The sequence below is a fragment of the Polyodon spathula genome, chromosome 1, assembly GCF_017654505.1.
Source record: "Polyodon spathula isolate WHYD16114869_AA chromosome 1, ASM1765450v1, whole genome shotgun sequence".
Lineage (NCBI taxonomy): Eukaryota > Metazoa > Chordata > Actinopteri > Acipenseriformes > Polyodontidae > Polyodon > Polyodon spathula.
This window is the reverse complement of record NC_054534.1, coordinates 33518366-33590454: the sequence shown is the minus strand read 5'-3', so window position 1 is coordinate 33590454 and position 72089 is coordinate 33518366. Positions and strand designations below refer to the sequence as shown.

Genomic DNA, 72089 nt, shown 5'->3' with positions numbered 1-72089 from the left:
GTCCTTGTTTCCAGGCTGAAGGAGTGTGCTGCTACAACATGTGGCTATGGTCAGGATTTTCAAAAGGTCATAAACTCCAATGTTATCAAGAAATCGGTATTAAATAATTGTGCTAATGTGATTTTCGAAATGATGTTGATTTACAAAATAATGTTAATACCTTAACAAGCAGTGCTTCTTGCAACTATTTGTTTGCGTAGGAATTTAAAAGCAAATCTGTGTTAATTGTCATCATTTATCAGGAGCTCATTTCCACTTGGAAAAGGAGGGTTTTAGTAAATGAGTATATAACTCACCTTGAAATAGAAATGTAATAGACCGTGGCCGTGACGCTGACGATACAGAGAGAGAGAGAGAGAGAGAGAGAGAGAGAGAGAGAGAGAGAGAGAGAGAGAGTGTGTGTACAGGACCAGTGTTAATGTCTTATAGAGTACTAGATAATTCAATATAGTTATGCAAATATTTTAGCCTTTTCTATACTTGTGGTTATGAATTTGATTTATTTACTTGTTTTAACCATTTGTAACCTTACGGAACATTTGTTGTATTGCTAAAATGATATACCGTTATTTGCACCCCGTGTAATGTTACTGCTTCATCAAGAAATTATCAATGCAACTGTAGCCTGAACTCTGGACATGTACATGATATGACAGCTGACCTCTACTGTAGATTTTATTTGTATTATACAAATAAAAAGCTAAGAGTAAATAATGAAATCTTGGTATTGAAAACGGCATGTTGGATATTGCTATAAAGTTTCCTTGGGTGATTGTAGATTTGCAGTTCGTCGTTGGCTTTTAACACCTGTGTCTAATAATCTACACACGAACAAACAACAAACATACAAGGTCGCACAGATCCACTATGAAAGTGATCAAGATCACTGACATGGATTTTGCCTAAATCGTTCACCTTCGTTGTCTATCCGATGTAAATTTGTCTCTGGGGGTCTCCTTTGTCTGGTGTTAAATGCTAAGCTGCACTTTAAAAAGAGCATCGATTGTGCAGAGAAAAAACATTTCCTACCATTCCCCTGGGTGACTGGATAGTTGTACAATCTGGTAGTGACTAAGATTAAGATTAAGTTAAAGGTTTTAAGTAAAGTTGTAATTTAAATTATAATAAGGTTTATGCATAGATGGCCAAGGAGGTGTGGCTGTTTTAGGGATGAATCAACAATGTGATTTTTGTTCATAGAAAACTCTAGAAAACCCGAAATCACTAAGTTAGTGGTGGAGCTGGAATTTGCATTGTTGGCTCTAACTTCTCCTTGACGATTAAAGGATTTCTAAGGTAGCAGGTGCATGTGAATTACTCAGAATGAGATCAGACAGTCTGAATCTAATCCCATTCTAAACAACAGCCTCAAACCAATAAACTCTATTGTCCCTATTTTGGCACAACTTGCTCAAGTTCATGTGACACAGAAAGGGGCACATTAAAGATGCAATTACATAATTAATGGAAAAAAGCTGTGGTTGAATTACAAGAGTACCTGAGCAAATGAAGCACATTGACAGGTGACCAGACTAAGGGATTCTAATAAGGCTTGTGTGAACGCAACATAACATAGCAAAATAGAACTGGTACACATTGCAGAAAACCACATGAAAAAGGAAGAATCATAATAACATTGTTGCATTCATTCCATAGGCTTGAAGTGTGAATATTAAGTTGATTATATATTCTGATGTCCCTTACTTTATTCACATGTATAATTGACCCATTCATCCATTGTTTTACTTTGTCTACTGTATCTTAGACTTAATGAAAATGTAATGAATGTTAAACATTTTAAAAGTGTTAAGTATGATCACACCTTCTTCTGTTGAATTATTTGCTTGTTTATTATTCTTTGTCCAGAATCTATAGTAGAGCAGTAATGCTTTAGATTAAACCCATTCAAAGTGTGTCTTTGCTGTATCTAATCTGTTCCTGTGTGATAGCTGGTAAGTCACATGGTTTTATTGCGATTAAGCTACAGTACAGGAAGGCTTGTCATCAAGAAAAAAATAGCTACTTTTACTTCTACATCCTTGTCATCGAAATATCAGCATATTTTAAATTAAATGATGAAATACAAGCAAAGGACAAATTATTTTCATCGGATGAAATGGGACCAGATAATGCTGTTAGTGCTAATGGCCTGGATTTTTCACTTCCCCTTATTAAGTTGAGTTGTGTATGCCTCTTCATTTAAGTTATGTATGCCAATTTAAAGGGCATGCAGTATGAAAACTGAGGTATTTTAGGAGGAAATGAAAAATAGGTATTTTAGTTACACAGGTTGTCCTGAGGTGATTTTGAGAGTTTTCACAGCTTTTTTTTTTTCAAAACTTGACCTAATCTGCCTCTCACATGGGCTAAGCAAGTTACATTATGCAATAATAATAATAATAATAATAATAATAATAATAATAATAATTAAAAAACTTCTAGAAATATAGAAAAACATAAAATGATTGACCTCGGCTTGATGACCACTAAAGTTTAGATTTTCTGGCACAATACTTTTCCAGGTTTCAGCTGAAAGTTGGAGTTGGAGTTCTCTTACCTCCTTTCTGAACTTTTTTGAGAACCTGGACAAATCACAACACAGTGAGGACTTTGATACAGAGCGGCAGTGACATGTCACCACAGCAGACTGGTGAAAAGGTAAACAGATACAGCAAAGAGCTTATGCATAGCAGATAAGAGGCTTGTCACTTGATACTATATCAGATGAGTCACACTTAATATTTGTGTTTATTCTGCAGGATACTCAACTAGTCTCCCAAGTGCTTAAGAATATGTTTTCAAGTTAGTTTATTTAAATGCCAGCGCTAGTTCTGAGGCCATATCCTGAGGGGTGAAGAAAGATGGTATGATAGAAATACAAATTGTCTGGCTCACAGGTTAGAACATTCGATATATGCCAATACACAACACAACGATAACAGTCTCAACCCTATTTTAGGGTTGTAGAAATACATCATTATTATTCTCAGACAGAGCTTATAGGAAAGCTTATGTATTCAGATTTTTTTTAAATACCCACTATGAATAAAAAATGTGCTGAAGCTTTTACAATGATTACTAAGAACACATATAATGGGATAATAAACAGATTAAACAAAAACAGTATGCAAATTCTGAAGATTTAAAATATTCCTTTGGGGAATACACCAGCTACTTTTTAAGTACATATTTAATGCATTTGGAACAGGACTTGGAACTCTGTATCGGTATATTATTTTTCAATGGCCATACACAGAAGCGCCATTCATATTAATAAGTGTTCAACAGGAAATGCTAAACTGCTTGTGGTGGAGTACACCCGCCCCTATGTTTATTTTGTATTTTGTAGTATTATTATTATTATTATTATTATTATTATTATTATTATTATTATTGTGAATTGTATTTTATTATGACTTAAATGTATTGTTTTGTGTTTATTTAACAAAACAATGTTTTGTTATTGTTTGGCAGCATGGTTGGGGTTAAATCCCCATCCCTCTAAACTCGTGTGGAATGTGGCCATATCCAAATTGATCACCTTCCTGGAGATGGCCACATATATAAAAGCGTAGCAGCAGCTCATAGAGGAGAGAGGGTTTAAAGCAGTGAGAGAGAGAGATCTAGAACGAAGGCAAACAATTACGGCTCATGCTAGGGATAGACCAGCACAATACCTGTTTTGTATATGTGTATTTGTTTTGGCCATCGTGCCTTTTTGTTTGTGTGTTAAAGTGTTTTATTTTGATTTATTTAATAAATAAGTGCCCACAATACTGTGCTTCAGTGTCTCCTTTCTGGGCTGATGTCACACCACATAGCCATCCGTGTCACTGCTATAATAAATATAGTACTTCAGGTAAACACTTTTTGTTGAAGACCTCAAAAATTGCCCAAAATAGCTGCGACCGTGTTAAAATAATCATAGCTGCTTTGTCTTTGCCGATCTCTTGTATGTAAGTGTCAGTCCTATTATTCTTGGCCTGCTTACAATGACCTAGTTAATCCTGTCCATTCATCACCCCCTTCAGCTTGAAAAAAGCTTTGGAACTTTAACTCAGTTGTTGTTGCTGTTCTTCTTTCTTGTGCAAATTGTTGTGGTTATATAAGTTAATTATGTGTTGTGTAAGGAGTCTCTTTTTGTATAAATGATGTCATCTTGTGCAGTCTCTTTAGTAGGATATATTCGACACACAACTGTTTAACTTATTATTTAATTTTTTGCTCAAAAGAGCCAACTTCCTGACGTTTTGGTATGTTTAACACACCTTTGTCAAGGGAAGGTGTGTTTTTAAAAAAAAACAATACAAACATTGGAGGTACTTATAGGCTTTGATGCCATGGTAACTACACATGCATTTCTATTTAAATATATTAATGTGTTTGTGTTGTCATTTACTACAGTTAATGGTGTAACAATCTACTGTTCCTTTTTTATTTATTTTTTATTTAAACCTTCAGGCATCATGGTATTAAGTCAACGTATCAATTTATTTTGCTTTATCCTTCTGCAGATAGGAGGCTGTGTGGTCCAGTGGTTAAAAAAAGGGCTTGTAACCAGGAGGTCCCCAGGTCAAATCCCAGTGAGACCCTAAGCATGTCACTTAACCTCCTTGTGCTCCCTCTTTCAGGTGAGATGTTGTTGTAAGTGACTCTGCAGCTGAAGCATAGTTCACACACCCTAGTCCCTGTAAGTTGCATATTTTTTGTAAAGTGTTTAACTTTTGGTTCTTGTATGTTTACAAGTGATCCATAGCTACCTCTAATCTGGTTGAGAATGTATTTTCTCTTGCATTCTTTGTATGACAGACACTCTTTGTAGGTCTGACATAGAAAAGAGTGTGTGAGAAATACACTTTCAACTTGATTAGAGATAGCTACAGAACACTTAGAAACATACATTCAGACCAATAAGTGGCCTGTTCATTTTGTCAGCATTTGTGTTAACACACTAAGTAATGCAATTAAGGAATTTAGAAAGTCCTGATTGCAAATTGCAACTCTTAAACCAGCTAAATCATTTTTTGTGAAAAGGTTATTAATGGCCATGAGAATTACTCAGCTAAAGTTCAACCTAATTACATTTTTCAGCGAGACCAAGTATACCATTAACAAATGGGGTCAATTTGATCTGGGACAGCGCTTTACTTCATTTACTCTAACTCAATATGTTATTATTATTATTATTATTATTATTATTATTATTATTATTATTATTATTAGTCATTTAGAAGACACTTTAATCCAAAGTGATTTACAGAGACTAGGATTAAACTATGCATCAACAACTGCTGCTGCAGAGCCACTTCCAATAGGATCTCAGTTTTACATCTCATTTGAAGGAAAAGAAATTACTGCTAACATGACTTAAAAGTCAAAATCACGATCATCTTAAGGTTACTATGCAAACAGATGTATTTGTGTGTGGATTGAGAATGTTTGAGCAGGCTGCTGTTAAAATGCTCAGGAAGTTGTGGACTATACCTTACGAAAATAACCTATAGAAAGTCCTATAGTAAATTAGTCAAGTCCTATAGTAAATTGGTCAAGTTCTATAAAATATCCTATAGGATTTCTTTAAAGCCTTTTTAGTCCTACTGTAGGGAGACCAACTCCGTCATTGACAGTCCCAAGCCCGTGATGAGAAAGGAGGAGGGTTGGGCGAGGGGCTAGCGACTCCTCCCCATAGAAAAAGCCACTGCTACAGAAACGCCAACAGAAACATCAACAAACATTTCTGTACTGGGAGAGGACGGATCTCCAGCTGGAGGTTTTATGATGCCAGGTAGTGAAAGCCAGCCTCTGGAAGCTGCCAGGCCGATGACCATCATCTCCACCAGGACCACCATCACCATCGGCACATGGAACGTGCGCACCATGTATGAAACAGGAAAGACCGCACAAGTGGCTGCCGAGATGAGGAATTACAACCTTGCCATCCTTGGAATCAACGAGTCAAGATGGACTGGTTCCGGTCAGAGGAGGCTTGCCACAGGGGAGTTGCTGCTGTTCTCGGAGCATGAGGAAGAAGACGCGCCGCACACCCAGGGAGTCGCCTTGATGTTATCTAAGACAGCCCAGGGAGCGCTCGTTGGGTGGGAAACACATGGCCACGGATCGTCACAGCCTCCTTCCTACCAAAAAGAGGAGGATCAACGTGGACTTCATTCAGTGTTACGTACCAATGAATGACAGTGAAGAGGAGGACAAGGAGGACTTTTACAACAGACTGCTTACCATTGTACAGGACCGCCCAGGACGGAACGTCATCATCATCATGGGTGACTTCAATGCCAAGATCGGCAGTGACAACAGGGTCTATGAGGAGGTCATGGGGCAGGAGGCAGGGGCTGGGTGAGATGAATGACAACGGGGAGCGATTCGCCGACCTATGCGCCACAGGCAACCTGGTCATCGGAGGAAGCTTCTTTCATCACAGAAGGATACACAAGGCGACTTGGGTATCACCAGACCTGTCGACGGAGAACCGGATTGACCATGTGTGCATTGGGGAAGAAGTTCAGAAGATCTCTTCAGGATGTACGTGTCAAATGAGGAGCAGACGTTGCTTCGGACCATCATCTCCTTGTTGCCCGGTTGCAGCTCAAGTTGAAGAGGAATTGGGTAGGAGGGACCATCCAATCCCAGCGTTACAACACCACGCTCTTGAAAGACCCAACCAAGCTAGAAGAGTTCACCATCTCACTCTCCAACAAGTTTCAGGTCCTACAAGAGTTGCTAGAGGAAGAGACCATCGACGAGAAAAGGCAAGGAGTAAAGGAGGCGCTATCATCAACCTGTCAAGAAGTCCTGGGCCTCAAGAAACACAACCAAAAGGAATGGATGTCTGTAGAAACTTTGAAGGTGACAGAGAAGAGGAAAATGAAGAAGGCAGCAGTCAACAACAGTCGCATGAGAGCTGGAAAAGCCAAGGCACAGGAAGAGTATTCTGAAGTGAACAGGAGCATCAAGAGAAGCATCAAGAAAGACAAAAGCAACTACATGGAGTCGCTGGCAACAGAAGCAGAGGAAGCAGCTCACCAGGGAAACATGCAGGACCTGAACGCCACAATCAAGAAGCTGTCAGGAAAGTTCAGCAAACCAGAAAGACCCGTGAAGGACAAGGAAGGGAGGACAATACCAGATGAAGAGGGGCAGAGGAACAGATGGGTGGAGCATTTTGAGACCAGACCAGCTACACAGGAACCACCGGATATTCAGCCAGCTGATAGCGACCTGCCGATCAACTGCAGTATACCTACTAAGGAGGAGATCCACATGGCCATCAAGCAATTAAGGAACGGCAAGTCTGCAGGACCAGACAACATTCCGGCGGAGGCGCTGAAGACTGACATAGAGACAAGAGTGGAGATGCTTTACCCACTCTTCAGCCAGAGCTGGGAAGAGGAGCAAGTTCCATCATCTTGGAACAGTCACTGGAGTGGAGCTCGCCCCTCTACGTCAACTTTATTGACTATGAAAAGTCATTCATAAGCGTAGACAGACAGACCCTCTGGAAGCTGCTGAGGCACTACAGTGTGCCGGAGAAGATCATGAACAACATCTGAAACTCCTTAGGGGATGATCTGCAGGGTGGTCCATGGTCGCCAACTCACCAATGCCTTCCAAGTAAGGACAGGAGTGAAATAAGGATGTTTGCTGTCGCCTTTCCTGTTCCTGCTCGCAATAGACTGGGTTATGAAGTCATCAACAACCCAAAAGCGGAATGGCATCCAATGGACTCTCTGGATACAGTTGGGTGACCTTGATTTAGCCGACGATCTGGCCCTTCTCTCCCACACCCAGCAACAGATGCAGGAAAAGGCAGCACTGTTGCAGAAACCTCAGCTTGCTTGGGCCTCAACATTCACAGGGGGAAGAGCAAGATCGCCAAGGTCAAGGCTGGAAGGTGCGGTGCTAGAAGAGGTGGAGAGCTTCACCTACCTTGGCAGCATCATTAACAAACAGGGTGGGACAGATGCTGATGTTAGAACCCTAATTGGCAAGGCAAGGGCGGCTTTCCAACAACTGAAGAACGTCTGGAGATCCACAGACCTGACAGTCAACATCAAGATCAGGATCTTTAACACCATCGTGAAGTCTGTCTTACTTTACCGAGACCTGGAGAACCATCGTCACCACCATGAAGAAAATTCAGACTTTCATCAACACCTGCCTCAGAAGGATTCTGAGAATTCGCTGGCCAGACAGAATTAGTAATGAACAACTGTGGCAGCGGACAAGACAGCAGCCTGCCGAAGAAGAGATCCTCCAAAGACGCTGGAGGTGGATCGGCTACACGCTCTGCAAGCCTGCATCCAGCACCACAAGGCAAGCCCTCACCTGGAACCCGCAGGGGAAAAGGAAGAGAGGTCGCCCAAGGAATACATGGCGCCGTGACCTGGAGGCAGACATGAAGAGGACAGGCCACACTTGGGGACAGCTGGAGCGATTGGCTCAGGACCGGGATGGCTGGAGAGTGTTTGTTGGAGGCCTATGTCCCAGGCGGGGCAACAGGCGTAAGTAAGTAAGTAAGTAAGTAGGGAGACCCTTTTGAGTACTTGTGGCAGAGCAAAGCTCTGCCCTTTAAATTGGCAGAGATGGGGTTAACTTCCCCTACCTGCCTGGGTTTATTATGTTCAGGTGGCTGGGGTTGATTAGTTGATTAGGTTGATTAACGATCAATCAGCACCCAGCCACCTGATATAAAAGGAGGCCTCTGCTTCTCATTTGGGGAGAGGGAGCTGAGGAAGCAGGTTGGTTTTTTTTGGTTGCTTGGAAAGTTTGAATCCAGTGAAGGCATTGCCCAGCCTGGAAATTGTTATTTTTGTAAGTTTTGCTTTTTGTCTTTCTTTGTGTTGAAATTGCTTTGTTTTGGCCCTTGTGCCCTTTCATTTTTGTGTTTATTTATAATAAAATAGTTATTTTTTTGAACTGCAGTCTGTCTCTGGGCCTCTATCCACTCGCCAGCCTGCCACAGTACTATTAGAGGATTTTTTTTTAAAAGAATCCTTCAGGATTTCTCTAAAAACCTTTTTAGTCCCATAATGTCCTATAATACCACTATAGGATCCTATAGGACATTTCTGTAAGGGTAGAGTTAATATTCAAATCAAGTACTGTATTCCCAAAATGTTATAGCAATAGCCCAACTGTTCTACTTCATTGATGTGCAAGGCATGTGCTTAAAATTGAAGATAACCTTATTGCATAGTCTGCTTATGACTCATTTCAGTTTTATTAATTAACATTTGACTTCAGACAGTTTCATCTGTTGCCATAACAACAGATCAGACCTTCAGTTCAGTTTTACAAATGCGTGTTTCTCTTCATGTGACATTACATTTTCAGAGAAGAAAAAGACATCATAATAAGGTAAAACAATTCATGAAATTAAAGGTTCATCAGATTCACTAAGGGTTCGTGCAACCATTACAGTCAGTGATACAGGATTTGAAATGGTTTTCAGTAACTGCCTTTCAGCTCTAAGTGAAAATGAATCATTGATTTAGTGTCAGTCTTGCTCTTTGTAGCAGTGGTATTCAGCTAATAGGGTGTAGACTGTTTCTGTTTAAATGCTCTTACATTCAGAAGTATTTTCCATAGTAACTATTCAGTGATATTTTAGTGTTTCATTTCACAGAACATGAAAACAGAGCTCAAGTGCTGCCGGCATTTTGTATCTTTCTTAAGGCTACCAAATGTATTGGAGGCTCAGCCATGTGTGTACAGTAGTCCCTTGATGAACTGGACATGTGGGGAGATAGACAAGATTGTGTGAAATAAGCAGGGGTCTGTTTTAAAAAAACCAAAAATCGTACACACACACATTTATAGTGCTCAATGTATTTTAAATGGATAAATAATTGCGCTGAAACTACATTGTGTTCTTTGTACAGCAGTAAAATTAAATGAATACCTAGTGCATAAAAACACACAAACCTTTGTTGTCACATAAGTAATAGACCTCCCTCCCGAGAATAAATACATATTTTTTACCCCAGTTAATGACCAATCTCTTTTGTGTTGCTTTGATAAATGCTGTTTTAATTTGCTGGACCCGACTTTAACCATTCTCAGAACCGTCAACACTACACACAGGGGTGGGGTTAATTCCTATCCCTGCCAAATACATGTGGGAAAGTGGCTGGAGCCTTAATTGAATAATTGATGAATAATTAGGCTCCCGCCATATTGATATACAGGGAGAAAATCCTTTGTTTAAGAGACTTGTTGGGGGGAAGTCGATGAGTGAACACTGTGTTTGTTTTATGGCTATATGAATCAGTGAACACGAATGCCCAACTTGCCATAAGTATTGTGTTTGTGAGTTGTTTTGTTTACCCTGTTTATTTTGCTCTGTGAGCAGTGGTTTTGATTTATTTTTTGTTTAATAAATGCAAACCCGCAGCTACTGTCTCTGAGTCTCTCTAACCCTTTGCCATCCTGTCACAGACTGGATATGACATGTCAATAAACTGACCACTTACAGAGGCCATAAAGAGCTCAAAAGTACCAGCCATTGGAAAACCAAGATATTTTAGTCAATGACTCCTTTCATAATGTGCATAATTTCATAGATAACAAATCACGTCATGGTTTAGCACATTAGGATTAAACAGGTTCCTTTATTCTTGGCACGTAGTGCATCATTTTGTGTAAAATATGTGCTCACTTTGTGGTTAGGACTGCAATGTGAAGTGCTCTGTTCCCCTGGAGCAGAGGCAGCAATGTAAAAGAAAATGTATTACGTAGTACTGTACTGTACCTGAATATGTTATACCTGAGGCAAGGCAGAAGCCACGTACATTGGAGTATGTGTTTTTGTGGCTAGCCACGATCTCAGCTCAGGAATGGAGGCAAGATGGCCACCCATTTTACAGCCACATATTTGTAAATAAAGTTGGTTGTAATGTTTATGTTGGTACTAGATATGGTCAGCAAAGTGTGGAATGTGGCCAGATGTTAATTGAATTATTAATTGTGAATTATTCCATGTCCACATGCTATAAAAAGAATAAATACATGTTTGTTTGGGCAGAGGAGAAAAGAGCGAGATCGTTCCGTGAAGGCATTGCCAAGCTTGAACAGTGCTGAGAGAAAGGTTTGTGCACCTAGATAGCTGTAACTGGGGGGCTGTTTTTAATTTTTTGAATTTAGATTTTTGTGTAAACCATTTGTTTGTGAAGTAATAAAAGTGCTCAAAGTGAGTTGCAGCTTTCCAGGTTTGTGTTTTGCTATTTCTGCTGCTGACCAGCCTTGACCGTGACGCTACTATGCCACATACCCTATTCACACCACCTAAATAATGAGCAATCATCATCTGTTAAAAAAACACGATTGTGAATAAACTCAGTGGTTTCTATATGTGTGTTGGTCACACATTATTTATATAGTAAATGGAATCTCTCCCATTTTACTTAATTAACTGTTCTTCTGTTGCATAACGGTATAGAATTCCAATTAAACAGTATTGATTTCTTGGGAAAAGTTTTTGCTTTTGAAATGCACAATTCCAGTACCCTTATACAAAATCTGTTAACAAAAAAAAATCCTTTTACGATTTCTGTGTTTTACTGTTATATATGTAAAAACTGTGAATCTATAGAAATGGTAATAAGAACCCCTGTGAAAGCTTACTGTAGTAAAAATAAAAATATCAAAGTGTAATAAAGCACAGTAAAAGCATGGCAGAGAATAGGTAAGCATGGTAAAGAACTGCAAGGTATGGTAAATCATATTAATAAACCAGTGTAAACTATAGTAAATGCAGAGTATATAAAATACTGTGATAAGCTATTATAAGAGATATTAAACGATATTGTAAACAACTGTGGAAGGTACATACAGCTCCATGGTTTTAATACAGAGTCATGTATAATACTGCACAAAACCCTGCTCACTGCAGTAAAAGTTACAGGAATCAAAAAGGTTTATTTGAATCCCAATGAGGATTGTAAACAATTAGGCCCAATTCTCAAAACCACTGTATGCATTGATTTACAATAAATGTATCCAGTAATTTACAATATCACACTGGAACCTGCCCTCTTCAGTGACTCAGTGCTTCACTGACCAGCTCAAAAGCTCAACTCGTCACCATAACTTCTTACCCTGAATTACCTTTCTGTCACACCAGGAGTGTCAAACTACAATTTAATTACAATGGCCATGTAATTGCTCCCAATATGATCTGTGTGATCTAATAATTCCCAATATGAACTGGGTGATCTAATAGCTTCCAATATGATGTGTGTGATCTGATCAGTTATTTTTAATGTCTAACTGCCTTTCTACTGACTGAAATAGCACAACAGCTCAGTCTTAAGTTCCTTAAGTATCACTTTAAGCTGCGCAAGCTGTTTCGAATGAAATGACAACCCAAGGAGCATGTGCTGAACAAAGTTAAGAATATTTATCATTGTGTATAGGCTTGCTACTTTTCAATATGTATTTTTCAAGGGCTCACAAAATAGTAATAAATCATTCACCTTCTAGTGTATGAATTTTACTGGGTTTCCAAGGATGGTGAGTGATTTATTACATAATTTTGTAAACCAGAGAAAAATAAATGTGAAAAATGAGCTAGCCAGGGCTAGCCAGTGGAGTGCAGGATGCGCCTGTGGCAGGACAGCCAAAGTGAGGAGACTCAGAGACGGATGGTGCAGCAAATAAAATACTTTTAATAAATAATAATAACCAAACAAAAAGGCACAATGGCCAACTAAACAGAACAAACACAAAACACTGTTAACAATAAATTCTAAACACAAAATAAACTCTCTCTCACATAGGTACGTACTCTCTCTCTCTCTCACTCGCTCTCTCTCTCTCTCACTCTCACACACACACACACACACACACACACACACACACACACACACACACACAGGTCTTCTCAGTCTTACAAACACTCACCCACTGACATTCCCAACCACTCCCTTTTGTACAGGTGCTGCAGCTAATTGGGCAATTTGCACCTCATCAGCTGCAACACCTTTCACAAAACACCACAAAACACAGACAGGCTGCACCCTGTCACAGCACCCTATAGCTGTTGCCGGTTCAAGTCCAGGCTATTCCACTGCTGAACGTGGATGGGAGCTCCCAGGGGGCAGAGCACAATTAGTCGAGTGCCGCCCGGGGGGTGGGGGCTTGGGTTGGCCAGGGTGTCTTCGGCTCACTGCACCCCAGCAACCCCTGTAGTCTGGCCAGGCACCTGCGGGTTTGCCTGTAAGCTGCCCAGAGCTGCGTTGTCCTCTGTCACTGTAGCTCTGAGGTGGCTGCATGGTGGGCCTACAGTGTGAAAAGAAGAGGTTGGCTGACGGCACATGCTTCAGAGGACAGCCTGTGTTCATCTTCGCCACTCCTGAGTCAGCGCGGAGGTGGTAGTAGTGAGCTGAGCCTAAAAATAATTGGCTATTCTAAATTGAGAGAAAATTATAAAAACAATTGCCAACTACTAAATAAAAAAGGAGCTAGTCTAGTTATGTTTCCCATCATTTTTGGCCCATGGTGCTAAAGGATTAAAAAAAAAAAAAGAAAAGCTAATTTGCTAAATTAAGCAGGATAGGTTTTAAATGTCCTGAAAAACAATCCCATGACGATGTCAGCATACCATTCCTGCCTTATTGCCAATCCAATGAGGCACAAAAGCCTTGGTGGATTGTCATACCCTGTTATAAAGGAGTGTCTGACTGCAGGGTGAAATAATTGAAAGAAGCACAACACAAGCAAAGATAATACGCAAGTGCGTTTTCACTTGTCAAGTGCCGGCGGATGTCCTGCCCCAGAGTTACTAAACAAAGATTGCCTAATATTTTAAAAAAATCAAATAAGTTCAGTTCCCAAGGAACAAATGCCTCGCCCCGTTCAGCATACACAAACTTCTACCTGTAGCTAGTGCCTCCTGGCATGAGCACTAAAGGAACCTTTGCTCATGACACATCCCCAATAAACAATGCACTGCATATCTTACACCTCCATTAAGTTATTACCTCAGTAGGACTATTGCAGGTAAAACTATCTACACTTTATTGGATTTGAATTACTTTTTTTTTTTTTTATTTATTTACCGTTGGTTGATTGTTTTATTGATTTATTTCTGTTATGATAGCTGATGAAGGGCAAATGGTGATCTCTTTTATTTCTATCTCCTTTATGATCCCGCCCTGTCACACCCCAATGTATACATCATTTACAGGCCTATTACGTTACTAATCGTTTCCCATGTTTTCATTACTGTGTTGCCAAGGCGATTTCCTCATGCTGACAGTATAGCAGACATAACCACAAGCACTGAACAAGCACCCATTCATAAATAACTGCAGCCCCAGCAGAGTAACTGAAAAGACATTTCATTCAACGGCAGTTTTTTTTTTTTTTTTTACGAATAGAATACTTATCACCATCTTGTTTTAATAACACATGAAAGGACTTAGGAAGTAAGGGTGTGGGTTATCTGTTTATTGGGACAGAATATCTTACTGTCACTATAAAACCCTATCTACTGTACATACATTATTATAGTGACCTTCAACTGAACTGACATGAAGGTGTAGGTTACTGTACGCCTTTTGATTCGTTAGTAAATCTTACTTTTTCACTTGCGTTGCTTTCCATTGAACAGACTGACTGCCTCTTCATCTGCAATAATTGTTACACATTACAAAAAGGAATTCATGATGTTTGAGCTGGCTGGAACCAAACTGTAAAAAGTCACTAAAATTGGGAAATGGTACTGCAATGAATTACCATTATATTGGCTTATTGCATTTTGATACCATTGGTATCAATGTTATCACAAATGTTACCACAATTGCCTTTTTTCAGGGTCTCATACAATTGCAGCTGTCATTGTACTGCCATTGCCCCTTATTACAGAACAATTGCATTGCTATTGAAAAAAAGGGTGTATGAATTGTTGAGAACAGTAGTTAAAACTAGAAATCGGGACCCCCTGGGGGGTAGTGGAAAAGGGTTCAGTAGGGGTCACAAGAAGGCCACACCCCAATCAAACTTGTACGATACATAACGACTGTAGTGCATTGCTGGAGGTTGCTTATGGAAAGTAAAGTCTTGTCAGATAAGAATACTGGAGTATGTCTTTTTTGCTTTTTTATTTGTTTCCTAAAATATTTATATAGGAGTCTTACTAGACAACTAGACATTTGCCACAGAGTACAGGTAGGATTTAAAGTGTGCAATAATTTCAGTACTTGTAAAACACACACACAGGATTTACTCATGTATTATCTTAAATTCAGTGTGTCTGTTTCCTTGTTAATGGTCTTCCATGGTCAATGTATTTTGATAAAAATATAAAGTTTGAGATAAGAAAACATTAATCCGCTACCTTTCACTATTATCTGTTTCTAGCATTGAATGAGGCCTTAGCAACTGGCAAGCAATCTGTTTTTGAGTGTATCACATACACAAACATTTATCTCATAACAAAAAAAGACACGGTACTGTGGGGTAAATTGACTGTTGTCTTCTAAAAGTAACACAACAAGTATTATTTTTAATTGCAATTTCTTGGAAATGCACAGTATATTTGATTGGTTTTCCAGTCTCAGGTGCAGCTATAATAATCTAACCTACTGAGCCTCAGTCTGGGCTCTGCCGTTTCCTGTTGAGATAATACCAGCAGTCACAGTGGGGTACTGGCAATTATTTGGATTTGGGCCTTCTCAGACAGCATTTCACAACACACTGCTAGCAAGTTCAACAGACCTTTCAATGGAACCTATGCTTAGGGCAGCTGTGAACCATGCTGTGACATATCTATCAGAAGTAGTAGTATTCAGAAAATGTGCAATTGACTTTTCTTGCCGCAGTTACAATCAGTGGGCCACTGGGCGCTCTATTTATTATAAAAAATAAATACATAAATAAAAATAAGTATATACATTAAACAGAAATGTAAAGAGAACATGAAACACACTATATTAGACAACTGATTTTCACCACATTAATCATCAGTATAATATTTTTTTTCAATTAAATAAAACCATCTCTTGTGAAACTGATGATCGGCTAAAAGCTTGGCACAACATCCAATCAAGTTGTTTGTTCTACTGAAGTATAACAATATTGAGACTTTTATTTCTTAGTAGCCTTATTTATTGTACATATTTTGCAATTTAATACACTATCAAGTATAATAAAAACAACTCCCTTAGGCGTTAGGCTAAATATCGAAATTGCAATCTTTGTGAAGTGGTATAACACTCTAACTTCTGACTAATGCAATGTCACATGTACAAAACAAGCTAGATGTTGTGTGCAAGGTATATTTGTGTTTGGACTCACCAATATTAAAATAATCAGACTGGACAACACGTCTAGTGAATATAAAGGAAAAATTAAAAGGTGCAACAACTAAATTAAAGTAATACAGAAAGGAAGAATTCATTAAACTAAACAGTAAAGAAAAGAAAGTTTAAACAACAACACCCCACTTCTGATAGTTGATTAGCGATCCAAAGCAATCTATGGGATACAGGTTACAACCACACTCCTGGCAGTTATTTAAGACAAAGGTTAGTCTTAACAGAGGTATCGTTAGTAACACAAACATTTACTTTCATTAATATTTGATAATCAAAGCATCTTTTATCGAGACAGCTAAATTTGGATTCTAACTTTAAACCCAGAATGATAATTGCTTTGTAAAACCCACATCAGTTTGTATAAATCACATACAAACAATGACTATAGTGTTCATTAACTCAAAGCATGACTTGAAAGCAATAACACTTTTTTTACAATCGTGTCGGGAGCCGATTGAAAGTCGCACTGTCTTTTTCTACACCTCTCTTCACTCCAGTGATTGGATAGTTTGTTTATTTGGGGCCGTGACCGTGTCCATGTGGAGTGTTTTCCCATTGGCTGTTCTCTTTCCAAGATGGCCCATTGTTCAAAATTGGTTCGCTGTTTCTCCTGTCGGCTGTATTTATGTGGTGTCCTGTCCTCTCTCAGTAGTGTCAAGACATTCAAAGCCATCTGGTTTTACCCTTTGAAAGAACCGGCCGGCCCCACAGGATTTACTCAGCGCTGGTGAAGAGAAACCGCTTGTCCTGTATTTTAGTTTACGACTCTTTTTAAAAACATTCTTTGTCAGTGGGGGAGTTTGTGACAAGAAACCAAGCAGACACAGAGAATGGCTTAGGATCCCCCCCCCCCCTCCCCTGGATATTCCATGTCTGTTAATTTCATACACAGAATGATATTATAACCCAGTCCGATGTTACATAGATTCAATTGGGGCTAACTCCCTTCCCCAAAAGAAATGGTCCTGTAAGAAATACACAATTTGGGCCTGTGACAGGGTGCTTGTGTCAAGTGTGTGGGTAGCCACTGCTTAAGCAATAGAGAGGCACCTGGGAGGTGAAGTTAAAATGCCAGCATAGGCGTGCAAGATTTATTCAAAAAAACAGAAAGTAAATAAAGGGGTCATGTGATGTTACCAGCGATGGTAATGCACAGAGGACTCATACAGCAAGCTGTACAAAAATAAAACACAGTACAAAAACTACAAATAAAAGGTGCCACATAGGGTGAGCGCTAGCCTTATAAACGAGGTGTCCCGCTCCAGGAACCGGCTACACTACGTAACCCTTGCTGTACATTACATGGGATCACTATCCCCTAAACTAACCTACTGATGAGCCGGTATTCAAACGACAACTCCTGCTGCTTCACAAGCACCGCTTGCAGTTCCAGGGTTGCATAGCTGTCGTTCCTGCAGCGCGGATGCTCCTCTCCGAAGCATGGCGTTGCAGTCGCCGCGAGCCATCTCCACTGGATGTTTTTATGCTGATGGACACTCGGTCAAGACCCACCCACATGCTGATTGAGGACCAGCACAGCCAATCACTTGCTGCCCTTCCCCTTAACCAAGCCTAGCAGGCAGCAAGTCTCAACCAAGCACCCATCTGTAAACAATAATTTAATCACACAAATCAAGTTCAAAAAGACACACAATAAACCCATCTCTACAAACAAATTACATCAACATTAATTCCCACTTGTGCAGGGCAATCGTCCTGCCACAGGACCCTTTATGTTGCTTTAATTGCACATAAAGCTCAGCTAAAAGTTTATTAATATACTAATTTCTCTGTTACACATCTTATATAGTTTATGACAAAGAGAATGCATAAAAGCAATTAGTAATGTATGTATGATTTAATCGCCTTTGCCAATTTACAATTCAGTAGTACTGGACAAACTCCCCCAAGACTTTTCAGTTTATCAAACTACCATCATTGCTACAAACATGATTGCTCAATAGGCCTGGCCATTGAACCAGACAATGCAAAGAAAGAAGGTCATTTCTGTTACAACAAAAATGATCAGTCAAAAACTGACTCACACAGTAGACTAATGCTAGATTACCACACTGATTTGCAGTTTACCATGCTTTTGTCATTTGTCATTGTTATACTTCATTTACCCAGACTTACCATGGTTTACCACCCTGCTCAATGCATGACTTGTCATGTCCTTACAGGGCTTTACTATGATTTTTTTTTTCTTTTTTTACCATGGTATACCACAATGCAATTTGACATGGTAAAAACAATTGTCCAGTGGTCGTGAAGGAAGTAGTGTGATCAGCAGCATCTTGCTATTAAACAACCATTCATAAATTCATCTTTCATGTAAGTGAAAAAGTTATAAATACATGTGATGGTAGTTTGATTGTTTTTGATGATCACTATTGCAAAAACATTTTATAATATTAGGTACACAAAATACAAAATGCTGGCATGGTAAATATGTCAAAAGAATATAACAGTACCAGCACAAATCTACAGTGACTACTTCTACATGCATTTGTTTTTTACAGACACAATTACTTTTTACTTTAATGACCATTATTTTATGGCTATATTTACATGTTGTACAATTACCAGTAAATGATAAGCATAGTTGTTTTGCTGGTTGCTGAACTTTCACAGCTTGCAGTAACCCATAAATAACAATTAAGAAACAATACAACCTTGCATTGTGAACGTCTCTAAAGTTCTTATTGCAATTTATTCCCTAAAAACATTTCAAACAATTGGGACACTCATAACCAATTATTCGCTCAGAAAAGTATCTATATTTTTTCAAGACCATGAATAATATATATATATATATATATATATATATATATATATATATATATATATATATATATATATATATATATATATAATATAATATATAATTATTAATGTACATCACAAAATCAGTTAATTGGACTGGACAACGGAATTAAGCTCTTGGGGATCATTTTACCCTCTTTTCAACACAGACAAAAACCGAGAAGTAAAGGGCACGAGAATGACTTTCTTATGAAATCATTTTAACATCTTTTCAAACACAATCCACAGACACGGACACTGTGGGTGGCTCAAATGCAAATTCCAGATCCAAATATTTTCAAAGCATTGAGATGTATTAACGCCAATTGTGTGTGTGTGTGTGTGTGAAGGCTCCCCTTGGTGAATCAGAATAATGGTGTGCAAGCAAACAAAGTACTTAACATACACACATTTAATAAACTTGATATCAGGAGAGTGACATTGCCCCCACCCCTTTCTGGCTTCTTTCCTCTCAAATAACCAGTCAGATGCTTTCCCTAGCATTTTGGAAATGGAAAACAAAGGTGGTTGTCCACTTGGCCTGCTAATGATAAAAACATGTTTTTTTGTTTTAAAAAGGGAAGGTGTAACTCATTCAAATGTCATCGTGTGCCTAAAATTTCCCAGAGTGCAATATTTGGTGAGTGTCTTATGATCATCTACCTGACAATTGATTGCGTTGTGTTATTTTATGACTACGAGATACGATGTCTGTTAGTAACCACAGAGATAGAGATTATTGGGCTCACCACTTGCTTCATAGTACTCAACGTCAACAGAGTTCCCATTATGCAATACTAGCATGGTAGCAAGGAGTACAATATAGGATATCCCACCTCAATGATTAACTGTGTTTAGTTGTCTGGTACTCAATGTACAGTGTGTGAAATAAATATAAACCCTGTGAGAATAGTTTCCCTAATACATTATTTATGTTAGGGTAAAATATATGCTAAATATATTAATCTAGCCATAATGGTGATTTTGGCATAAGCCTCTTAAGCTTCAAAGAGTTTTGAGGGCTCTATAGAATGCGTTCAGAGTACGACAAGGGCAGCTTAATGAAATCAATGCTTTAACAGTAGAATTAAAGTCAGTGAAATGCTTTCCATATATGTGAAATGTATTGACAAAAAACAAGATTACCAATAAAGTCAATACATTCTAAAATATAGACTAATTCTTAATCAGTAAATAAAAAAAAAAAACAACCAAAGCAAACACACTTCATGATTACCAATAAAGTCAATACATTCTAAAATATAGAATCATTCTTAATCAGTAAAAAAAAACAAACAAAGCAAACACACTTTAATAAATCATTAAAGCGAATGGCTACCCTTGAATATTTTAACTTTCAATAAAACAGACTGGCCAGTAGGGGGCAGCCAGGCAAGACGGAAAGGGCAGTGTTTCGTCAACCAGGATCTACATTTTCGTTTAACCCAGTGGAATGCAGCCCTGATACAGGGTATAAGAGGTTGCTTTGGGCTTTTGATGTTATAGTGCCCATACCTTGTCACTGTAACTTCAGCTTTTGCGCAATTTGAATAGTGGTACAAGCACTTAACACAACTGTAACATTAGCATATCAACGTTATAATAATAACGATATTAGACACTACAGTAACACACTGACCCGTGCATGGTCAGTGTTTTAGGCATCGAGAGCATTTTTGAATTCCTGTTTTTAAAAGTTAATTTCCGATCTAAAACGTCTTGTCTAGTTTATTATTTTTAAAAGAATAAATACTGCGATATTTTACATTTACTCGCCGCACCCGCACGCCCACAGCCCTGTCGTGTAAAGTACAATATTACACCCCCTTTACCTCGTGTGGCTTGCAAAGCCATATACCACACTCCTTGCCCTTACTGTTAAATTATCCCCTCCCTCTGGCGTTGCTGACTCTATATAAACTGTCCATAACTTCTTTTGTACCATAAATGCAAATGGCGGTTCAGCGTGAGCAGCAGTACATGATGTATATCTAGTTCCACCTCTGAGAAATTGCTTCACCTCAGCTCTAGCACAAACCTGACTTCTCTTCCGTCTGAACAGCACACACGAGTGTGGCGTTTGAGAAGCAGATACATCCTCTTTCTGAACGCATGGCTGTCCGGTTCCACATCTAACACTATTTTGTATGAGAAAGACACTTAGTAAATAAAGGCAGGACTGAAACAGCAGAGATCTGAAATCTCGGGGCGGTGCGTGGTGGTCTCACAGTCACTGCTGATCTCCAGTGAGACTAGGGAAGAGTGGAGAAGGAAAGGGAAAAAAAAGAAGAATAACGACAAATTCGCGGCTCTTATCGTGAAGAATTGTTTATTTTGGTAAGACTGGAATGGCTTTCTTTTAAGTCATTGCAATTTCACTCATCTCTCTTCCTTTGGAATGCGTGGCAAATATGTAACTATTTAATTGTTAATATTAAAGCCACGAAAAGGCAACGTGGTTTTCGTAGTGCAGCAGCTGCAGGCCTTTGTATGGAAGCTTCTCTCATTTAAAATAATCATCTGTTTTAAGAGGTCAAGCAGGCTATTCTTATGGATTTCTTGACATTGTATGGGTGCAGTATTTATAACGTTAGGTTGTATCGGTGTCTCATCAGTGTAAGGGCAGACCATTTGGACAGTCGTTGTATGGTGCAAGAGCAGCAGCATGGAAACATGTGTAACTGTTCACCATATTTGTTAGCATGTATATGGATTAAACCTTAAAGTAGTTATTAATTCATCTGTAGTGAATTAAGTCTGATCATTGTAGTTTAAACACAATCTGACATGGGTTCAGACATTGATCGTTATAAATGTAATCTTTTGGTGCAAAGAAAGGGTTTTTACACTTGGGGAGGTTGTCATGTATGTGCTAAATGATATCTTAATTGTTTAAGGCGTCTATAACATCCTATCCCCCTGTTTTCTCCAAGACCGAAGATTTGGGAAAAGAACAATGGCATTATTATTAAAGATGATCGGCAGGACTGTGAATCCGATATAAATCGAACTGTTTTGCTATGTGCGTTACTAGCGTTACAACAATTTATTACATACAGATACAACCTAAAGAAGAGACGAGTTTTCTGTCAGATTGATTGAAACAGTAGGACAGACTGCAGCGTTTTCGTGTTTTTTTTAAAGGTACAGTGCCTCATTTCTTCACAGGGCTTGTGGAACAGGTTATGGTGTGTGGTATTCTCGGACATCTTAACGGAAAAAAAGGTAGCGGCGTACAACCTAAGCAGTCTGAGATATGTAAATTAGAGCCCACCTTTTTTTTCAATCTGACAGTTCTCTCATAATGCATGTAAAAAAGTCAGTGTGACATACAGATGGACGAGTGTACAGAGCCCATACTCTGTATTCCAGAATCTAATGCTCTTATGCTAAATACCCAGTTATAGTCGGATAAGCAGGTTTCCAGATGCATAGGTACAGTGTGGGGGTACTGGTAGTACGACCGATATCACCTCCCCGCTGGAGATGAATTCCCGGCGAAGGGAATATAGTACCCGAGACTGTCGTTCATGAATGTACCTCCGTTTATTACACTTCACATTGTTTTGAGAATTATAAAGTTCTGGAGATATAGGGGGTGTCTGTCAGTCCTGAAATACATCTGCACGTCACACTTTGGAGCTGCTCAACCAATTGTCATGAAACCTGATATAAACGTTATTTAGCATAGGTTATTGAGACATATTCTGGGAATATATGGGGGTGTCTTTGTTCATCCACTCATCTGTCTGTATGTCACACTAACATTTTTTGCAAAAAGCAGCAGAACCGCATATTAAATTGTGATTAAACATTCCATTGCTAAATCTTGTGTACTGTTATGTAAATACTGTCATGGTAATCAGCTTTTTTTTTTTTTTTTAGCATAATGGTAGCGTTAATTTAACTGTACTTTTGTTTTTTAAATGTTTTAAGAGATTGATTCAAAGGTTGGGGGTTCCAAAATCAACCAAATTATGACCCCTTTATAATTATTTGTCACGGAATGACCCCTACGTTCTCTTTTGACATGGCCAGTGTTTCAGATTTAAGTATAAAACCCCAGCTTGTTATCTAAGTGGGACTACCTTTGTCTGCAAAGTTGGTTGAACTTGACAGACGTCAGTATCACATGCACGGGCACAATCATTTTTAGGAAAGCCACCGGTCTTATCGTACACGTGGGTTAAGCAAAGATAGTACATGTTAATAAATGGCAGAGCTGGAGAGGTACCAGTACATTACATGTGCTGGATGTCTGATTACTGCATCACCTGACAGCTTAGCATGTTAAAGATTGCTCACAGGAAGCACTTTGTCTTTTCAAGTTGATTTTTGACAGTTTGTCTACCCCAGGATTATTTATAAGCTCCATAACCATACCAGAGGCTGCTAGTACTTCTTTTACAAGAGGTGCCTAAGAGAGTTCACAACTGTATGCTTAGGGAGGAGGCTGTTCCCCAACAAAGGGGTTTTCAGATCAGTGCTCATCGTCATATCGGTGCTTCCCTTGAGGTGAGTCTTTGCTTCCCCAAAGAACGAAGAGGATGTGAATCAAGTTGGGTTTAAGGATTTGTGTGAAGAATAGTTCACTTCTATTACACAGTTTTCCCTTTTCTGTTATGGGCAATGGCAGCTTATTTTGTGTGATTAATCTGTTTTTAAAGCTAACCACGATAATAATATCCTAACCATGGGTTCTATTGTCTAATTACAGCTTCTGCCTACATGATTCAAATAATATGTTACCTCATATTTTACATTCAATTAATATTCTCTTTTTTTTTTTTTTTTTAAAGAGTGTACTGGCTATATTAATGCATCAAATATTCTGAAGAACATATAGAATAGAGTAGGCTACTTTTTTGTAGTCCACAGAACTTCCTAATTGTAACAGCAATGCTATGCAGAGTTAAAATGTGTTTTTGGTACATGTTTATCCTTTAGGTCTACTCAGAAACTTTGCAATATAAATGACGTAAGTGGTTTTTAAAGGGTTGTTCTTCAGTGGGGTATGCTGATTTTAGACTTTTTAGGCCTGACATCATATCTACTAATCTTTAAAGTATTCAGCCTTTGGGAATGGGCAATTACAGTTAATGCCAACAGTACATCTGAAGTAAGTTGGCATTTTAAATATAAACTGGATCTGTCTTCTGCTTACAGTATAAGAAACAATGAAAGATGAACACAAATACGATGGTGCATTGCCTCCTGGTGTATAATTTATGATCCCGTTGCAAATCTAAATTGATTATGTAATCCAATGCTAGATAAAACAAGAGGCCTCCAGTAATGCACAGATAGTAAGTCATTGTAGGGATTGTGCGTTACACAGTGACTTGATCAGTTGTTTGCCAAGTAATTTTGAGCAGATCATAATTAAGATTAAGCACAAAGCTGGATCCAGTGAGTTGAAGCTAAAATGGACACGATTGATGCAGTTTTTTTTTTTTTTGTTTGTTTGTTTTCCCCCTGTGTACTATGAACTTTTAATCAAGGGGGTGCTGAATATTATTTTCACTGTATTGTGATTTTAGATTCTAGTTTAGACTGTAGATCCTAGATGCAAACATTATTCCAAACTACTTCTTGTGATAGTAGAGTGAGCAGAGTTTTATATTTCAGTGCAAGACTGACAATGTTGTCACTCATTGAGCTTTCATTTTGGAACGGATTCGTCCATGGGGGTGTATCTCTCTTTGGCATTGGCTGAGCTTGCATTCAAACCCAGGCTCATCTTGTGCCTCGTCGGACTCCCCCTCAGTTGGTTTAAAAGTAAATTGGCAGATATGTTTGTGGTTTAACCGGGACAGTTAATGGCTGTTAATCTGAAAACGTCACTGGAGACGGTGAGGCGTGTTTTTGCTTTTCAGTAAAAACAAGTATGAAAGGCCTCGCTCTTCTGTTCCTGAGATCACCAACACTGTGGGGGAATGCTTTTAAGTAGATTTTGATTTTATTGAAAAAAAAAAAAAAAAAAACTTGTCCTCAACTGTAATAAAATAGAGCATGTTTTCAATTTGAATTTAGATGATCCAGGCTTCCACTGAGAGTAAATGCAGTGAAGCAACAAACTGCACTGTGGATATCACATGAATCTTCTCGGGCATGCATACTATAGGTACTGCAAGCCCCTTAAATGAGTGTTTAGTGCAGTGGATCTCAACTCTGGCCTCCAGAGATCCAGTCCAGTTTCTTTTTTTTGTTTTACCCAAAGCAGGTTCTGATGTAGTTCATTAAAGCTGCTAAGAGACAATTAACTAATTTAGGATCTGGTTGGAATAAAGACCAGGACTGGAATAGATCTCGAGGGCCAGAGTTGAGTGCCACTGCTGTAGTGTATTGTGTTATGTGTGTTTGTGTAACCATGCAGCTTTTTCGGACACTGTCTCAATAAACCATATAAACCATATTCTGTATCTCCTCAGCCAACCTGTTAAATGAGTTAAAGAATTTTGTTTTTGTTTAGATTTCCAACAAAAGAATGACCTGTACAAATTACATACCAAAGCAAAATCTAAATACGAGATATCCTTCTGAATATAGATACCCCCCCTTTCTCTGTAGTGGTATGCTTGTTTGGTGTACACAGTTTGGCCATTCAGCATGCCATGCGGAGGAGAGCTGATCTGTGCAAGGTTGTGTAGCCTAGAACTCAGGAAAGGGAGAAGCTCCAGTTTCTGTGAGCACCAGCAGGGGGAGCAGGAGTCAGCTCCTGCTGAAAATAGAAGCAGCGAGCCTGGGGCTGGAACCAGCAGTGTCAGGGGCAGGCAGCAGACTATTTGTCAGAGCAGAATTGCCTTTCTAGGACTGACAAACAGGCACACATTGTAAGAGAAGGCTTGCAATTGATGGGTACCCACGTGACTCTATTGGCAGTTACAGTAGCAGAGAGTCCAGTTTGAGAAGCAGTATTCTACTCAACCAAGGGAGCTGCTGTGTATCTTTTCAGTAGCAGGGGTGTTGATTTAAACCAGAAGCCAAATCAAGGTAGAGCTACAGTATTTAACGGCTTTCCAAGGTTAACTACAGCATGGGAAATGCTGTCTCTGTTGCTCTCCTTGCAGTTTGATTTTATATTACCCTAGTTGTGTAGCTCAAATGTGAAATATCTGCTTTATTTCTAGCCACTGCACTTTTCTATTACTGCTCTCCCAACCTGGTTCTAATATCAACAGTGTTTTCCGTTCAGAAGTGAACACCACGTTCTGTAAATATCATTGACTGGCTGTTTGATGCTGGTTTAAGAAACAGTCCTTTCGTTTCATTGTGTTTCTGGTTTGGCTTTGCCATCCTGTCTGATTTGTGGATATCACACACACTGTATTTTGCTTTTGGAAGTTACTGTGTTAAAAAATAAGAACTATTTTCCAGGTTAAAGATTGTACTGTGTTGTAGTTTCTTTTTTAAAAAAAATCTATTACATAGTATTTGTTTACAGGGTTTTAGTCTTCAGGAATGGTTGTTATGAAAGGGACACAAATATTATAGGTCTTTCATTTTTTTTCTATAAGAAAAGCACACATCGTGGTCCACGTGATTTGTTTATTTTTGTAGCGTTCTACTTTCAGAGGTCACAGGAAAAAAAACAGAAAAGATTGACAAGAATTCAACGCTCAGAAGCCTCACACTTTAACTTGCCTGCTCAGTTACCAATTACATAAAAAAAAAAAATCATCTATGACTTTACCATAATGTGTTTGTCTTCTGTATAGGACAATTTGAGACTACAGATTGATAGTAATTGTCCTTTAAAGACTGACTGTGCTTACCCAATTCTTAGTTGCCATAACAGGAACTGCTGATCTAAAGAAGCTGCACTTGTGCATCTTCATGACTTGGCTGGGGGCTTACATCACAACAATGCTAATGAGGGTCCCATTAGGGTGTTTTTTTTAATTTTTTTAATTTTTGCTTCAGCTGATCTATCATTTATAGAGTTTACAGGGTGAATTGGGAATATTGAAGAGTGTAAACCACTCCTGTCTTGTCTGTGTTTTGAAGTTCCTGTTTCCCTGATACTTTTGTGTAAAGCTGCATTTCAGTTGGGCTAACTATTAGTGCACCAAGGCAGTATTTTATCTGTTGCCATATTGTCATAGAGATGATTTAAAAATAAAAAATAAAAAAGGAAAGAAAAGTAATTCCAGGAAAGGAATCATTCTGGTTTGCTTTGCACAAGGAAATGATGGCTAATGACACTTTAGTGTGGTGCAGATAATGTATTCCAGTCTTTAGAAGTTGTTGGTGAGAGAGAGAGAGGGGGGAAGAGGAGAAAATTCAGTATATTATGCACTAGTAGACAAGGACAATACCGGTCTTGATATGGTGCAACAATTACAGCATGAGGTACTGGCATTAGATTATTAATTCTCCTTGAGTGGGATGTATGGATATAGTGGAGATGTAGGTACCTACAGTATGCGGATACAAACATGTTAATGAGAGTGTTACATGGTGAGAATCTTATATATAATATATATATTATATATATATATATATATATATATATATATATATATATATATTATATATATATATATGTGTTAATATATGTAATTAATGTTAATTGTTAATGGATGGCCCTGTACAAGGATGGGATATGTTATGTAATTTGAAATTGTATTTACGAATTTACAACTTCGACGACCGAGGTTTTCCGACACTTACAAAAAGGCAAAAGTCCAGGGAGATCCGTTGATCGGTAGGTATTTTCCCATCATTTTCTCGGGAAAATAAAAAACAAAATAAAAATATTACAGTACAAAAATGCTGATGTGAAGCTGCTGGCTAAAAAGCTGTGAATGTTTTCAGGCAGCCATAGAGGGCTTTTTAGAATTAAATTAAACTGAAAAGGCACATAGAAATTCTGAAGGTGTCTGATAAAGGTTTTAAGTGCTCCTTGTATTGAGGCATTGCTGTACGATAGCTTCTAAAATGGATTGAGAGCCTGCCAGCGGATTAAGATTCTTGTTTGCTGGAGACTGCAGGGAGTCCATAGGACTGCTGTAAACTGGGAGACAGAACCAAAACAACCCTGCAGTTCTCTTCTCCAGAGATGTATGAGGCAGCTTAATTACGTTTCAGTAATAAAAGCAGCAACTGATCCCTTTTATATAATGCAATAAACACAATTAGAATGTCGATTAATTCTTCTTAAAAGAAAGGGTGTACAAAAATCAGTCTGTGCTTTGCAGTGGACTTGATTGAGTTTGAGTGCTTTTGAGCTGGACTAGGATACTCATTTAATCAAATAACATATCGTGTATGGTTGAGTGTTATAGAGGTGGAGCTCTTTAGGTTTGCTTTCTTTTCAGAATATTGAGCCAACAGGTCTCGTTTTTAATAACTAACCCTATGGATACAAGAATTGGTTTTGTTGTTGCATCTGGGTGCAGGTATTAGAAGTTTTGAATGGGTCCTTAACCAGAATGAATGCACCTGATAATTTGGGGTGAAAATGTATCCTGTAGTGCCAATGCTTTTTTTTTCTTCACTGAGAAACTGAGTGTGGATGAATTTGAATGCACAAGTCCCGTTCATAAAACAATGCCATGCCAGTAAATGCATTACTGTACATCCATTACTGTACATCCCTGTGTGTTTACCAGCACACTCGCTCAAATTAATTTTAATTTTTGATACAAGTTCTAGAAGAAGTACTAACCAGCCTTTATCCTGCGACCTAGGTGCTTAATTTATATATGATAATATATACAGTGCTTTGAAAAAGTCAATCCCATCCCTTTTTTCACATTTAAGAGTCTCGCAGCCTGGGATTTTGATGCATTAGATTGGGAATTTTTGTGAGTCACACATTCTTCTTCACAGAGCCCCCCCCCCCAAAAAAAAAGAAAATAATAAACAATAAAATAAAATGCATTTTAATTCCAGGCTGTAAGGCAACAAAAGGTGAACATTTTGAAAGGGGTGTAGACTTTCTATAGGCACTGTATATGTGTGTGTGTGTGTGTGTGTGTGTGTGTGTAATATATAATTAACCTATACTGTAGTTCCGTACTGTGACTGGCAGCCTATTGTGTACAGGTGGAGGTTATATTGTGTTGCAACCGTTTCTGAAGGAGGGGTGGTTCACTTTAAAATTCCTGACCTCTGTCAGCAGAGCAGGCTGATCTTCCACCTCTTCTCTCCCAACCTCGCCCTTCCCTGCCCCGCTCCGGCAGACTGCAGTTTTCAGAATTAGGGCAGGGTTGTCCCTATCTCTGCCAACACAACCTGTATTCTGAGCCCTGTCTGGAAAATCTTTACTTCCCTGACAACCCTGGGATATGGTACAGCTTTGGAAGAAAGAATCCATGTAAGGGAGGCTGGCTGCTGCAAGCACCAGGAGGCTCCATGTGACCCAGCTATTTACAGCACTTTTCCAAGACACTTCCCCTAATGCAATGCAAAGGCAACAGGTTCTTCATGTGCTTGAAGCTCAGCTCAGCCAGAGAAATGATGGAGGCACCTGTACTGTATGTACAGCTGTGGCCAAATGTTTTGCATCACCCTATTCATTTCCATTTAATTTTGCTTTATAAAGTCGAATGAAACCTTCTGAGTAATGTTATGTTAACGTAATGAATTGCATACTGCTCTGTAGTTTTCCCCATATACTTAATGAAAAACTGACAAATTGAAAAATGTGACATTTTGAAATCTAAAATGTACCATCATCCAATCAGATTGCAGCTCTAGTGGTCTTCTGTCAGACAGTAGATGCCTGCTGCTATGTCACAAGTGAAAATCAAATTTAAAATGAATCTACGTGAATGGCTTATACATTTTGACCTGCTGTAATGAAAGCTCAGTTCAAAGTACTAAACGAAGTCACAATTGGTCTAAATCTTATTATTCACCAAAGCAAGTCAATCAATACTTTGCAGCTACAAAAGCAACCAGTCCTGTACCTGCCACTGTCGCAAAAGCCAATCGCAGCCTGTTGGCTCAACATCTTTTTTTTCAACAACAACAAACTGAGACAGACAGTTCAGTAATATCGCTTGTGGCAACATCGGTTGTTATTTACCTCAGTACTCGGCAGGTCTTTTCACAGCGGTCCTCTAGAGTGGTGTTGCAATTACACTCGGACAACAGAAATAAGGTCTAAACAGGACGGGGCCTGTGTGTTTATTTATTTTTACTGTGTCTTGTCATGGGGACACAGAGTCACCAATTTTTAAACAAATTACAAAATAAAATAACTCTCCTTTTTGGAGAACTTACTAACACAACAGCCATTTACATCTATCACCCAGGAAGCTAAGCTGCTTGGTGGTTTCAAAACAAACTTAAACAGATGCACAAAACCTACAGTAGTATTTGTTGTTGTTGCCTTGTTTAATTTTCCTCCAGTCTCCTCTGTTGCTCACAGACGTTAACCCCACACTGCCAAGGAACCCCTCCGGTGGGATGTTTAAATATAACTCATTAATTAAGCACAGGTGCAACCCATTCTCCTTTTACTCTAGACACTCAAAGTCTCTTGGGAAATGTAGTATTTTAGCCCGCCATCATTATTTCACTGAACTACGTTTCTTATTTCAGTGGTCAAAGTGTAAATGCTTCTTTCCAGTCATGGCCCTATGTATCTGCCCTCCATGACTTTATCAGATGCTCTATTCAGATATCTGGCATGGTGCAGATAAACTCTAAGCAATTCTGACAAGTAAAAAGTAATTCTTTTAAATGAAAATAAATCTCATTTTATATATGTGATTCTTTTGAGAGAATTTTCGTAAAACTTCTCAGCGGAAGGATACCTGAGCTTGGCTTTCGTTGGGGCCCTCACCTTTGTCTCAAGATGCATAATTCCCGTGATGGTCAACTACCACATTGTAGAGCTGTCGACGGGCAATATCACTTAAATAATGGCCAACAACTTGCATACTCCCTGGCAAACTAAGTCATGTAGCCGTCTATTAGCCATCTGAATTAGTAGTACAATTATTATTTGGTAATGTTTAAGCAGGATAGGTCAGATCTCATTTACAGGGAATTCTAATTTTTGGGGGGGGAAATTTAGCAATGATACCTAAGTTAACTACACCTTTATTCTACATCAAAGGATGTTGATGTGATCTTTTAAAGTCCTACACCGGTCCTTGTTTTAGCATCTTGCAGCACAGTGTCCCTTAACACCATGCTGGGGCATTTGTTATAGCTGTGGTTTTCCATGGAGGCTCATCCAATGCAAGTGCAGACCCTTTATGTGTGTAGAGAGGGCATGTGAAATGCCTCAATGCATTAAACTGCTCTGGTTCTTGGTTTCAGTCAGTAAGTACCTTTTTTAAAAAGTGCAATCATAAATAATGCATTCAGCTTTGTTTCTGTGACCAATCAGTTTTAAATAAAGCTGTTCTGTTAGAGCCACCAACAGATTCCTTTTGAAGGCTGCTTTACTGTAGTTTAAAAATATAGTGGATGCGCCCCTCCTAATATTTCAAATATAGGAAATAAGACTCCTATTGCATAGCAGTTTCACCCATTCTGGGTTTTAATACAGAGGTAACAAACTCAGTAGTGTCTTATTAGACTCCTAGTAATACCAGGGATGGATCAAACTGCTATGCAATAGGAGTCCGTCTTCTATCCCAGACATTGCTCAAATTTGCCATGAATATTTGTTTACTGACATGGCTGCCTACTTTTTTTTCATATTCCTGAAACCTGATTGGATGAGATATTAGGCTGTTTCTGTCATCCAAAGGCATCGCAAAGCTGCTTTGGTAACTATGCTGTATTCCTTTAATGTCTTTGCTTGTTTTAACCTTCCTTTTTTGGCACTGTCCTTGAAGGCTGAGGAATGCGCTCTCTCTCTCTCTCTCTCTCTCTCTCTCTCTCATTTGCAGTCAAATTTCAAGTGTATGTGAAAATGCTGCTGAAGTTCACGTTGCTTGTTGTATTTCAACATGGAGATAATTGCCTACGTTTATAATAAAGTTATCTTAATAGTGTAATTAATCTATGGGTGTTTGTTTTAAGATTTTATATTGCTCATGGCCAGCTTCTGAGAAGAACGATCAATTATGTAGCCAGTAGTTTCTAACAGCGGAGCAAATCAAATCAATACATTCTTGTGTGCCAGCTAATGTCTGCTGCAGTTAACTTGAAAAAGTGTTATATTATATTTTAATTTTTTTACATTATGCATTTTTATTAATGCATTGACAGATTCACTGACAAATTTTCACTACTGGATATACCCTCAAGGTAGACCCTCTCTGTTTTGGGGTTGTCGTAGAGGTTGTCATGTTCACATTCATTCTATCAACAGATTTAAAGAAATGGTAACATACACATATTTAAGTTGAGGAATGACATGATTCCTTAATTATAGATACAGAAGCAGTTCTTTTGGAGCATGTCTGCTTGCAGCATGTGTCAGCAGCAGCTCTGGCGCAGTTAGACTGCACTGCTACTACTGTGGAATGAAAATGGACATAGAACCAGCCTGCTGTAAGTAATTACTCAATAAAAAAAATAAGGCCACAGATGACACTGATTCAATGCTTTAAATTGTTTTGGAGGGATGTGTGACCATCCTCAATTATTCCCAGCTTTTCTCCCTTAAAGGAAATTGGGTTTTGGAAATCTGCTGACATGTCTGTTCGTTGATGTTTAACGTGTGCGGTCTTGAATATGGACTCCCCTGCCTACCAAGTAATTATGGTCAGCCTTATATCAGCTGTTTTGCAATTTGTAAGCAATGCTAACTTGTATCAGCTACATATTGCAGAATACGTGTTGGATGTTATTTTCATAACAGATTATTCAGTTATGTTAGGACAGCTTCTTTTACACAAATATGTGTGCAATAGATGGCAGGTCCATTTTTGAGCACCCTGTACATTCTTCTAAAAAGCCATTTCTCGCACAGAATTCACATGTTCTGCAGCCCAGTCAATCCACTGTTTCTGACAGGACATTCCTTTCATGACGTGCTTACTCTGAAGCAGGCAGCCCAGGGTAGCAGTGTTTGGAGCCTGCCCGAGAGACAGCCCGTGGATTCTAGTCATGACAGGAATGCTGGCAATTCTTTTATGGGTGTTTTCTCAGTATTGTTAAAGAGGGTGGTGGTGGGAGTTTTGTGCCTAAAAAAACCCATTTGTAAATGGTCTGAAGAACTTTCTTAATTTAGCCATAGCAAGAACAAAGAAAAAAAAGTAGGGAGAGGTGCAAAATCCTATGGGCTGCATAACTATGTCAGTATGTATCTATTTACTGCTTGCAGTATTGCCATTCCAATTGGTCAACTAATGGCAGTTTGTCTGGTTGTATTATGCAGTAATGTACAGAGGTGTGGTTGTTTTTTTTTTTTTTTTTTTTTTTGGTGTGGCATGCTGCTGGAGCAGGGTAGTGGAAAACTCAACCAAGAACTGTGAAAGGACTAGTTCCTATAATGTGGGAAACTGACCCCCTTAAGTTGAAAAAAATAAATAAATCAAAGGAGACATTTTGGCAAAATTGGCAGGTAGCACATCAATCTTTTTTTTTATTTTTGTAATTATTGTTATTTTTATATGCAACCATTAAATGACATGAATGGCTACCCAGGATCTTTTCCTCTAAATGTATCATTTTGGTTAGTTTTGATTTATTTGTCATGAATGTATTCATAACCTTTTGGTACACCTCTCCATACTGAATATATAACTTGGTTCCAGATAGAGAACAGTGTAAAGTATGGTGAGGAGAAGCCTACAATATGCCCCATCAGAACGGACTTGCTATAATTTGTTTGAAAATAGCAGCAGATATACCATCAATTTAAAAAACATTTCTTGTCAGTGATGGGTTATCGCACTATTATAAAGCTCTTGTAGTTTGCAGTTGCCACTCTCTCTTTCCTCCTCCCCTCTTGCACTATGATTTAAGCAAACCACTGCTGTTCAATTATGATGAGTCCAATCGGTTCCCTGCAGAGAAAAGGGCCCATTTTGAATTCTGGCACATTAGATGCCACTTGCTTTGTTTATAATTGAAGCAGACAGTCAATTATCTGAACTTGCAGGGAGCGTGCTTTATTCATGTAGACAGAAAGAAAGTCTGAACCAGTAGGCAGAAATAAGTCTGTTGGTCATTTTTACTATTTAAGAAACCTTGCATGGTCTGTGTTGCCTACACTGGTACACGAAGATGGTGCAATAGAATTTGCATGGGAGGCGGGGTTTCAGAGTTTACCGCTGTATATCCCTACTTTTAAGTTTGAATTGAATGGAAGTTTGTGTCCTCCATTGTTGCACAAATACAGAGATGGGGAAAGGAAGTTACAAATTAAGTAATAAACTTGACAGGTTGATGGGAGTCCCCCGCCTGCGTGTCTGAAAACACACAGATACACAAAACAAATCAAACCAATTCCACGACACTGTTTTGGGCTGGATGTTTCAGGACAGTACAACAAAGTTTATTTGCGGTGGATACACCCCCCTGATCCATTGTCAAGCGGTGATAGACCCTGTTGGAAGAGTGCAGCTGGTTCGATAGCACAATATGTGTTGAATTTTACTGATCAATGTTTGTACGGTTCATTGACCTGTAATCTTCTTGAGGTCCTGTTTTTATCTGTTAGCGACTGACTTGTTTCCTTTCTCTGCTACATTGTGTAATTACAAACCAGGAGGAGAACTTTGCTTATTTACACATTTTTACAGCCTTTCTTTGATGCCAGAGAGGAGCTTCAATTTAGAGATACCAGACCTGAAACCAATTCTTAATCTCTCAGCAGCTGCCCATAGATGGCAGCATGAAAAAAGTGAGTATTTACACCCTCCGTGAAAATGAAAGTACACTGTCGTCCTAAGAGTTGCAGCATTTATTAAAGTTTATGTAATACAGACAGTCCAATAATAAAGACAAAACCAGATAAGCAGGATACTGATAAAAGCAGTTTCTCATTACTTATCTCTCATGGGATGGCTTGTTGCTAACTATAGAACTTCAAACCTCTTCCACGTCTCTTAACCTCTGTCTCCTGGCCGTGAGAAAGTAGAATGGTGGAGAGATTTTTAATTCATAAGCTGGCAGGCGCGTTTGGTTTTATTGTACTGATACAGCATTATATTTAGCATTGCTTGGCCTAAATAGTGGCAGAGGCAAACTATTTTAAATATTTAAAAAAATAGGATCAAACTTGCTGTTTTACATACTTTCTCACTATTTTTATTTGCAAAGAAGACTTTAACAATGGAAGGTGGGATTTTATCCAGTCTAATTTGTTTGAGCTGGGAGACTAAGTTGACCCTGAGATTAACACCTAACCTGGTCATTTTCAAAAGAGTGGGATCTTTAATATCTACAGTAGACATGACCTTGCTTTAACATCCCAGCCAAAGGATGGCACCTCCAAGGGAATGGTGCCATCTCGCACCATGCTGAGGCAATGGTTAAGTCCTGGCACATTTGGGAAGAGTTCATACTCCCTGCTGAGACAATAACACCACTTCCAGCAGCACTGGATTGCCACACATCCATATAATGACAAAACTCAGTCTTGCTTCTAAGAGCCAACAAGATCTAACTCCAAGATGGCATGGCACCGTTAGACATACAGTTGTCTGATTTACCAAAATTACGGAAAACTATGCATAGCATCTGTGGCAGGCTGGTGAGTGGATAGAGGCCCAGAGACAGACTGCAGTTCAAACAAATATACTTTTATTATAAATAAACACAAAATAAACGTGCACATGGGCAAAATAAAGGGATTTAAACACAAATAAAGCAATACAAAAACAAAACTTGCAAAATTAAGGTTTCCAGGCTGGGCAATGCCTTCACTGGATTCACAAATACAAAAAACCCACAAACACCAACCTGCTTCCTCAGCTCCCTCTTCCCAAATGAGAAGCAGAGGCCTCCTTTTATGTCAGGTGGCTGGGCGCTGATTGATCGTTAATTATCCTAATCAACCCCAGCCACCTGAACATAATAAACCCAGGCAGGTAGGGGAAATTAACCCCATCCCTGCCAATTTAAAAAGGGCAGAGCTTTGCTCTGCCACAGCGTCATATAGTTAAAATCTTATTTAAGCCAGGTGTCTAATTAGGCTGGTGGCTGTTTAATTTGGTCTGACTTCTGCCACAGCATGGTGTCTAAATAAAGTTAGATGTGAAGAAGCCAGTTTTATCAGTGGGGTTGGCACACAAGAGGTCTTAGTCAGAAACATACAGAAAATGTATGATGGATTTATTACTAAAATAAGTACAGTAATGGTAGCATACTTTAGAAGCTGTAAAATGCGTTACTTTTAATAAGTAACATAACAATCATTATGGAATATTTACTTTATAGTGACTTAGTGACCAATTGGTTATTCGACCGCTTCTCGAGCGATTAAAAAATAAAATACTCGGTTGATTGGTTTCAGTCCCTGATTTACCCTTTAGATTCCGCTACCAAAGGGATCAAACTGGTAGTCCCACAATACCTACAGTACACTCATGGGGTTGATGGCGACTGTACGCTGGGCTGGATCTGTATTGTTACTGAATCACAAGAAAATCTCCCGGTTCTGCCCTCCTAACAAATCTTTTTTAATACAAATCTCAGTATTTAACTAGTATTTCTCAATGCACTAAAAGATAAAGGGAGATCTGGGGCAGCTATAGACAAATTAAACTACTTTAATCGTGATGTGTGCTGTACCACACGTCGGCTTCACAAACGCATGGTTTAAAGCATAGATTTCAAAGAAGGCTTGAGAATTGGGAAAGCTGCCTAATTCTGGAATGTGCCCTTGGGGAGGAATGTAATCATGGAAGTGAAAACTAAATGTTAAAAAAGAAAAAAAAGACCTGCTGCACAAATTGATCTTCCCATTTCTATTTTGATCTCTGCTTCATTTTCATTAAAACAGTATTTATTTCATAAAAGCAAATATTCTGTAGACTCAAATAATGTTTTGAAATGTATGTAGGATCCATACATTTTATATATGCTTTTAGTAGTGCTGGGGCAAACATGGAATTTTCATGTTCGAATATTCATTCATTTGCAAAAGGTAATAAAACCATATTATTTTTAAGTTAGAAAAAAATCCCAGGAGTAAGAATACATTCTGCAGGCCTTACTTTATTCCCCCTAAATGAATTCCAAAACAAAGGATGCCATACAGTAGTTTTAAGTTAAACAATTATTTTGTTTATTCCTGCATGAAGTCTTGTCAATACCCTAAACAAAGTGTCCAAAGACACATTTTGATTAATTATTAACATAGTTGAGGTTATTTAGGCCTTTTGTAAATGTTGGATCTAACTGAACAAGCAAGAGTCAAATATAAGTCTATCAAACATTTACTTGGTTCGCAAAAACATGTGGAACAGGTGACTTGGTAGAAAAAAAAACCTGACATGTAGTGTCAAGTACCAGTCATGTATGACTTGTTTGCTGCTGTACACTTATCCACGTGTCTTGATAAGTTTCCATTATCTATGCCAGTAGATTGTTGTGTGTGAGAAAATGCTCTTGATCATTATTTTTCGTTGTTTACCAACGTGGCTAATGATAGTATAGTATATATATATATATATATTTTTATTTTTATATATATATATATATATATATATATATTTTTTTTTTTTTGAACATGCTGTTCATGGACTGATAAAGCCAAGCTTGTACTGCAGCAAAGATTATTTATTTATCTATTTATTTATTTATTTATTTTAACTCTGCCCTGCCAGGTGAATTGCATGCCCTGCTCGCAAATGAGATTGTGCCTTCAAAATGCATCTAAAATGCAATAGCAGAGTGCAGGGTTAAATTTAAATGTCAAATGTTTTTTTCTTTTAACCATGCCACTAAGCAATAAAAAATGCAATGGAGTCGTTATTTGAATTTGTAATGTAGCCTTCGGCCTTTATCTGGAATATGTATAGTATGATCCTTTCCTTCATTGACAAGTAAGTGGCTGAGAGATGCTTTACGCATGGGACTCAGGTTTTTTTGATTGTGTGTTTTTGTACTGGGCACTGGTTGCACAATTGTCTTATTTTTAAGAGAAAGGTATTTTGAGATGTGCGTCCATCAAACCAGACACCCAAAGGTAAAGAGCAAATTGATATCCTCGATCTCTAAATTGAGACAGGCAGACTTTTTTCACTTGAGCCGTAAACTAGTACCTCCACCGTTTTTAAGCTTCAGTTTATTTTGTCCAAGTCTGAGCCTGCAGAGAATTGTAAAAGTAGTCATCTGGAAAATGAGTGGTAAATGGTGGAGGAGGTTAAATAGTGGAGCTCAGTGGGGTGCATGCTGGCAGGATTTTGGATTGGGTCACCGCTTGTAATATTTCTAGTGAACGGCCTCAACAAATGTGGTTCTCTTTTATGGTGTAATGTACACGTTTATGGTCCATAAACCTGTCTTAATTGAAGATATAAAAGTTTCATTTTAGATTATCTCATTATTTATCCATCTGCCTGTCAGGCTTGCTGTAATTAACAAGTATTTTCTTCTGCTGCTATTATTCAAACACTGTTAGTTGCCATGCCAAAGGAAGCCTGTAAATACCTTCGGTATTTTGGTTTAAAAGACACGCTCCCTTGAGAAAGCTATAGCCCCACTGATAATAATTTTAATATAGTGCATTTGTTCTGAACTTCTCTTGTTTTATACACTGCAGTATTCTTTCCCAGTGACTCACCGGCTTGTCGCATCCAAACTCCACGTCTGACCCTGAAAGAATTCTAAAGACAGGAAGTGTCATTGCTTTCTTTTCAATATCCTTCCCATTGAAGTATTGTTCTGGAGTGGTTTGCTTCAGCCCTGATGGTTCCATTAAACGTGTGATAGCATAACGTTGGCTTTTATTTCACTGCAACAGACAGTCTTAAGGGGCCTCTGTTTACGTAGCTTGTGTTTTGTGTGGGTGTGGATAGGTTTGAGAGTGTGCACAAATAGCCCTTAACGGAATCCATTTCAGCTGTTTTTGTTAAGACATTGTTTTGTAGGACTGCCCAGCTGAGAGACCTTGTTTTCAATGTGGTCCTGCATTTATCCAGTTTAACATCGGTGTGGCATTGAAGCAGGATTTGTACTCATTTCACTGCGACCTGTATGACCGGCAGGCTACTGTTCCTATGGGGAAAAATGGTTGGATTTTAATTTGCCGTTTGGCTGTTCTTGCACTGTATTATGATGTTTACTAAAACCCTTTTGCAGTGGGTAGCAGGTATATTGATTTTTACATTGTTTTATAAAGCTAAACCATTTCCTATACAGAACTTGAATTTGTGCAGAGTCTTTTTTATTGAACAATGTAGGTTGACTGGATAGAGTGCAGTCCAGCCCCCACCATTGTTTACAAAACGTCTGTCATTGCATTTTTATTGCCCTGTTGCATAACAGCCTTCAGAAAAGTCTGCAGGCTCTTACATTTCAATGTAACAGTCAAAAGCTGACCTTCCTTTTAGAGGAGCAGAGAAGGTTTAGCCTTGTCATAATGCTCTCAGTAGAGTGTAAGGCACCATGGGAAGCTGGGAATACACAGTCTCGGATACGGAAGCACCAGCCCGTTCTATCCACCCTTTTATCAAAGTTGGTCAAATCTGCCATCTTGACTGCTGCAACTGAAACAGAAATGTAACCGGGACATGCAGCTTTTCTATATTAAGGAATACGTGTTTGGAATAGTGCATATTAATCTTCCCATTTGCTTAGTGTTTGCTGTAGGTGGCAGTTCTGTTCCGTTTATTTTGTGTCCAACCCCTGTAAAGCAACACATAGAAAAATAAGTGCCTTGCAGTTGTTAACCACCAGATGGTACTGTAGGCCAAAATATAAACATACCTCCAGGGGAAGTGGTTTTGGACACAATATTCCTGATTTTACTCCAGTAACTCCCTGAAAATATGTGGTTTAGTACAAAATCTCCCTTTTTAAAAGAAAGCGATTCCAACTTTGTACTAAACCCCAGCAAGCACAACCGTCTTAACCCTGGACAATCAGCTGACCACCAGGCACTGCAATCTGGTAATCCTGCTTAAATTCTGCTTCCCTCAGCTGTGTTAGGTCCAGCTGTTGCTTTTGATCCCACCACTGCTGTTTTAATTATAATGAACACAATTAATTAAAATCTTGTCTGCATTAATTTGAACGTACTTCAGACTTTTAGGAGTCTTCATTTTTCTTGAGTAGGTGCTGTCTGTGTACACACACCACACAGTATATTCTGTCAGAGCAGAGCATGCTGCGTGTGAGTTAAGATACATGACTGGCAGAGTAACAAGCCAGGGGACATGTGCTGTCTCCCTCATAGAGTCTGAAATGACTCATCTGTGCAATGGGAATGGGGATGCAGATTTTACTGGTACAGCCGGAATTGAGAATTTTAAAATATAAAAAATATATATATATATATATATATATATATATATATATATATATATATATATATATATATATATATATATATATAATGTCAATTATTTTATTTATATATATATGTATAATATTTAGATATTTTATTTAACATCATATAATCAAAGAAACTACAAAATTATACTGTTGAAGTCTATTGGATGCTGTAATAGTAGTACAGTATTTCATAGCTGTATGTGCTTCAAATAAAAGCAGAGGTGAATGTAGCCAAGGTTTTTACTAAATTCTCTGCTACCTGTATGACTACTAGATTATAATTTTGTTTGTCTACAAATGAAAATGATGATGCAAAATATAAAACAAACTACTCCCAGTAGTTTAGACACTAATAGAGCGTAGATTCGGATAATGTTAAGTGTTAGAAGCAATTTTTTTTTTTTAATTTTTTTTTTATTCTGGTGGTGAAAAATGACTCTCCTTGTAGCAGACTTGAGATGCTGGTGGAATTTCAAACAGGCGCATGACACAGAATTTGCTGCATCAAAAAGAACAGCACAGTTGCATGGATTTAGGGTTAGAGACTGGGGACACAATTCACAGCTAGGAAGAATTAATTCCAGAACTGAGGATATATCAGCTCTGAAACTGAGGTCCATACACTATGCATGGCCTGGCATCACCTTCTGTGAACACTCTAGGCTTCATTTTAAGAAAGAAGCACCTCTTTTGAAGGGCATTTAGCCTAATCTCCTCGGCACAGTTTTGAATATGGACCTAAAGGCATTTAGCCTTAAATGAAACACCCTGTCCAGCTAAGTGAATTCCAATTAACTATAGCATATTTATAGTAAGCAAGTAGTTGGGTGATGAACTTTGTAGAAATACAGGTTTGTCTCTGCTGTGTTCAATGGAAACATTCGGCAGCTTTCCTTTTACTTTTTAAGTTATTTTAAAATTGTTCCGATGTCATCAAGAAATCCTCCTCAGACTTGCACGCATCATAATCTGTTTATGGTATATCAGGTCTGGATAGAGTAGGCTTTGAAAAAAACAATACCAAATTGCATTGCTATTTAAAGTTGTATAGTCCAGGAATGTTTTTCTTTTGCTTGGGGTATTGCGTGCAATGCCAAGAGAAAAGGCAAGGATTCCACAAGTGATCTATCGCCTATCTATCTTACACATCTGTATGGATTCTGCAGCAGAGCAGATAAGCTGCAGTTGTCACAGCAAAAAAAAAAAAAAAAAAATGGCAAGATAAAACAAAATATTTATTAAAAAAACTAATAAACAGGCTAGAAATACAGTACGACTTGTTTTGGAATGTCTGGGGTTATGTTTTTTACGCAAGGAAAAAAAAAAACTTTATAATGTAACTTGATGAGAAATGCTCTGCTCTGGTGGGATGTTTGTTATTGTGTGTGTATACTGGATAAAAATGATTTTAGTTCCTTCTTTAAAGATAAACTTAAACTACATTTAATGCGTTATAAATAGGAACAATAATGTGGAGTAGTTTATAAAGGCCACTGAAGTGAGTAACAGAGCTAGTCTCAATAGAGGGAGATGGTCAGATGACCTCCTAATTAATAGGCATTGGGCATTGCATTGAGGTGATCAAAGGAGTAGTTGACTTTGTTTGAGGGTGATACAGGGGATCTATAAAGTCAGAAGATATGCACTTACTGTAACCTTAAATATGTTTGGTGACAATAATGTTTGAAGGAGGTGCACTATATACGATTACAGTACAGTATATGTTTTCTCCCTTTTTTACTTTTATTTATTTATTTATTTTTTTACTTGCCTTACTGATCAAATTGCTTGTTCTGAATTCCTAGATGGTCTTGGGACCCTTTGATTCTAAAGTGTGTCTGAGCAGACAGTATTGGTTTTGACATGTGTTATGAGAGCCACAGGGCATGAAACGGAGACCCTGCCAAAAAATATTAGAAACAGCTACTAGATGACAAAAGAACACCACCTGCAATTGGTCTAGTTCAGCTATGCTGAACTTGTATTTTGATAACTCTTGAGAATGACAGGGAGCTGTGTTAAGGAGAACGCCTTTTTGTCCTTTACAGTCCCATCCAAATCCTGCTCATAATTTAAAGTAAATTGCTGGTCATGTCTAACCTGTAGTTCGAATGGATTAACTGAAAGCCTTATTATAAACCTGTATTGCATTTGTCTGTGATCCGATGAGGTGTTTAGATGAAAGTGGCTTTTAGTATCTCCGCTAACGTTGAGGCTGCATTTGAAAATCCTATATTTGGCCATTCTAGATGCTGTACCAAGTAAATTTTCATAGAAAGGAGGCTTCTGTATATGTGGGTAGATCTGTGCAGACACATGTTCCGAAGGGAAAAAAAAGTGTGCGTGTAACAAATGCCAAATACTGAATATAAATGAGCAAGTCAAAGATTCAGCAATTCACACACTTGGGCCATAAATTTAACATGAAGGAAAACTTTTGTTAATCGCCTTATAGCAGTGCCCACTGGATTCACGATTAACACTAATCACAATTTTTAATTATTGCATATAATGCCTCAAATGTTCAGCCAGTGAATAGAGGTCAATACTGTAGAAGCAATCATTTTAAATTGTTCCAGTATTTTTATAAGTGTCTGTCAGACTAACAATTACTGTCTCCTGTGCTAAATGTATTGCAGAAATGCAGTGTGTTTTTTAACATAATGTCAATTGTTTTGATATTTTTAGTCACGTACCTTTTGCCTTAAATCAGCTGGGAATTGAAGGCGAAAAGAAATCTGAAAACGTGTTCAGAGTGACTCGGTAGATGTAAAAAAAACAGAGAGGATTGCAGAAAATCAGCGGTCGAGTATCTTTTTAAACAGAATATCTTTTGAAACGACTGTCTAAATATTATTGGCTGAAGCAGTTTTAAGTGAGGCTGTATTTTCATTGATTAAAATATTAGTGTGTGCTTCCAGTGGCTAGAAAGGTTGCAGTGTTTTCGGCACAGTGCGAGATTGACATTTAGAAGTTTGTCTGGTTTATTGGAAATTTGCAGGTCCGTACAGCCTTTTGTATTAATGAATTGACAGATTAATTAATGAATTATTAGATTAATTAACATACGTTTATGAATTACTGTGTGCATTGACAAATTTTTTGTACGAATTGCTGGACAAATTGACCAATTCCCAAATTGACAAACTAACGGCTGGATAGTTTTGGCACAAATGGCACCCATAGATACCTCATGCTGATAAAGCGCGGTAATATTCCTTAGGATCGCAAAACGCTGCTGTACACTACGAAGATTCTGAAAAATAACGTGTTTGTTGAAAATACTAAAAGATGTTAAGTACTGTAACACTAAGGCGTTGTTATTGCCGAAATGAGCTTGTCAAAAAAAGTACAAGTTTTGACGGCAGGGTTTTGTTCGGGGTAAGAGCATTGTGTAATCTGACGGCATGGGACAAATAGTTTCCAACTGACACATTTTAATAAACAAGGCGGCAAGCAACCTTTTCAAAAGCAAACGGTAATGATTGAATTCAGTATTTTTAGTGGGGAAATATGTAGTTCCTGAAGTACATCTGCCAGTATGAACTTGGTCCATTCACAATATTGTTGTTGATAATAGTGATATTGAAGACTACATGTTTTAACTCCATCATGAAAGGGTTTAACTGTGTTTGCTTTGGTGCCCTTCTCAAACAACTTGATTGTCAACACTACAGGCTTTGGATTAGTTAGATATTATTATTTTTTACCTGCTTGAATAAATTGCTTCTTTTTTTATACCTTTTTAAGATCTTGCAAGTTTGCCCCAGGTCGGCATGTGATTGCATTTTAAATCCCAGGTCAAAGTTACATTAGAATAAATGGCTCAAGCAAAATCTAATCCCTGGCCGGGCGGGCAGCCCAGCATTCTAGCAGAACAAGTGGCAGCTGCATGTGTTCACCGTCGACGTACACCACACCCCTGTGGCCCCCCCCCCACCCCCACCCCCCCCCCCCCTCCCTCTCTCTCTCTCAACAGCAGCAATATTAACTGTGGGGGTATCCCATAATTCCCCACTGTCTGTTTTAGCCATGTCATGTGCTGCCTGCATTGAATAACACACACAGAGCGGGGGCAGGATTAGAAATGCAGAGGCAAGTAAAACTGGGGAGGGGGTGTGGACCACAAGCTTCAGCTTCAAAGAGCAACTAGGTGTTCTGATGGAGGTCCACTCTGGGACTAGCCAGCAACTCTCTGAACTATGTCTAAAATTAATTTGAAATACAAAGCAGACTGACCTGGGGGTAAGACAAACTGGAGAACAGCTCTTTGAGACACTGGTGGCTGAAAACCAATACTGGGAGGGGGGGAGGTTAACTTTATTCTGGAGCTGCTGATCTTACTAGACACTGGTTGGTAAAACTGGCATAAACACAAAGTCAGATAAGCCAGAGGGAGTAAGCACAGTTTGTGTACTGTGTTTGGTGTCTTTTCTGGATGAGGGCTCCTGTCATTAAGGTCTGTATCTGATTTTGGAAATGGTAGTTGTGGTTCAGCCAGCGTATTTTGCTTGTGTTTTATTCAGGTAAACCGTCTGTTTTTTCTTCATTTTTGTTTTATTTTATTTTAAGGGCAGAATTTCAAACAACAGGTCTTGGTGTTGTCTGAGGAAATGTTCAATTATATAGGATGGGGAGGAGCAGTTAGCGCTTAATATATTAAACTTTATTATGAGCAGTTATGTAGGCTACTAGAAAATAAAACAAGCCTGCATCCAGTGAAGTCTTTCTATTCAAACTCTGAATATGGGCTGAGTGTGAGTTTTCCGTCTTTGTTTGGGTGGCAACTAAATTGCATGCATTTACATTTTATTAGCACAAGTATTCTTTGACATTTTTCCAAATTGTCAGCTGTAACAAGTCAGTCTGGATCAGTGTGAATCTGTCATGTTATGCAAAAAATGCCAATATGCTGTACACTTCCAATCACTGGAACAGTTGTCCAAATGCTAAGGTTTCCTTAATCTTTTTGAAAGTGTCAAATACTTTCCAATTATTATTGCCTTGTTGCCATGCTTTAGAAAAATAACAGGAGAAACAAAGTGTATCTGTGGTCGCAGCTGGGATTGGGGAGCTGGACATTACTGCTCACGAAATAAATTGACCATTACTGTGCTTTTATATGATTAGTTTTAATGCTGCTGGCATATGGAGAGTCCTTAAATGAATAGTACAGCAACCGCTTTGTAGACGGGTGTCGGAGTGTGAGCTGTTATCATTTGGGTTTGCATTCTTTTGTCTTACGTTGGGCAGTGCAAGATGAGAAAGTATACAACATCGCAGAATTAGAAATGCATCATCTTAACATCTAGTAATTTCTGACCTGGAAAGCTTTAATTTGTGAACGGGACATGCCAATCAGAGCCTTGGTATCTCAGTCCTTCCAGTAAGTCTCCAATTACTCTAAAGGTAATGCCTGTTTGTGCACCAGGGATATATGGGTATGGTCTGATATGCAGGCTACAGTTGCACAACGTATAACCATTATGCGGTGTAAGGTCTGGTGGAGAAAGTGCCTTGATGACTTTCTAATCATACTGTAGGCATAAAATTAGGGGATACAGCCGTTAACTTAATGTGCCATCTACAGTGGTTCCTTCGACAACAATCTAGTATCCAGGGAAATTAGTCTGAAAGGTCTCCTAAGGCTTTAAAATCAATTTCCCTGCCTTTATTAGTCCAGTATGTTTTTCACCAGTCCCATTTTCAATGTGTACTTGAACCCTTTTTAAACTGTGAAATACATTTCTCTTAACTAGTCCTCATGCTCTTTTTTCTGAACAGAGAGTCCCTTGCCATTTACACCTTCACTTAAAAAGCATACTCTTATTGAAATCAAAGGCTGTTGTGGGAACGGAAAACCAGCAGCATTGTTCCATGAAGAGAAATGATCTCTGGATACACTATGACCAATCCTCTTTATGATGAACGCTCCAGAGTGGAAAATGAGAGATTGCTCTGGTTTAGTTCCCCAGCTGACCCATGGCTATTGAAAATCCAAACAATCCGTTACTAAGGAGAGGGATTCAGAGACTGAAAGCACAGGTGCTGTATTTTCAGGAAGTTATTAGAAATTAATATAGTTTATTTTTCATAGGGACAGTGATAAAAAGGTTCAGGATCTAGTAGGGACTGGGGCTTCTTCAGCCCTACTCTGTTAGTGTACTGTATCTGTCCCTTTGAATAGTAGTTGAGAGAAGATAGTCAACTGTCATCAATACCAGTTTAGTGTTTCATGACACCATTGCACGAGTTCAGCCTATATTGTACTGGAAAATCTTGTATTTAGTAGTTTTAGAGTTTACTTGCATGCTTTAAAAAGAGAGTTCTGTAGAGGTTATAGTTGAGAGATGAATCCATTCTCCATGTTGAAACAGTTCTATCCAATTGCACAACTGTGACACACACAGGACTCCAATGGAATAGAGTTCAGTGCGTCAGGTTAATTCTGTATAAAACACACAAGTGCTGTTGATTTTAGAGAATTATACTTGGATATACAGTCAAGCCTGTGTCTGCTTGTCTGTGGAATACAAAAGACAGAAGGAGTAATGTGTTGAGCAAGAGTAAAATGGCAAAATGCCCCAGTTACACTGGAATTTAAATTATACAATAAAGCTTTGTTTACCACATAGAAGCCAAAATTGAATGGATGCCTAAGCTGTCTGTCTCTACACTGGGTAGGTGGGGTTCCACCTTCTCTTTTTTTTCTTTTTTTTTTTTTCAACCAGCAGAGTTGACGGTTATCCCAGAAATATAAAGGTCACAAGTGAAACGATTCTCAGCCTGATCCCAAGTCAATCCATTAGAAAGTCTAGAATACATGAAAATGAAATCATTCATCTCAAGATCCTTTTAGTTACTGTATGTAATTTATAAAATATGACACTTTATTGAATATTTCATTTTTTGGTTTATTCCTTCACAAATGGGCATATATTTGAAGCTAGTGCAAAGGCAGATGTTCTGAAAATAATAAAAACATTGTTTTTGGTATAATAGCTTAGTTGCAGGTAGCTGTTGAATGTATTGCTCTGTGTAGTTTATTTGCTAATTTCATAACCGTTAACTCTTTCAGCACTACAGGGCTATATACAGTTCTATAAAAGAAACTACTCACAACGGCACACCAGTCTAGTAGTATAAGAAAGGTCAAAACAGTAGCCGAGTCAGCTAATCTAATATGCATATCTATGCCAATTTGTATTTCTTTATCCATGGGTACTATTTCTGAGAAGTGTTTAGAGTTCAAATTGCTTTACTGTATGTATCAGAATTTTCCTTTGGACTTCATTCAAAATGGTGCCCAATATTGTTTTTTTTTTTTTTTTTTTTAATAATTTTTTTATTAATGTATATGTGGGTTTTGCATACATTAATTGGTCAGCCCCTGCTACTCTAGCACCACAGGCAGTGGGGCACTGATATGCCCTTTTTTTTTTCCAGGTTTCACTCTGTCAACTCTGACCTTTTTTAACAAGCACTGAATCACAAAAGAAAATCCAAATAAAAGTTTAGCAGATAAAACTGCGCGAGTGCTTTTGGGCTTCAAGCAGTGCTGGTACTGTACAGTTCAGTAGCTTGCTTCAGAAAACTAGTGGTCTGGATTGCAGAGAACTGTTCATTTTCAAAGGACTTATATACATTAACACCACTTCCAATCAAAACATTCCCAATTTTTTAAATTTATTTTTTAGCTGGGTAACTGACCGGTCTCTATTTAAATCCTACTAATGTTAGAATACCTCAAAGGTATCTACAAAAGCTATTTTACTGTATGGAGTGGACCTGTTGATGAAATTCCTGTTTAAACAGATCACCAAAATGCTATAAAATCTTGTTAAATCCATTAAAAACAATAAACCCACTTTTTTATAATTTTAAAGATTACCACCCCAAACAACATGCAGACATTACTGATGACAGAATCACATTTTTATATAGGACTGTTTTAAATGCTGAATTACCAGAAGATTGCAGAAGTACACAAGTATATTAAACCATGTCAATCTACAGTACTACCTCAGTGTTGGGAAACACAGTTCTGCTGTAGGTAAGGTTTCAGATGTTTAGAAACTAGAATAGAAAAAAAAAAAACCCTGCTTTGACTCTCCAAGGTGCTTGCCATTCCTAGAATTACCTTTTACAGATATGCCTGATGGTAGACGGACACTATTTTGAACATCTGGTGAATAGTTAGTGAGTAACTTGTTCTGTTTGGCCCAATGATCCCAGACTTCTGAAACAACCTGTGTATGTATGGTCTATGTTATGAAGTTGCCTGAACAGCAGCTATACATTATGTGAAGTTGCAGGTTTGCAAAGTAGTCTGGTACAGGTGGTTGGCAAATTATGCTCTTGCAATTTCAAATTGAATGTGGGTTCTATGACCAGAACTGAACCTCTAAACATTAAGGCAAGGAATAGTTAGTGCAGTGCCCCTGGCAGTGTACAGGCTTAGGTTAGGGGGACATGGGTTCAAGCTCTTTGGCTGTCTTTCTCATCCTTTGCTGTTAAGTCTTAAATGAGCAGATTGGGGCAGTCTTGTCTGGAAAGTGGCTGAATCTCAGTTGCTTGTTGGGAGATCAGAAGTGAATGTGGAGAACTGAATAGGATTCAAGCTGATACAGTAAATGTACAATTTGAGTTTTGGTGCTAATCTTTACCATTATGTACTTTAGCAGTAAACCATCCAGAGTTAAAACTTCCATTTTGAGTTGCACGTTTTGTGAAAATATGTTGACAAATACATAATTTGATGTTGCAAAAAGATAATTATCTAATATTGTATTTGCTTTATGCAGTTCATTTTAAAACCACACTTTATTTATTATGTTCGGTTTATAGCAGATGTTGTGGAGGTTGGTTTGAAGGTAACTTTTTTTTTTTTTTTAATATACTTTTAGTAAATCTCTGTTAAATTTGGAAACTAATTGTTAAATTTTTGAACATAAAAACAAAAAATATTTTTACTTCAATTTCTTTTTTTTAATTTAAAAATGCATATTCAGTGTACCTCCCATGTTGCTGTGCTGTACCATGGCAGCAATGGCCTACAGTTTACTGGGTTTTGTTTTATTGTTTATGAAGGTTTTGTTTTATTGTTTATGAAAGGTGGCATTTTCACAGCCTTAATACTGTGCTTTTATAAAAAAAAAATATATATATGAAGACCAGTATTTAATTGTAGTATAATTTTGTGGTTCAAATGAGGTGGTCACCAGAATGTACAGTTCCAATGAATGAGTATGCACTGAAAGGTCCCATTGTTGGGTTAGTTCCCTTTTGCAAATGAAACACTGCTCTTCAGTAATTACCAGTTGGGCTGTTATGTGGCTTCCTTTTTTTTTCACTGATTTTAGCGGTGGTTTTAAAGAATATATTTTTTAAAGAAAAGGGTTTGTGGAGGTGAAGGTTATATTGTTAAAGTATCAATTTCATAAACATTCTGGATTGGGGTGAAAATATAATATGAGCTGGATAACTGTTGTTTACATACTTGTTATAATCAGGGGGTTATTTAGAAAATTATATTATAAGTGCTGCTAATCAAGTGTGTGCTTGTCAAGTCAAGGATGCTCACCTTGTGGTGTATTCTGCCAGTAATTGTGAACCGTCATTGTTCTCCCCCCAGCGTGTGTTTGTGTGACTGAGTCTGTCTCTCTTGTTATTGGCCAAGCCGTCGATGATGCTCAGGAGCAGCACTGCCTCCCTGCCCAGCTCGCTGCAGAGCTGTTCTTTTAAGAGGCAGCCCTGGGTCCCTCTCAATGAATAAATCTCACTGGCTGTGCTGTGAAGAAGCCTCTTTCTTTGTCTTTCTGTATGTCTCTCTCTCTCTCTCTCTCTCTCTCTCTCTTGTTTTGTCCTGTCTCATTCATTAAGCAACAGCTCACTGTCTCTCTTCAGTACTACATCTCTGCAGCTAACCTTACCCCTGTTTTGGGGGTGTATTGGAAGATTACAGAACTCTGCATCGTGTTTTATAGGGGAAGCTTTGACTCAAGTCATTGATTTTACAAGGACATCCAGCTCCTGAGTGTGCTCTGAGCTGCAGTTTGTAAGAGCATTGAAAACTTGTTGCAGGTATGTTTTAAAATGTTGCTTTGTATGTTTAGTATTATAAATATATTATCATGTGTGTGAATTTTTGTCTGTGTATTATAAATGTGTTGGTGTACAGTATGGCTTTAAATATGAAACAGCTATTAGTGTGTCCTGTGTCATTTATATTTGTGTTTACCTGTAATAAGCTGTGAAGGTAGTGCCTCCTTTCGTGCATGAGGGCTATGCTGGTTGTCTACAGTATTTTCCGAGTTATTGCAGCAGATTATCACTGTAGATTATCACAGAGTCAACCAGCAGCCCATAGTCTTTGTTTTGCTATACTATACAAGTTGTCAGTCTGTAGTATTACTATATGACCTGCATTTTCTAGATGGGGATTATATTGCAATTTTTTAAATTGTAATATCAGGTTGCATTTACTGGAGCTCCTTTGCATTGTTTGCAGCATTAACTTGATCTGAGGGTTGCAGTTGGTGGGGCAATTTAAAGCATTCTCCCCACTCTGCACAATGGAACAAACAAGCCTGTTGCATTTATTGGAAATCGGTGTTCCGAGAGGACAATCGTCATTCTGGTTTGTTGTGCTGCGTATTCCAGTCGTGCGGCAGTGATTCACGCTGTCTGAGAAGGGGGGGGGGGGGGGGGCTGCAGGGGAAGCCATGTGATTAATTGCAGGTATTTTACTTTTTCAATGATGCCTGGCAGTGCTGTAGAGTAAATGCTGTCTGGAGAAATGCCATCAGATTCCAAGTAATATATTATTATTATTATTGTGAGTTATCTGCTGTACACGGTGCATATTGAAAATGTTGACAGTATTAAAATCTGTAAATTTATATGCCATACATTATTTATGCAGTATATTGTGTGTGTGCAGTGGGGGGATGAAGCCTATAGCTTTTAAAAATGCTAACGTTACCGTTGTAATTGCTAATGGTAAACTGACTCACTGGCCAGTTTGTTATTTAGACAGCAGGTGGTAACAGGCTCCATTCTAGTTCTGTTCTAGTTTACTGGCTTTGTGCTGAGCAACAGTAGTCTTTTAGAAAATGCGAGGGAGCAGTAGGGGGGGTGGAAGCGGAGGGGGGGTTGTTGTGATTTTAAAAAGACAGAGCGCATGATGCAGTTTGGGATGCATTGACTCTGTTTTGTTATTACAGCAGTTTAGGGTGGAAGGTATCTGTGTGTGGATGGCTGTAGAAGGATTTTGATTGTTTGATAGCAGCATTAGGCATCTAAGGAAAGAGCAGTTGGCCATATTGATGAAAAAAAAAGAATGTACTGTGCATTTATGGTACTGTATTAGTCAAACGGATTTTAGTACTTTGTAGATCGTGCTTTGGACTTCTGTCAAGTAAGTAGTTTCAAGCTTAAAATTAACTGATGGGAGTGATTTATTATTTCTGTAACCCTGTCATATACCTGAAGTGGTTTATAGAACTCAACAGTAATGTTCTGATTGTTCATTTTGGTTATTGCATCCCTTTGTTTACATATTCCAGGTTTTTTTTCCCTAACCCTGTTGCAGAACTGATTTGGGGTTGCAACATCTTGTAATTGTGGTTTTTAGGGTGTTACAGAGACACGCTTGTGTTTCTGCTGTTTTCACTGGATCTCCTGCCTCCCAATCCTTGTCCCATTTAAGTCAAAGTTCCACTTCGCTCTGTACCTATCACTGGAGTACTGCTGTTAGGTGGGATTTACTGCAAGCTGGTAAAATGTCCTGCTTTTTGTAAACTAGGACTTGTTTTTCATATTCATTTCATATTCATCATTGACAGCTTGGGAAGTTGAAGTAAACTTGTGCTCCAGGTCTGATGCATTAGATCAGTTATTGAGTCTGTGTGGGTGGATAAATGGTACGGTATGGTACAGTACTGGCTATTTTTTATTTTTATTTTTTTTGGAAAGATGTACTTTTGCTGTGTTGTCTGCTGTAATGCTGGTTGATTTGTATTATCTTCTGCTGCCACCACCAGGCAAATACTAGTTGGTGTGTCGCATTATGCTTTACAATAGTCTCCTTTTCCAGTTGAGTCTTTTTTTGTCGGAGCATTTGAAACCGTGTCCTCCCTCCCCCCTTAATGAATTTTATCAGAAGTGTAGTTCTCTGATTTTTAGTACTAGTTGTCATAGCTTTATAGTGGGATCAGGACAGTTCCTTTTGTTTCTGTGTGCTGCGTCACTCTTCAGAAACGTCTAATTTGAGTGGATCTCACTAAAGGTGTGTGTGTGTGTGTGTCCAAGTGCTTCAAATGGGATTGCTCAAGTCAATCCTCTTGACAGCAGCAAAACTTATTCTTTTTTAAGGCCTTCTAAATTTTGTCTTTTGAATTAGAGCACATCGGTTTGTCTTCTGATTAGGAATTTCAAAGTCTGTGACAGTTGACTATTGTCAAAAAGTGATCCGTCAGGTTGTAGATATACAGTATGGCATGAACTTATCCATTCAACATGCTTTAATTATAGGAAGTAACTGGACACTACCTGTTGCTGAATTATGTATTAATGTAAATTATGGTTGACTGCAAGTGGGAGGGGGTGGGGTTTATCTAATTAATCCTCATAAAGACACATCCTGATCTCGGTACCTTATTTGGTGTATAATCCCTGATATCTGAAAATGTTATACATATGTATTAATTTGAACCTAAACCCTTCATTTTCCTTGCACGTGAAACCTGCATTATGTTATATAATGTTCAACGTGAACCTCTAAATATAGTTACTCATTTGAAAAAAAAAAAAATGTTTGCGTCTTGTTGACATGTTCTCATTGCTGCAACACTTGTGCCCCTCATTATAGGCCTATTGCTGTGTTTGACATTTGGAAGTGTCAGATGGTGTGATCTGATATCTTTAGCAGTTTTGAAGCCATTTTCTTCTCCTTGGATCACAGTATATTTGCTACAGTATATAATGCAGCGGAAAACATATTGCCGCACAAACTGATTGTTTCTTTTCTCTCTTTTTTACACAGGAAAGGGACATCTCTGCTGTACCATTTCGGGTAGCAAAATATGGAATGTGTCCAGCTGACGGCACACAAAACAAACTGTACTGACGTGCTGAAAACCACCAGTTAGCAGCTCTTCTACCCCTTGAACACTAAAAAGCGACTTTGTTAAATTGGGGGGGGGGAGAAGTAAAAAAAAAAAACACAACAAAAAAAAAAACACATTTGTTTACACATTCTGTTTTATAAACATTCAAGCTTTTTTTGTTAAAATACATTTATTTTTTTTTATAACTGCTTTGCACTCAACAAATAATCCAGGATGGATATGGAGAACTACTTGTGGTTGCTGATCCTGGGTTTCATCATTGCCTTTGTGTTGGCCTTTTCTGTCGGTGCCAATGATGTGGCCAATTCATTTGGGACAGCTGTGGGCTCCGGAGTGGTGACTCTGCGGCAGGCCTGCATCCTGGCTTCGATATTCGAGACCCTCGGCTCAGTACTGCTCGGGGCCAAGGTGGGAGAAACCATACGAAAGGGCATCATAGACGTCAACCTCTATAACAACAGTGTGGACGCGCTGATGGCTGGGGAGGTCAGCGCCATGGCTGGTAAGCAGGCTATCTTTAATTCATTCTGTATTTAAAAGCGTCACATTGTGTTATTTTAAGTAATAAATACAGCCTTGCTTTTCACAAATCCTGGTTTAAAGACAACTACACTGTATTTAAATTTTGTAGGAAAGGAAATCCTATCATTTTAAATTGATAAATGAGAGAAAATGCTGCTGGAAGCTTGGGATCAGATGATAACTTGATTGATTTCCAGCAGCCTTTGGAATGTTTCAATTGATGTGTCAGCAGTGTATCAATAACAAGGTAATCAAACCTAAAGCATGAGGTACAGCTGAAAAGTAAAGCTAACTAAGAACAAGTGTACTGAATAACTGGTGTAGACTGTACTTGAAAAAAAAAATGTAAATGACAATGGGTACCATTCTAATGAACAATATAATTCTTTAAATCTGTTGCTGTGAAGTTAAATCGAATGGACTCCAGTATCTCCAATTAGCAGCACAGAAGATTATCTTTTATAGAACTGGTTGCTTACACATGGCATGCAACAGTTTTCCCATCTATGTGGCCGGTGGTAGGAGAGCATATTTGTGTTCTATTTGTTTTGTGCTTTTTTGCCACTGATAACTGTTCATGTTTAAACATAGGGGTGGTAGACTGCAGCATAGGAACTGCATTTTTTGGTTCATTGACGTCTCCCGAACTGCTGCAATGCAGTAATTGCACCATCTGGAATAACAATGTGCCTCATTGACATACCCTGAATGTGGTATTATTATTATTGTCAGAAGAGATTTAATTGTGAAAACAGAAATGTCACATGCAGTATAGAAATTGCACAGAGAAAGTCATTAAAAAGATGGCGTGCTAAATGGAAACCTGGATTCTGTTTTCCCTGATGGTTGGAGCTGCATGCTGTAGATGCTGTCGGTTTTAAACACCATTTCCCGTAATTTCTCATGTCTCCAATAAATAGGCACACGTACGAGTTTGTTAACTGCTACTGATTTTCTAGCAGCTGTGAACGTTGCCTCCATGGTTGCTCTCTACACACAATTATACATTAATTCCCCAACACTAACCTATTTGCCACACTTGCAATAAAGTACTGATTTCATATGCCCTACTGTACCCATGCTGTTCTTTGGCCTGCTGTAGAACATGAGAATGAGTTCTAACACAGCTGCCGTGACTGAGCTGTATGAAATGAACAGAAACAAATCCATTTGCATGGGGAATGAAAATCTGTGGAGGAGAGGATAAGAAAACACAGCAAAGGTTTGGGTTAAACATTTTATAAAGACTAAAGTGCAAGATGGTGTTAATTAAACATGTCTTCACCTCACCTGGAAGCTTTTGACAGACAATTCTCAACTAACTCCTCAAAGTAACTGTGGAGTAGCTAGCCACGGTGCTGACTGTAACCACAAACAGAGTGTAGCTTTTCCTTTCTTCATGATGCTTTCTAAAAGGGGAACGGTTTGGCCAACATAAAAGCAGAAGCTGCATAGGTAGGGAAACGGGAACCAAGTCGTTGCGTAGGATCATAAACTTGAAGTTGCCAAACCCATCTGGCATTGGAAACGTGACTGCAGGCCAGGCAGTCGAGAAGGGGATTAGCTTTGAAACCAGAGCCAGAAAGTTGCAGCGCAGCAAAGGGAGGCATTTTAACCCGCATATCCTGTAGTGCAGAGGTGGCAGCGCAGGAAAGTCTAACCATTTATGAAGCATAAAGATAAACATTAGTTCCATTATAAAGATGAACCAAAGTTTTAAACATCCTCTGCTCTGCTCCCACCATTTATACCACCATTTATACCACTATTTGCAGCATCATGATCTTAATAGTTTGTAGGGCTGGAAGTGCATATGAAAGTTACATTCAGGCTGGGAATAAATTAATTGTAGCAAAACTATAAATACCGGTATACAGTATACCCCACTTAAGTGTATAACCTGCCTAAGTTTATTTCATTCCAAAATCCCACACCATTAGCAATGCTTCATCATTAAATGTACACCATTTAAGAAAAATCTAACGTTCCGCATCCCCAGCTACTTGCTCCCTATGTCAGGAACGTGACTGCTTTCAATATATTCCCACATTGAAAGGACTGCATACAAGGAAACTGCAAGACTGTTCATAGAGATCGTAAAGGACCATGATGTGTTGAAATGAACACAGTATTTGTTAAAGGGATCACAGCTCACCAACACGCTTAAGAACATACTGTTTTAAGTGTATAAATATTAAAAAATAGGTTATGCACTTAAGCAGGTTAAACCACTTATCTGTGTGTGTGATATATATTACAGCTGTCAATCAATTTGTAATTTTCGATTTGGTTAATTTATGAGCATTAGTTGATTAATCAGTAGATTCGTCCGTGCACATTTTTAATAAAGGTAACGATATTATTAGGGCTGTCTTGCTTAATAATACTAAAAAAACACAATAGAATCAAAAGAAAGAAAAAAGCCAAATGGGAATTTTTTTTCTTTTAAAAGCATTTCTATTTTTGTTTTAGTAAATGGAAGACATTTTCACAGAACCGTTCTTTTGGGCCACTGATGGTCACATACTAGTACCTAAAAACACAAGACAGCTGAGCTGTGTTTTCTGCATCTAGCAGAACCTGAGGCACTGAAGAGATTAAGCCGTCCGGAATCTTGTTACAGGTACCCGAGAATACTGTGACTATTGACAAGTGATTGCTTAACATGCTGTCATTGTCAGAAATCAGAAAGTAATTTCACTTAATTACCTCTATTTGAAGAATTAGTACCTTCATCTTGCCTTGTGAATGCTGGTTCTTGCTTGCCAAGGTAAACCGAATCAGTGAAGTTTTTAGAACCCCACAGGTTTTTCTTACTTGCTCATTGTGATGTAATGTATCCATATGCTTCTACTCCATAGAGTTGAACATCAATCCGGGTTTGTCCAAAGTTTTGAGTTTAACGGTGGTTTGCACGTGACTTTGGGAAAGCTTATTTTTGTGCTGACTTCGTTAGACATCCTAGAGTGCAGTAGCCAGTGCTGTGCCATATCACCTTTTCTGTACTTAACAAAAGACCGTTCCAGCAGTTAAACTTTTTTTTTTTTTTTAAATTGACAGCTACCGGTAAGCCATGGATACCTTTCATTAATTTCAATTTTGGATGTGACGAGTATATCCCTTCCCTTCCTGTGTCAGTCCAGGTATTTGTGGTGTATACCTCCCATACTTTTCGGAGAAAGATCTTGAAAATTGATTCGTAAACAAATCGACTACAGTGTCTCAGTTGTCTTTTTTTTATTTTTTTTTTAATTTGTAAAAAGCAATTCAAAATATTACTTTGAAGTTCTCAATATAATTCTCCAATAATGGTTTCTCTAATGAGCAATATTGCGCGAATTTCTTACACCCTACCCTATCATGTTTATGTCCCGCCTCTGCTGAATTCTGCATAATTTGAATTTGTTTAAAAAAAAAAAAAAAAAGCTGCGATCAGCTCTTTAGTAGATTAATCACAGCAGCCCTTATGTGTAAGTTTTTATGTTATGGTAAACGTCTGAATTTGGTCAATCTTAAGTTTTACCGGTAAATGTCAATGTTTACCAAATAAGGTGGTAAATGTCCTAAATTGTGAAGAAATAAATTGCTGTCCGGACATCTACTGGTTGATCTTATGATTTACAGAAGAGTATTGGTAAATGCAGGTATTTAATTGAAGAATGCATTTATTCATCATGCATATAAATTGTCAATTAACAAAGTAATTGTTTTGTTGAATATATTTATTTCTGCATACATATTTTCCATTAACAGATAATCATTTAATGAGGTTACAGTAATGCACAATTGAGCATTTTAAACTAGTTCAACATGGTGATCCACTTAAGTAGAACAACCAACATTCAGGTAAATTTGCATATAAAACTATTCACAATGGTGTTTGAAGGATACTGTACACCAAAAACATAGTAGTTTGATGAAAAGTAACATTCTGTTAAATGCTAATTTTAAATCATTCAGGACCTTGTTTTTTTTTCAACAGAAAATCACACTTTGACACAAAATATGACAAATACAGGCACAGTATAGATATTTACTTACTGCAGCATGGTAGACTTGTTACACAGGACTCCTGAAGCTTTACAATGCATGAAAAGCGAGAAATTTGGTCATTACTAGCCAAAGGCACTTGGTTATTTGAGATTTACTGGTAAAGCGTTATCAATCTTAAAGTTTGCCAGTATTCTGACTTGTATATATATATATATATATTATATATATATATATATATATATATATATATATAATATATATATATATATATATATATATATATATATATACATACTTTATTTCTTTGAAATAAAAGAAATAGCATTCTTATCGTCACGGTATTATGTATAAATTCATGGTCTTGTCAAGAACAACGAGAACTTTTGATTATAATAAAATTTGTGCTTTCCGAAAGGTAAAGATTAAAGACCGGACGTAAAAAGGTCCGCAACGGGTGAGGTTCATTTATAACTGTACCCGTCGGACAGGGTCTCCTGTTAGTCGCAACCAATGCCCCCAAGAAATGGACAATCAAAAATATATTGGTTATTCTTTACCTTATATATATATACTATATATATATATATATTATATATATATATATATTATCTATATAGATATATATATTATATATATACATATCATATATATATAATATATTATTATATATATATATATATATATATATAGAATATATAAGAATCGAAAAAAAAAATTTTTTCCACAGGGATATTTCAGATCACTTGAACGAACATGCCACTTTGAAATAGATCAAATACAAAATGAGAATACAGAAGTCTAATAGGACTTTAGCGTGAGTTGTTTGTGTCCAATGTTATCTGTTGCGTACTTGAGAAAGGAAAGTTGTATCTAAATTCCCCATAACGAACTACAAAAAAATTAGTTTGAAGAGTGCATTGAAATATGTTTTACCGAAGTAATCCCTTCTAAATTTTTGTTTTTGTCTACATTCACAGTACTGTTTTTAAAGTTAAAATGATTCAGTATATCCATGCTAGCGTGAAAATACACCAACATGAGATATTTATAAAAATATTAATCAAATTCCACTCTTCCAGCCAATTGGTATTCATTAGTTATTATCATCCAGTGTTCCTGTTTCTTCCCTGTGAATCCAGATAGCCTTTGGAACTGAGTGCATGAGGTCTGAGGTCTGAACTAGGTCTGAACTAAATTAGGTTAACGATCAACTGATTTCTCCAATCCAGGGGAATTGATTCCAGCTAAATTCAAGCAAATTAGATCATTGTGACTGTTTTGTTTGTTTTTAGTGTCATGTGTTGATGTAGAAGGGGGGTTCTGTCTGTGGTTTTGTATTGCATTATAAGAATGGAATTGGATTGTCCAGTGTGTGTGTATGTCTATATATGTGTGTGTGTTGTAATTGTAGCTTTTCAAAATGTGTATGAAGGTAAAGTCTTGGTCAAATTATAGCCTCTGACTAAAGAGCACCAAGTCTATATATACGCTGTACTATCTAACCTTGGTCTCCTGTGTCTCTCATTGGACAGGCTCTGCAGTGTGGCAGCTGATTGCTTCTTTCTTGAAGTTGCCTGTTTCCGGCACGCACTGTATTGTGGGAGCCACCATTGGTTTCTCGCTGGTTGCAATTGGTACCCAAGGTGTCCAGTGGATGCAGCTGGTCAAGATTGGTAATTGACATTTCCTTTTGTGTGTGAAAGTGTGTGGAATAACTATGTTGACCTCATTTTCATCAGACCTTGTTTCCCCAGTTTTTAGTTTAAATATATATTTAATAATTAATGTCACTAAACGCTGAATGCTTATATTTAGTAATATTGTTTGTTCTGTGTATTACATAATGCTTGTTTCTCTTAATACTGCATGAGATTTGGGTTATATAACAATAGTTCAAAATAGTGCTGTTTCTTTATTGAGTGTTTTGTGTTTCTTCATCCAGTTGCCTCTTGGTTCATTTCTCCTCTGCTGTCTGGTCTGATGTCTGGGTTCCTCTTTCTCCTCATCAGATTTTTTATCTTAAACAAGGTAAGTCATCTTGTTCATCGGAGATCCTGAGAACCACAACGTCTTCTCAATAGAGATACCGGTGTGTGATATTTAGTGGGTTATTTAATTTTAATTAATTATTTTAATGCATCGTCCGTTAGGAATGTAAATTGGACACCTGTCATATAGCATACCTTTTATACTTGTCTAGATATATATATATATATTTTTTAAGTTTGTCTCCTACTGTGATTATCGTTTAGTAACGGTTGCCGACAGACTTTGTTTCCTGCTCTAGTTGCATTCATACCCTGGCTTCAGTCTGAATACTAATGTGTAGGTGTTCACCAGTAACCCTGAAATATTGAATACAACTTTACTTGTGTTCTTTAGAACAATTAAATTAGTTGCTGTTTGTTTCCTACAGAATTGAGGGTTTGAAGTGAATAGTATAGTATTGAATACTAATTTGATCCATTCTGGGTTTCACCAACAACTAGGAGCCACCAATAAGTAACAAGCTCAGGTGTGCTTAAGTAAGCTTTTAATCAGGTTCTCAAAGTCTGTAATCCTCCCGGATTTCTAGGCCTCACAAATAATGAATTGATTTAAGAACTGGGAGGAGGTTCAGTTACAGGCGACTATGTAGGGTATAGGTGCAATAAATACCAGGAGACTTCTGGACCTCTGACTGGAATTGTGCACGCCTGTATTTTGCACAGGGTAAACCACAGTGACTGCACCTTAGAGCCTCTAATATTATTTATTTTTAACTCCCTTGTCTAGGATGACCCAGTGCCCAATGGCCTCCGCGCTCTTCCTATATTCTATGCTGCTACTATAGGGATTAACACCTTCTCAATCATGTACACAGGAGCTCCATGTAAGTACCCTCTGTCTGCATGGCTTGGTTCTTTAGTAATTTGCTGCCCCAATTGTTTCTCTAAAGCTGCTTTTTGAAAAGGGTTTGTTTAAGTTGAAATGGCAAAGGTCTGGTTGGCACAAAGTAAAAAAAACTTCAGACTTGGGAAGGCTAGAAAGCGACCTGCGTGTTTAAGCAGTTCTTTTCAACTTTTTAATGAGTAGGTGATTTGGAAATTTCCATCAATTTCTTTTTGATTTATAGCCCTAAGCGGATTCCTGCAAACAATACAAATACATTTGGACGTTTTTGCTTTTGTACCCATTGTTGCAATTAAAGCTGCTCTATTTTATTTCATTAAGTGCAGCCATCAGAACAGCTTCTGGAATATTCAACAGGGAAATACATCCTTTTATAAATCTATCAACTGGCTGTAGCTGTACTCTGTCTGTATTAAATGAGTTAAGACAATTTTAACTTTTCTTCTTTTGCTTCCATATAGTGCTGGGACTGCAGTTACTTCCTGTATGGGCGATAGTTCTGATAACATTAGCCGGTTCGCTAGTGTGTGCTGCTTTAGTGTGGTTTGTGGTGTGTCCTTGGTTGAGAAGAAAGCTTACAAGTAAGTATCTCCTGCTTTGTTGATGCTCAGCAGTTCATAGTGTTTACTGCAAGTAAAGCTATGATCTTTTTTTTTTTTTTTTAATTCATTCACAAGCTGAATAGTTTTATGATTGAGTGTTAAAGGATGAGGTTGGTTTTATTTTAATTTATTTTAATTATTCTTCCAGCTGACAGTAATGTTTTACCCCTTTTTTGTTATGGTATAATTTCTCATTCTAAGTTTGTGGGAAAGGTTTTTATTTTTAAATGTATCATTACATATATTTGTATATTCAACATGTATGCAAAGCTCTTTGGTGTACATCCTATTCAACTGTAAAATTTTAGGTGGGCGGTAGAAGCTGTCAAGCCATCACAGTTTTCTTTAAAAATAACCCTTTCCCCCTTTTTTTAGGTCAACAGAAGAAGGCAAACTCCCTGTCAAGGATATCAGACGAGAGTCTCGACAAGATCGAGGATGAGGATGCACCAGTATTCAAGGAGTTGCCGGGGGCGAAGGGGACAGATGAGTGTGTGGTACCTCTCACCAGCAGGGTCACCGAGGAGTCGGGGGAACCGGAACCTCTGGCCAATGGAAACTCTGTCTTCCCGAACGGACGGGTATATGGTATGTAGAGCAGGGTAACCATGTTCTTTGTTTTTAATCTCTGTCCTCGGCGACTCCAGCTCCCATTACAGTTTAAAACCAAATATTTGAAAATGTTTTGAGAACCAAATGCATCATGTTCACACACAAGACATTTACCATTTGAGCTGGAGGATGCTTGCAGAGTATTTTACTTTAGTAAAACTTGTTTTATTTTTGGCAATGGATATCTGGTGGATAGTTCATCTAATATACAGTATGGAATTGAATTGGTATGCTTGAGTTTTCAGAAAGTCTTTTTTTTTCAGACTACTGTATTATTGAAACCACTGTGTTAAAATAATCTCTGTCTGTCTGCCTGCCAGGCAGGGCATCCTCCATGACTAATGGCAGCTTGAAGTCGCCAGTCTCAAATGGCTCCTTCAGCTTCGATGGGCACATGCGCAGTGACGGGCATGTCTATCACACTGTACACAAGGACTCTGGTCTGTACAAGGACCTGCTGCACAAAATCCACATGGGGAGGATGGACGATGACCGCGTGGCCCCTTCTGCTGACAACAATTACCGGCTGCTGCGGCGCAACAACAGCTACACCTGCTACACGGCGGCAATCTGTGGCCTGCCTGTGCAAAACGCCTTCCGGCCAGTCGAGCCAGTGGCTCCAGAGGACAGTGAGAAGCTTGTGGGAGACACTGTGTCCTACTCCAAGAAGCGCATCCGCTATGACAGCTACTCCAGCTACTGCAATGCGGTGGCAGAGGCGGAGGTTGAGGAGGAGGAGGGGGGCGTGGAAATGAAGCTGGCGGCTGACGCCATGCAGACCCCCACGATGGTGCCCACAGAAGACTCAGCTGAGGAGGAGAAGGAGGAAAAAGACAAACCCCAGGTCTTCCTGCTCTTCCACTTCCTGCAGATCCTCACCGCCTGCTTCGGTTCATTTGCACATGGGGGCAACGACGTCAGGTAAAGCAACCATTCTCTTTTGCTTTTTGATAAAAACGTGTTGTGGTCCTTCCTTTTATAATATAGATTTACAGAATAGGTTTTAGACATTGTTCACTTCCTGACATGTTTTCAGATGCATGCCATTAGCCTTGGTTATTGGCATTGATTTCCTTTACTTATGATATCAGTTTTTCCAGTTTCCAGTTTACCAGGTGCCTTTGTGTTATAAAATGGTCGTTACTGTGTAAACCCAACGTTTGCTCAGACACAACAGTGCCCATGGGAGCAGAATTATTACATTTACCTACATACTTAAAAAAAAAAAAAAAAATTCTCAAACACTCAGTGATTCATTGGTATTTGCAGTAGATGGTAATAAAAAGTATCCATTAGAATAGCTGATTTTTGAAGCCCGCTGCATACAGTATAGGAATTATGTTTGTAATGAAGAGTTCTTGCCTTCAGCTGTACTGTTTCCTCTGCAGCAATGCCATTGGCCCCTTGGTTGCCCTGTGGATGATCTATGATCAGGGCGGCGTGATGCAAGAGGCTGCCACCCCTGTCTGGCTGCTCTTCTACGGAGGTGTGGGTATCTGCGCTGGCTTATGGGTTTGGGGTCGAAGGGTCATTCAGACCATGGGCAAGGACCTCACCCCAATCACCCCCTCCAGGTAGGTAACCCTCTTGGGAAACATGTTGTTTTGCTGTTCTTGCTCTTAAATTGCATCATAATGATTGCAGACCTTAATAATTCTAATTAGCTGAAACTTATTTTGTATTTTTTTTTGTATTATAGGCAAAGATCAAAATCTGGGCATTCCCCGAATTAAAAATATTTGAACTCATTTTGGGCAGTTTGGTATTGGCCTATAACATATTGTTTGAAATGGGGCTTGAATTTAAATTTGAAGATACAATACCGATGTCATTTGGAATATTGTATCCATTTGTTTTGTGTAAGCTTTGTTTGAAATGTTTTTAGATCCTCCAGTTGTGTAATTTAAATTGTTCAATTAAAATTAACACCATTTAATTTAAAAAGGAAAAAAGTACTATACTTCCATACAGAATAAGGATACAACACGTTGGTAACTTTAATCGGAGGATTGACGTGGTCAATGCCAGTGCAAGATTCATATGACTTGCCTGTCCTTCCCTCACCTGAGGTTGCATTATAGCAATTCCCATTTATGGGTTGCTGCCACTATCCACTGTCCCTCTTAATCTGTTAAATACAAAGCAACCAGCATCGTTTTGTATGCAGATACAATTTAAAAAATTGCAATGATAAATGGATCATTCTATGTGTTGCCTCCCTATACACCGTATGTTATCCCATTTATCATAAAAAGTTAAATGAAAAACATTTGAAGGGTCTTCAAATGTTAGCTAAAAATAACTGATATAGGGCAGCAGCAGATAAATTCACCTGAAATTCAAGCCCTCATTCTTTTTTGCAAACTATTTTGCCATATACAAAACCAAGACATTTAATACTGAACAATTGTGTAGCTGTTGTAATGCTACTGGGTGGCTGATACAAAAGAAGATATAATATAAATAAAAGCCTCATTTTCATATTGACATTGAAGTCTTTCGAATGTGACCCACAGCAAAATAACATGAAATGATAATTTTTGGAACAAGATATCTATTTTAATAACTGTTTTAACTAATGTGTGGTTTTCATTCCACAAAGAAATACTTTTCTAGAACCGATTGGTAATGGTTATATTTCTTATCACATCAACCTACACAGGAACTGCATGTAATAAGTTACTTATAACACATCTTTGTTGTCCATCGACTAACCTCAGTACTAATTAAGGTACTGTATTGAACCCCGATTTCCTCAATCAGGGACTTCCTTACCTATATATTCTGTTATTTTCTCCTGGCTGTAATATACCAGGACATCAGATCATTTGTAAGGGTTTCCAAAGCGTATCAAATGGTCTCTTGAAAAAATCATGTATTTTTAATGGACCATAAAGATTATTTCATGATACTTTACAATTAAACATCTTTTCTAGAAATGTCTCAAATTATAGAAAAAAATCTTTTGCCGCAAAAGTTTTGCTTTTGTGGATGAGGAAAAAAGTTACAAGAAATAGATTTTTTGCAAAACTCCAAAAATGCTAATTAAAAAATATTCATACCCTGACAAGGAAAATAAAATAACTAATAGCTAGTTGAGGCACCTTTTAACAGTAATAACCTCTTTAAAATGATTAGGATATTTTTCAATGAGCTTTTGGCATGATTCTTCAGCTATTTTTTTTTTTTTTTTTTTAACCACTTCAAAATTGTTCCACTTCATTCAAATTCCGAGGACTTCTTGGTATGCTATGGCATCCATTTTACCATATATTGTAACTAAGTTTCCTGTGCCATTAGAGTAAAAACAGCACCATGAAAGGATATTCCCACCATGCTTGACAGTAGGTATGGTGTTTTTTTCTTTGTATGCCTCATCAGACTTTCTCCAGACACAACGACTATCAGCGTGACCACATTTTAATTTTATTTTGTTTTTTTTTGTTTCATAACTCCACAAAGCCTTTGGCCAGAACTCGTATCCATCATTCAAATGCCGTTTTGCAAGTTTAAGTGATTTATCCTTGTGACGTTTTCCTAATAGTGGCTTTTCCCTTGAACTGCGAATATTTAGACCTTCACCATGCAATACTCGACCTATGGTTGAAATGAAAACCCGAGTCCCACTTGCAGCCAGTTCACTTAGACTGTCTTTGGCAGTCAATCTCGGATTGTTATTAACCTCCCTTGCATTTCTTCTACTTTTTCTTGGTGAAAGAACCTTCTTTCTTCCAGAGTGAGGGAGCATTGTGACAGTACCATGAGTCTTGTACTTCTTGATAATAGAAACAATAGTTGAAATTGGGATACTCAAATGGTTGGAAACCATCATGTATCCTTCTCTAGCTTTATGACAGTAATTTTCTGCCTAAGGTCTTCAGGTAGCTCTTTACTTTTTCCCATATTGACTTATTGTACGGTAATGACAGCAATCATCCTATGCCTGACCCTTTTGTACTCTAAGAATGTTCGCCTACAATCCAGCATTTTCTAGAATTAGGTTCTGCATGATCATATTTAAATTACTAGCACCTTGTAGACAATATTATAATAGCATCAAACGGTATGAATACTTTTGAATTAGCATTTTTGGAGTTTTGAAAAAACATTGCTGAAATACATAATTGTAGACATCTATTTCTTGTAGATTTTTTTTCTTCTTCATCCTCAACAGCAAAATTTGCTACAAAAGATTTTTCCTAAAGTGTGTTGTTTGAGACATTTTTACAAATTATAAATTTCCAGTGGGGTATGAACTTTAAACTACAACTGTGTGTATGTATCTACATACATACATACATACTACAGATATTAAAACAGCTGGAGAAAAGCTCTGTGGTGAGGAGATGCCATTCTGCATGCTGATACTCTGAAAACAGTAGCTGGTAAACAAGAGAATGACTGTCAAGTGTTGTTTCTTTGTGCTCCCCGCAGTGGATTCACTATTGAGCTGGCTTCGGCGCTCACAGTTGTGTTTGCCTCCAATATTGGACTTCCTATCAGTACCACACACTGCAAGGTATGCCTCTGCCACGTGACTGCAGCCCCCTGCAGTCTGGCTTCCTCCGCTCTCTCGGCTGCTCAGATCAGTTCACACTGAGGTGACGGCACCCAGGGAAAGGCATGCAATGAACAGGAGGCAAGAATGAAGGGAAGCTTGTGCATTTGACCTTTTGAGCACCAATTTAGCTTAAATCATCCATGCAGGGTAGGCTTTGCAGTACACCTGTCCTTTTATATATATATATATATATATATATATATATATATATATATATATATATATATATATATATATATGTACAGATTCCATTAGTACATGGTAAACATCTACAATGACTTAACAACTTAAGCTCATATACTGTAGTGCTTTATTGTACCAAGACATTTCAAGATACTTTTACAATAAAGTACCAGATATTCTAGAATAGTTATCACATTCAATTGTCATATTAAATCCCTTACATGGATTTCAGTTCTAGCTGTGTCAATAATTTTGACCCAGTTTACAGTACTTGCAGTATGTATAATTATGGCATACTCAATGAAAGTAATCACAGAAATCTGTTTAAATAAATTAAAATTATACTGTACATATTAAGAGAATTCAGTGGAATGGAATTTAAATAACTCTACCAATACCAAATAACACAGATTGTAGTTTTGCTTGGTTAGTACAAATAAGGCCCAAAACCAAAATAACTAGTTTAAGTCTACAAATATGGATTAAATCTGTTATAATCAATATTTCTTAACATAATGACAGCATTATAAAATAACAGATATGTAGGCATAGTAGCCTAAAGTGTGTGTTGTCCCTTTAGGATAGTAATGCCGGTAGAGTAAAATTGTGTCTCTCAGAGCTGCATTTTTCTGTTGGGCTGGTTCACTTCATGAAGGACTGATCTGAAGCAGCCACCAAGAGTTGGGAAACTGACGCTGGTATCATCATAACATCATCCATTCAGCCACCTCCCCCCTGCTACTCCCTGCATGTTGCGCTATATGGGATACCTTTCACCTGCCTCACCCTTCTCATGATTGTTTTGTTTTGTTTAATTTCTTTACAGTGGATTTTCCATTGAAGTAATGAGTGCTCTAACTGTGCTTGTTTCCTCAAATGTGGGCCTTCCAATAAGCTCTACTCATTGCAAGTTATTAGTGTGCATTGATAATGGCAATCAAGCAGAGCTGCAAAAAAAAAAAAAGTAGTTATACACCAAATAAAATGAATGCAGAATTGCCAATTATTGCGTTTTTGCCTCTATATAAAGAAACATCTACCCACTTTAGAAAGAGAACAGCTAAAAGATGTTTTAATTGAGAGAGATTTAGTTAACCCGTGTAGTGTAATGCAGTGCCTCACTTTCGTTTAACTTTAAGTACTTGGTATGCACTGCAGTGTGTCTAGAACTGTTTTCCACTAATGTATCTATTCTTTCTTGGCTTATTTGCTAGCATTGTGTGTTTATAACATGCATGTGCAAATGAACAAGTTTAGAAATTAGACATTTTGTCAATTCACAAGGCTTTTATTTTTCATATAGTAGGAGTTTTCTTCAGAATGTGGCAATGTAATGTTTCCGCCAACTTCCTTCAAGCTTGAGTCTGAGAAACCTAGAATGGTATTTTTGGCATTGTGGGTTAAGAGGCAAAATGCAATATTAGTGCAAGGATTTCTACCAATTATAGATGAATTAAATAATAACCAAAATGAAATGACTGACTTTTTTTTTTTTTCCTCGTTCCCTTGATTTTAAACCACCTTTTTGCATCTAAGCATCATAGAAAACTAACACCTGTTTTTTGTTATTGTGCTGCAGATTTGTTTAAGCCAGTATCTTATAATGGCATCTATTTTAATGATCTAAACAGGAGTCAGTTTTTACTTGGAGTAGAAGTGTGACCTACCTCTGTTTAGTTCATTAGTAGATCCCAATGTCGGTTATACTATTTTTATTGATTGACTTTATCATATTTGGCTTTTATAATACAAGAACAAACTTTTTCCTTATACATTTTTACAAATAGGTGTTCCATGCCATGATTTATCCAGTCTTTTTCAGCATCATTTTGATTTTGGCAAAATGCTCATATTAAATATGTATGCACTTTTTTGTGCATAAGATAAGTGTGCTTTGTAAGTGGAGTTCTTGTGGGGTTTCTGTGTTGCCCCATGCAAGCTTCATTTTATTTGAGTAGCCAGTGACCGAAAGAGAGAGAGAACTCTGTAGCACCATTAACGAAGTGGGCCAAAAAAATAGTAAAGAATAAAACTTTGATAAATCATGGCTCGTGGTATCGGGTGATGTTCACCCCACTGCCACTCGGCCTGTGTATGAATGCAATGGCCTGTGTATGTATGCACCCGCACTGTGTATTTTTTCTAATATATATATTTTTTCTTGGACATGTGTCCAGGTGGGCTCAGTAGTTGCAGTGGGATGGATTCGGTCAAAGAAAGCTGTGGACTGGCATCTGTTCAGGAATATCTTCCTGGCCTGGTTTGTGACGGTTCCAGTGGCAGGGCTGTTTAGTGCTGCTTGCATGGCCCTCTTCATGTATGGCATTCTTCCATTCGTCTGAATGTCACACCAAGGGAGAAGACAGAATCAGCACCTAACAGGCTGGAGTTCATATGGGCGAAGACGGAGGTGTGGGAATGGGATGAGACTTTCTCGGGATGGTTCAGAAATTCGTTTTACTTTCCTTTTTCCTTTTTTTTTTTTAAGAAAAAAAGCAAATAAGTATCTAAAGCAGAACGCTTTTTCATCCACCACATCTAACCTATACATAACACTATCTGTGTCATTTTTGGTGGCATGTGGTATAACATGTATGTGGTGCAGTATATTTAAAAATATATCTAACTATATATAACTATTAGTGATTAATACTACTTCAGTACTATTGAAAGTTTGTGGGTAATATTGGTATTTCAAACACCCATTATAACGTATCCTATATAATATATATATATATATATATATATCTTATATATATAGATATATATATATATTATATATATATATATAATATATCTATATACACATACATATATTTTTATGTAGTAATCTTTTAAACAACAACACATAATTTACATATTGTATCATTTAAGTGGCAATTTTTTGTACTGAATCTCGTTTTAAACAAAAGGTACTCATTTACCAACACTGCCATATTGGGAGGGGGAGAGGGTTGGGGTGTATGGCTATCCAATAATAGAACCATAAACAAAATTCATGCTTACAAAGAAAAGTTTTCATAATGATTACTGTTCATGTATATTTTACGATGGACTGGACATTTGATATTGTATTATAATGTAATTTGTACTGTAAATACTTTCTAAACAAGGTAAAGCATTGGTTATTGGCATTTTCTTTTATTTATTGAGGGTGCATTTCCCACCAATACATTTTAGATGAGCAAGAATCGAATGTACCAAAGATAGAGGAATATTAATTATGACAGTATTTACGATTTATAGTAATTGGTTATTTACTTTGCATATGAGATATTTTGTTGTTTTCGCAAATAGGCCACTACCATGCAATTTAACAATATCATTATGATTTAGAGTTCAGTCTGAAATACAGTATATTTTTTTTTTACCATATCTACACACCTTTTTTTTAGGTTGATTTTTTTTCATTTTATTTTAATAACCTCCAAAACAAAACAAACACGAGTGTGCAGTGTGGAAGGCAAACGTTCCAGGATGAGGAAATGGTTTTCACCAGACATATACTGTTTTCGTACAATTTCATGCAAGCCTGAGTTTCCTAAAATACTGTTATCAAGCTTTTCAGCCGCAGAGTTTAAAATTTCCAACATAAACTATTTTTTTATTCCAGTTACACGCTTTGTAATTTTATTTCCCACTCGTAGTAGTGAAAGCAAAACCAGCATTTCACTCCAGTTTCAAATTGCTAAGAATAGTACAAAAACAATGCTGCATTTCACCCTACCGGCCCAAATTTTGTCCATTTGCAATATTAGAGATGCTTTTCTCTGTAGCCTTCAGTGACCAGCTTAAATGCCCCTTCTTTAAAGCACATACACTGTCGAATGAATGCTATAACCATAAGGTCAGTTTTCTCCACCAGATGAGTTCCCCCTGCCACAAGGTAATGGTGCAGGTGATCTTGTCAGTATGATAACCTAGTACATTTATAGTACTGTACTGGGATCTCTCGCACTAGGGAAAACACTTTCAGTTGTATGTTAAGCTCTCATTTTTAATAAAATCGGAATTAAAACAAGCGTTACCTTTGTTTAACAAAAGACTAATATTTAGGTTTGTGGAAAACAAATATGTTTAAACAAAAGTAGTATTTCAATTGATTTGTCGTAAGGCATGTTCTTTTGAAACTGGTGGCTTGGTGCTGTACATTTTAGAATACAAGGATATAAGAGAGCATCTATCAGCTGTTTTGAAATCTGTTTGTTAACTTGTGAACTGGGCTGTGTTTCAGTTCTCCTTTTGCTCTGTAACTCAGATAATGCTGCTAGTGACTTTAAACTGACAACACTGTTTTTTTTTTTTTTTTTTTTATATGGTATTATTGTTATTATTATATATAAATATATACCTTACAATGTACTGTGCTGTAAATTGGATCTGTTTATTTTCTTGAAGTGGTCAGCATTCAGCATAATTAAATTATGGGAATTAAAATTACAAAGACAACCAACAAATGTCTCTTTGTCATTTATTTAAGTTGTTCCCTGTGTCTTTATACATGTAATATAGTAAAATACAATAAACAGAAATGGAGCTTATAAAATTGCCCAAACAACCCTCTCCTGTGTACGGATTATAATGAAAATTCAAACATCCACTTAAATGAATACAAGGAGTGTATCTAAAATGGACTGGATAAACAGTGAGAAGATACTATTTCAATATTTCAATCAATTTGCATTATAATTAAGGCTTCTGATTTTTAGTTTCATCTGATTTCGTTGAGGAAAACAGCAAAGCAAAGAAGGTACAACTACTGTTGTGTTGCTATACTAAAAAAACACAAAAAACCTCAAGCATTTTGGAAAGTAACCAAAAGCAATACTTTCATACAGTGTATATAAAAAGCAAAAGCCCCAAAGAAAAAGACATGGGAGGATGTCTTTAAAATAGCTCAAAATAAGCACTGAAAAATGAAATTTATAAAAACAGAAGTACTAATTATAATGCACTTCATTTTAATTGCCAGATAATTATGTCCATTTTTAAACATTTAATTTAATCTTTTTTTTAATGAACATAACATGCCACAGATTGCTTCAGTAAGTCTTGCTGGTTCCTTCATTGGCCATGGCTGGTTTTAGTGCTA

At 37.8% G+C, this 72089-nt stretch overlaps 1 protein-coding gene and 1 pseudogene across 4 annotated transcripts; both read left to right on the top strand.

Moving 5' to 3' along the window:
• Nucleotides 1–5778: 5778 nt before the first annotated feature.
• Nucleotides 5779–8527, top strand: LOC121318917 (annotated as a pseudogene).
• Nucleotides 8528–21076: 12549 nt separating this feature from the next.
• LOC121317560 (sodium-dependent phosphate transporter 2-like) lies at nt 21077–69680 on the top strand. Of its 4 annotated transcripts, none has more exons than XM_041253636.1 (11): nt 21077–21476; nt 53548–54134; nt 59680–59820; nt 60090–60175; nt 60923–61019; nt 61501–61620; nt 62017–62229; nt 62574–63174; nt 63642–63827; nt 66688–66772; nt 69175–69680. In XM_041253636.1, exons 2-11 carry the CDS (start codon nt 53846–53848, stop codon nt 69337–69339), a joined length of 1983 nt encoding a protein of 660 aa, XP_041109570.1. In that variant the 5' UTR covers nt 21077–21476; nt 53548–53845; the 3' UTR covers nt 69340–69680. The 4 variants fall into 4 exon arrangements, with proteins under 4 accessions (XP_041109570.1, XP_041109595.1, XP_041109577.1 ...); XM_041253661.1 differs by lacking the exon at nt 21077–21476 and adding an exon at nt 23481–23654; XM_041253643.1 differs by lacking the exon at nt 21077–21476 and adding an exon at nt 50288–50585.
• Nucleotides 69681–72089: the final 2409 nt, after the last annotated feature.

What these genes read in the sequence shown, in the direction of transcription:
- LOC121317560 (XM_041253636.1), top strand. Translation starts at nt 53,846, where the DNA reads ATGGATATGGAGAACTACTTGTGGTTGCTGATCCTGGGTTTCATCATT. An exon ending in GATGCAGCTGGTCAAGATTG is followed by an intron (nt 59,821 to 60,089) that starts GTAATTGACATT and finishes TTCTTCATCCAG; the next exon opens with TTGCCTCTTGGTTCATTTCT. An exon ending in ACCCCAATCACCCCCTCCAG is followed by an intron (nt 63,828 to 66,687) that starts GTAGGTAACCCT and finishes TGCTCCCCGCAG; the next exon opens with TGGATTCACTATTGAGCTGG.